This window comes from Gossypium hirsutum, chromosome A13 (assembly GCF_007990345.1).
Source record: "Gossypium hirsutum isolate 1008001.06 chromosome A13, Gossypium_hirsutum_v2.1, whole genome shotgun sequence".
Taxonomy (NCBI): Eukaryota; Viridiplantae; Streptophyta; class Magnoliopsida; order Malvales; family Malvaceae; genus Gossypium; species Gossypium hirsutum.
Genome location: NC_053436.1, coordinates 108,228,916 through 108,301,004, shown reverse-complemented (window position 1 = coordinate 108,301,004; position 72,089 = coordinate 108,228,916). Strand labels below are relative to the sequence as shown.

Sequence of the window (72,089 nt, the reverse complement as noted above, 5' to 3'; positions counted from 1 at the left end):
TTAAGTAAATTGTCTTATCATAATGTGTTGACATATGGCACTATGTGTGCGGAATTAAGTGGCACTAGGTGTGCCGATTTGGATGTTAAAGCATGAGAAAAAATCCAATGCACTATGTGTGCAGTTTACTATGGCACTATGTGTGCGAGTGTAATTACCACTATGTGTGCAAATACGGTTGATAATATAAAAGTTGCATGAAAGAACTAAGTGATAGAACTATCAACTAAAATATCGAATTTGAGACATGTGATGTGTATGTATAAATTTACCTAGTGCATCATTGTTCCATGCTGTGAGGAAATGAATCTAAACCAATTGGGTTGTTTTGGTATTTGATTTGATTGTATGACTTAGCATGAGGTTGACCCGAAAATCTAAGAAATTATAGCATAGTTCGGTATGGATAGAGTAATTGATCTTGCGTTAATTGTTTTCTCTTATGATCTTTTATTAATGGACGGTAGTGTAATGCTTATGACTTACTGAGTTATATACTCATTTGGTGTGTTTACTTGTTACTTATTTAGGTTTCTTTAACCCATTTTGTGTGCTCGGGACCATCGTCGAAGTCATCACACCAGCTTGCAACTTTTTGGTACCTTCTTCTTAGTTGGTCTAAGAGAACCTTTCAGCATGTATAGGCTATTATGTTTTGTTTGAATTTTGATATGTATACTTTTAGCCATGCGAATATGGCTTAAATGTTAAGTTTGGATTTGGTCTTATGGGTGCTTAGTTATAAGGTTTAGTAAGTTTGGTCTTGATAATTTGGTTATGATTGATAGTGGTTTAAATTTGTTTTAGTTAAGGTGATCATTACTACGAATGGATGATGTTTGTGGTAAGCATTTCATGCATTGAAAATGACTTTAATCTTAGGTTCGAATTCGGTTTGGTTGAGTAATAGTCTAAGTCTATTTGATTATTATGCCGTATGTCATGGCTGATCATTTTTGGTGTTACACTTATGATATGGTTATTGAGTAGTATGGAAATGCTTGGTAATGATTAGCCATTGGAATGGCTAATCATGATCATATTTGGTGTGATGTATGTCAAATTACTAGTTAATCCATGGAAACCATGAAATAGGTAAAATTTACCAAAAAAAATAGATTCAGACAGCAATAGTGATGTGAATTTGAAAAATCACTAAAAATAGTAGAAATGGAATTAAATAATGAATAAATTATGTAATCGAATCTTGATGAGTCTATTTTCATATGGAAGAAACGAAACAACTATATGAGCTATATTTTATGAGATGTTTAAATTTTTGTAAAACAGGGCCAGAGCGATTTCTGGATCCCCTGTTCTGACTTTGGAAATTCACCATAAATTTTACAAAGATAATTAGAAGTCATGATTTATATTTACAGACTCATTATTGAGTCTAGTTTTATTAGAGACAAACGGCATAGACATTGAAGCCTGTACAGGGAGATATCTGATTCGTAATGACCAAAAATTTTACAAAACTTTTAGTAGATAGATATATGAGTCTAGTTTCAAGAAAAATTTACAGAATTGGATTTTGAGTTTTGAAACTCGAGATATGATTTTTAAAGCGACTGCGACGCAGTTAGCCAGCTTGTCTAGAAAATATTAAAACAAATTGTATGAGCTGTTTAAGTTATGAATTAAGCCCGTTAACACCTCATGCTCGACTCCGGCAACGGTCTCGGGTATGGGGTGTTACATTTTATTGGTATCAGAGCTATGGTTTAGTTGGTTCTAGGACTACCATAGCGCGTATGAGTCTAGCTACACATGCCTTAATGTTAGTATTTGATAGTGTGATGACTTCTGACGGTCGAAATTATTGTTTTGATTAGTAAATGGAACCCAATCTAGAGAGAACCTTAGCGGATGACGTTGGAAGTGTAGCGGCTACTCCTGCGCAAGGGACACCGCCTGTTGAACCTCAATCATCCGCGAATAATCAAGATGATGGGGCAAAACAAGCCTTCTTTACCATGATGAATGAGTGGGTCGCACAATATGCCCGAACTAACCCGGCTGCTCAACCATTTCCGAATTTAAATAATTCGCCTCAGGTGCCTATAATACCACCAGATACTGATCCTGTAAGGCCGAGTAAACCTCCTGTGGATTTGATTAGGAAGCGCAGGGCCGAGGAATTCCGAGCCATAGCTACTGATGATGCTGAAAGGGCCGAGTTTTGGCTTGATAATACCATCCGGGTTTTTGATGAGCTGCCTTGCACACCTGATGAGTGTTTAAAGTGTGCCATATCTTTGTTACGAGACTCAGCCTACTATTGGTGGAGAACCTTGATTACTATAGTTCCGAAGGAACGAGTTACTTGGGATTTCTTCCAGACGGAATTTCGAAAAAAGTATATTAGTCAACGGTTCGTCGATCAAAAGCGTAAAGAATTTTTGGAACTTAAGCAAGGCCGTATGACAGTATCTGAATACGAACGTGAGTTTGTAAGACTCAGTCGATATGCTCGGAGTGTGTAGCTGATGAAATTGCTATGTGTAAAATATTTGAAGAAGGATTGAATGAAGATTTAAAGCTACTAGTAGGTATTTTAGAGATAAAATAATTTGTAACACTAGTTGAACGAGCTTGCAAGGCAGAAGAACTTGGAAAGGAGAAAAAAAGGCTGAATTTGAAGCTAGAGACTTTCGTAAAAGATTGGCGGGTAAAACTTCATTCTTGGCTGTAAAGAAGTTCAAAGAAGATACTAATAAATTGAAGACGACTGCAGGAATTTCTATTAGAGAGCGACCATCAACGGACTCTCGAGCTACTTCGGTTGCTAGTGTGGGTAACAATCGCCAAGAAAAACCTGAATGTCCACAATGTGGAAGACGACACATAGGTGAATGTTGGGGTAAGTCTACTAACAGGGCCTGTTACAGATGCGGTTCGAAGGATCACTTCATTAGAGATTGCACGGAACTTGATGAGAAAAATAAAATGCAAGGTGCAAGACCTAGTGGAACAACGACTAGAGGTAGACCACCGAGAATTTTAGGAGGTAGGGGTGGTAGTTAGAGAGGGACTTCTGATACGGCTGTTCGATCTGAGACTTGTGCTCCTGCTAGAGCTTATGCCATCCGCGCACGAGAGGAGGCATCCTCCCCTGATGTTATCACTGGTACTTTCACTCTTTTTGATACTGATGTGATTGCATTGATTGACCCTGGCTCTACTCATTCATATGTATGTGAGACTTTAGCATCCAGTAAGACTCTACCTGTTGAGGTAGAGTCTACTTAGTTCGTAATTCGAGTGTCGAATCCCTTGGGTCGATATGTACTTGTTGACAAAGTGTGTAAGAAATGTCCTCTAATAATCCGAGATTCTTGTTTTCCGGCCGATTTGATGCTTTTACCTTTTGATGAATTTGATGTTATTCTCGGTATGGATTGGTTGGCCGTGCATGATGCAGTGATGAATTGCAAAAGAAAGACCATTGATTTGAGGTGCGCAAATAATGAGATAGTCCAAGTTGAGTCTATTGACTTGAACGGAGTGCGAGAAATAATATCCTCGATGATCGCTCAGAGATATATGAGAAAGGGGAGTGAAGCATATCTTGCGTATGTACTTGATCGCAAAGAGTCGGAAAGGAAACTTGAAACGGTACCAGTTGTTCGTGAGTATCCAGATGTTTTTCCTGAGGAGTTACCCGGATTACCACCCGTTCGAGAAGTAGAATTTGGCATCGAACTTGTACCTGGGACTACACCAATTTCGATAGCGCCGTACCGTATGGCACCAACCGAATTAAAGGAATTGAAAGCTCAGTTGCAAGAGTTGACAGATAAAGGTTTCACTCGACTGAGTTTTTCACCATGGGGTGCACCAGTATTGTTTGTGAAAAAGAAGGATGGAACCATGAGGTTGTGCATCGACTATCGTCAGTTGAATAAAGTGACAATAAAGAATAAATATCCGTTACCGCGTATTGATGATTTGTTTGATCAATTGAAGGGAGCCTCAGTGTTTTCAAAGATAGATTTGAGATCGGGTTATTATCAATTGCGAGTTCGAGACTCAGATATACCTAAAACTGCTTTCAGGGCGAGATATGGTCACTACGAGTTTTTAGTGATGCCTTTTGGCTCACTAATGCCCCTGCGGTATTTATGGATTGATGAATCGAATTTTTAGGCAGTATTTGGACCGGTTTGTAGTTGTGTTTATAAATGATATCTTGATTTATTCACATTATGAAACTGAACACGCTGAGCACCTGAGATTAGTGTTACAGATTTTACGGGATAAGCAGTTGTATGCTAAGTTCAGTAAATGTGAGTTCTGGTTGAGAGAAGTTAGCTTTTTAGGATATGTAGTATCTGCATCGGGAATTTGAGTTGATCCGAGCAAAATTTCAGCCATACTTGATTGGAAACCCCCGAGAAATGTTACTGAAGTTTGAAGCTTTTTGGGGCTTGCTGGTTACTACAGACGGTTTGTAAAGGGTTTCTCGATGATAGCCACACCAATAACGAGACTACTTTAGAAAGATGTTAGGTTTGAATGGTCAGAAAAATGTCAGAAAAGTTTCGATCAGTTGAAAACTTATTTGACTGAAGCTCCAGTGCTTGTGCAGCCTGAATCCGGTAAAGAGTTTGTCATTTACAGTGATGCATCTTTGCTTGGGCTGGGTTGCGTGTTGATGCAAGAAGGTCAAGTAGTAGCTTACGCGTCGAGACAATTGAAACCACATGAGAAAAACTATCCAACCCATGATCTTGAATTAGCTGCCATTGTTTTCGCCTTGAAATTTTGGCGACACTACTTGTTTGAAGAGAGGTGTCATATATATTCGGATCATAAAAGCCTCAAATACTTGATGACTCAAAGAGATTTGAATCTGCGGCAAAGACGTTGGCTCGAGTTGTTGAAAGATTATGAGCTTGTCATCGACTATCACCCGGGAAAGGCTAACGTGGTTGCCGATGCCTTAAGTCGCAAATCACTGTTTGTTTTGCGAGCAATGAATGTACACCTGTCCGTTTCACCCGATAATGTGTTGGTAGCAGAATTATAGGCCAAACCATTATGGATTCATCAAATACGTGAATCCCAGAAAGTCGACGATGAATTGGTTGCTAAATGAGTTGAATGTGTTTCAAATGTGGAATCAGAGTTTAAAATTGATGATGACGAAACGAAACAACTATATGAGCTATATTTTATGAGATGTTTAAATTTTTGTGAAACAAGGTCAGAGCGATTTCTAGATCCCCTGTTCTGAATTTGGAAATTCACCATAAATATTACAAAGATAATTAGAAGTCATGCTTTATATGTACAGACTCATTATTGAGTCTAGTTTTATTAGAGACAAACAGAATTGACATTGAAGCCCTGTACAGGGAGATATCTAATTCGTAATGCACAGAGGTCAGAGTAGTCGAACCCTGAAACAGGGGAGACTTTAACTAATAAACTGTACTAATTGGCCCGACCAAAAATTTTACAAAAAATTTATTAGATAGATATATGAGTCTAGTTTCAGGAAAATTTTATGAAATTGGATTTCGAGTTTCGGAACTCGCGATATGATTTTTAAAGCGACTGTGACGTAGTTAGCCAGCTTGTCTAGAAAATTTTAAAACAAATTGTATAAGCTGTTTAAGTAATGAATTAAGCCCGTTAACACCTCGTGCTCGACTCCGGCAATGGTCTCGGGTATGGGGTGTTACACTTATAGTCTGTTTTCAAACTGTCCAAGTTCTCTTCAGCCTTGTTTTTCCCTTTTCTGAGTTTTTCAGCTTCTAGTTTCTGGACATCGACATCTAACCCTAATTGTATCTTTTCTTCTTCCAACTGCTCAATCATTTTTTCTAGCTCCAGACTCTTTCTCTCAAAATCTAGCCTGATGATTTCTAGCTCAGAGGGGATTACTTTTAAGTGTTCTTCTATCGACTGAGGATTCCTTTGATCTGATGTAGGGATGTTGTCGTTAAGTCTCTGATTCCACCATCGGTCGTACTCAGGAGTAGTCATGGGATTGGCAGCAAATTTTTTCATTCTACGAGTCTGGTTCCAGGAATTTGATATCTGGCGAACTTTTTTTGTTGTAATTATTCCCTGTGAACACGAACTCACACTGGGCTAACCCGTATGTTAGTGGTGTAAATTGTCTGGATCTGTACTGTTGCAATGCAAGCAAAGGAGCATACCCGATAGCTCCCCATACTCCTAACAAGGGAACCCAATCAAAGTCTCCGCATCGGTATAATATTTCATCAGAAACCATCCACGGGGCTCTCTATTCAACATCTTCTTCTTGCAAATTTTAGAGAACCGTCATCCAATTTTCTTCTGTAACATCATCTCTCATCGGTGTAGCTACCAACTCTTTCAGTGGAGAGTAATTTTCAGAGAAGATACGATACGAGACTTTTTCCACTTTCTAAAAATGGCTGTGGAACCAAGCTAGCAAGAGCTGTGCACATCCAATAAATCTCCCTTCACCCGTTCTTCTACAAGCATTCAATGATCTGAAAGTTTCAGCCAAGATTGCGGGTATAGGTGTGGTTCCTTTACCAAGCCTGTCAAAAAGGTCGGCAACAGCCTCATCTACATGCCCTAAAGCTTTGCGGAAGATGACCAGTCCATAAATGCTCAAGGCGAATACATCTACCCTTTTCTTCACATCGGGGTGCGCTAAGATTAGTTCCCTCAGGTTCCTCCAAGGAATGCATTTACCATCTCCTTTTTGTTTGATCTGAGTTGTCACCCACTGTTCGCTCATCCCTGTGATGTTCATCAGTTTTTTTGAAAATGCTAGGACGTTAGCAGGTCTGGGATAAATTCTGTCTACCTGAATCTTTGGGCAATGGAGCAAGGTCGTGTATTCTTCTATAGTAGGTACCAAATCTACTTTCCCAAAAGTGAAGCAACTGTAAGCAGAATTCCAATATTGGGCAAGGGCTCGAAACAGGTGTTCATCTACCTTGACATCGAGCAGATAAGGTAAATCACCGTAATGACAATAGAATAGTTGTTTGACCTCGTCATCCCACTGGCCCCATATTTCTTTCATCTCTTGGAGATTATTCTGAGTTACGCTGATCCGAGTAAAATTCCATAACTCTGACACATACCCCTCAGTAAGACTGTCACCTTTCTCTTGTTGTGTTGTCTCAGCCCATATCCGGACAGCCGCGTTGTCTTCTACTTTATCAAAAAACCCCTTTTCCATGATAAGCTATCTATTTAGGAACCGAATACGAATCAACACTTTTTATGATGAAAATGCCATGCAAATACAATAAAAGTAAAACAAAGCAAGTCAGTAATTTATACACAGTTTAAAGCAAACAAAGAATAATAAATATAGCACCTGCTCAGGTAACCACTAGGGTTTCGGAGTGGCTGTACCTAGGGTGGGTTCTTAAGGCTCGCTACATGGGGCTTGTTTCTAGAGTAAGGGTACCTGAACCAGCAGATTCCTCGATCTTCACCCATTATAGGCTCATACAAACCGAGTTCAGTTCAGGGGAATACATTTCCCTATGGCTGCACGGAGATGTAAATCTCACGAAGACATAGGTACGGATGTATCCCGAAAGCGATCCACTATCCTGCACGGAGGTGAAAACCTCACGAAGGAGTAGTTTCTCACTCCCACTTAAAGGGGTGTGACCGCAGCAGTCATTCAATGCAATGTGCGAGGATATATGCATAAAAACTCGAAGCGATTAAAGAAAATAGGAATAAAATGATGAAAACCGCAAGAAAAATAGGTGAAATGCAATGAAAGGATCGTATATCAAAATCAAATTTTCAATTCTCGACAAAAAGACAAAAGTTAATCAACTTGTGGCTTGACTCTCTTATTTTGTCCCCAGTGGAGTCGCCAAGCTGTCGTAACCATTTTTTTGGAAAACAGGAATCGACTTGAATTTTAAAAAATGAAAATGAAAAATGGGGAGTCGCCACCAATCTTTTTAATGAGGTGTGATTGGATCACCTTAAATTAATCATTTTAATAAAAGTCAAGATTTACTAAAACAATAATTTTTGGTCTACGAAAAATCAGGAAAATGAGTTCGGGAGTCGGTTACGCATGAGGAAGGAGTAGCACCCTCGATACGCTCAAAATTGGTACCTAGTTGATTAATTAATGTCTTACTGTTGAAAATTTGAAAACTTGAAAGAATTTAAAATACGATCCCTCTTTGTAAAAAAGGCTCAAATGTTAAAGACATTCTCATCTCGAAGTAATAAATACCATGTCCAGTAAGTTAGGATACAACATATCGAACTTTCAGAATGAGCTTGCCTTTATTTAAAAAAAAATCATATATTTTAACCCCCTTTTAAAAGGATATTCGGTTGGTTAGGGTAAACGAGGAAAATCAAAACCCAGTAAGTTAGGGCGCGTTTCCTCGAATTTCCAAACACCGAATATTGCCTTTACTTGTGAAAATCTTATTTCAAGCTAACAAAATGTCATACCCGGTAAGTTAGGGCACGGCACCTCGTATCCCCGAGGATAAGTATTTTTCAAAACTCGTATTGCGATTTAAAAGAGTATTTCGTATTTAGGTTAAATGAGAGAAGTCGAAACCCAGTAAGTTAGGGCACGATTGTCTCGAATTACCAAATACGGAATATTTACTTTTACAAAAGAATTTTTATTAGGTTGGATAAAACCTAAATTCGTGATGGAACTAGAAAAAAATGCATAACAAATAAAAATCGATAATCATAACAAGATAAACATGAACACAAAGGTGAACGACAACGATAAAAACAAAGATAAAATAAATGTGTCAAACGAATAATAAGTAAATGAAATAGTAAATAAGCTAAAAAAATATTTGAAATTAAGAAAGAACTAGTAGTAAACGAATAAATATTATGCAGAACTATTTAAGGAATGATAGTAATGATAATAATATTAATGGTTATAATGCAAGGAATAAAATCTTTAAATTTGAAATGATGTAAAAATAAATAAATAAATGATATGCAATGAATGAGGAATAAAAATAAAATGAGATAATTTGAAGAGTAATAGGTAAGGATAATACAATAATATTATAGTAATAATAACAATATAAAAATAGCGATGATAGTAATAAAAAATAATATATTAAATAATAGCAAATAAAAATAGTGCTAATAGTAATAATAGTGATAATAATAGTATGAAAAATATAACAATAGTAAAATAATGATATTAATACCTAAATATAAATATAGATATAATATCTAAAATATAATAATAATGAAAATATAAATACATAAGAAATATAAATAGATGAGTAATAGGAAAATAAACATAGATGAAAACATAAGAAAAATAATGAAAATAATATAATAAATGGAAATATAACAACAATAGGAATAGATAAAAAAGATTAGATAAATAATAGTAGTTTTAGAATAAGAAAATAAATATAAATAAGAATGTAGTAATAAACTCGGTATGGTCATTACGAGTTTCTGGTTATGCCATTTGGACTAACGAACGCTCCTGTAGCGTTTATGGATCTGATGAACCGTGTGTTCCAACCATGTTTGGATCAGTTCGTAGTCGTCTTTATTGACGATATCCTGGTATATTCTGAAACTGAAGCGAAACATGATGAGCATCTCCGTATAGTGCTGCGAGTGTTAAGGGAGAAAGAACTCTTCGTGAAGTTCAGCAAGTGTGAATTTTGGTTGAGGGAGGTAACCTTCTTAGGACATGTGGTCTCTGCCGAAGGGATTAAGGTGGACCCTCGAAAGATTGAAGCAATTTTGGAGTGGAAGCCACCTAGGACGGTGTCGAAAATTTGAAGTTTCCTAGGGTTGGCAGGATAATACAGAAGGTTTCTGGAAGGTTTTTCTGTGGTGGCAGCACCTCTGACAAAACTCATAAGGAAAGGGGTACCGTTTGTATGGACTGAGACCTAGCAGGAGGCTTTTGAGAAGTTGAAGAAAGTTCTGACTGAAGCACCTATGTTAATTCAGCCAGAGTCTGGGAAGGATTTTACTGTGTACAGAGACGCATCACACGTGGGTTTGGGCTGCGTGTTAATGCAAGAGGGTAAGGTGGTTGCATATGCATCACGACAGCTTAAGCCTCATGAGGGGAACTATCCGACTCATGATTTAGAGTTGGCAGCAGTGAGATTTGCACTTAAGATTTGGAGACATTACTTGTACGGAGAAAGGTGTATTATATACACTGACCATAAGAGTCTTAAGTATTTGTTGACTCAGAATGAGCTGAACCTTAGACAAAGGAGATGGATTAAGTTACTTAAGAATTATGACTGTTCGATCGAGTATCACCCAGGCAAGGCTAATGTGGTAGCCGATGCTCTAAGTCGTAGAGCTGTATCTTATCTAAGAGCAATGTTTGCTCGTCTGAGTCTGTATGATGATGGAAGTCTGTTGGCTGAGTTGCAAGTGAGGCCAACCTGGGTGGATCAGATTAAGGAAAAGCAGTTGAACGATGAGTCTTTGGTCGCTCGTTTCCAACAAGTTAAGGAAGGGGAAACTTCTGAGTTTGGGTTAAATGGCTAAGGAGTTCTGTGTTTCCGAGGAAGAATTGTGTTCCGAAGGACTCTGATTGAGGCAGACAATATTGAAGGAAGCTCATGGAGGACTTTGTGCCATGCATCCTGGAGGGAACAAGTTGTATCACGACTTGCGAGAATTGTACTGGTGGCCTGGACTTAAACGAGAAGTAACGGAGTTTGTAGGGAAATGTCTGACATGCTAGCAAGTGAAAGCTGAGCATCAATTACCTTCTGGACTGTTGCAGCCAGTGAAGATACCACTTTGGAAGTGGGAGAGGGTAACCATGGACTTTGTAAGTGGGCTGCCCTTGACACCATTGAAAAAAGACTCGGTATGGGTGATTGTGGATAGGTTGACCAATCGGCCCATTTCATACCTGTTCATACTGACTTTTCACTTCAAAAGTTAGCCAAGCTATATGTGGCGGAGATTGTACGACTTCATGGAGTCCCAGTTTCGATTGTCTCTGACCAGGATCCCAGATTCACATCTCGGTTTTGGCAAAAGTTGCATGAGGCGTTGGGGACACGACTGAACTTTAGTACGGCTTTCCATCCCCAAACTGATGGTCAGTCAGAGAGGGTTATTCAGATTCTGAAGGACATGTTGAGGGGATGCGTGATAGACTTTCGAGGTAGTTGGAAGGATCACTTGCCGTTGGTAGAATTTGCGTACAATAACAGTTACCAGGCGAGTATTCGAATGGCACCGTATGAAGCACTGTATGGACGAAGGTGTCGTACACCTAGTTGTTGGACCGAACTAGGAGAGCGACAAGTTCTTGGACCAGAGTTGGTAGCTGATACTGAGGATAAGGTCAGAATAATTAGGGACCAGTTAAAAGAAGCGTCTGATAGGTAAAAGTCATATGCAGATTTAAAGCGTAAGGAGATTGAGTACTCAGTAGGTGATATGGTCTTCTTAAAGGTTTCTCCTTGGAAGAAGATATTAAGGTTTGGTAAGAAAGGCAAGTTGAGTCTGCGGTTCATTGGGCCTTATCGGGTTTTGAAGCGAGTAGGCCCAGTGGCTTATCAGTTGGAATTGCCTCCAGAGTTAGACAGGATTCACGATGTTTTTCACGTCTCCATGTTAAGGCGTTATCGTTCTGACCCTGCTCATGTCCTGCCAGTTGCAGAAATTGAAGTTCAGACTGATTTGACCTTTGAGGAGGAGCCTGTGCAAATATTGGCTCGAGATGTTAAGGTTCTCAGAAGGAAATCTGTCCCGTTAGTGAAAGTACTTTGGCGTAATCATGGAAGGGAAGAAGCTACTTAGGAATCAGAAGAGACTATGCGTCAACAAAACCCTCAACTAGTTGGATCAGGTAAATTTCGAGGACGAAATTTCTTTAAGGAGGGTAAAGTTGTAACGCCCCAATTTTCGGGAATTCTGTGAATGTTGGCATAGGCCTAATTATGTTAGTGGGCCTCTAGAAAGCCCAAGCTTAAGATAAAACCCGGTAATTTTAGTTAATTTTTGTTCCATAAGAAAAAGGGGGTGAAATTATGAAATAGAACCTATGTGAAAAATGTTTGAAAATGCTATAGGCTAAATTGAAGTGGCCAAATAAATAGGAGTGCAAAATAGGAGGATCTGCATTACAAACCTCCCATTTTACATGAAGTGGCCAGCCATCATGTTGTTGTAGACAATATGAGCACTTGATATCCATAATTCATGGTACAAATTGATAATGGGTTAGGTAAATGTTCCATGATAATGGATTAGGTAAATATTCCATGATAATGGGTTAGGTAAATGTTCCATGATAATGGTTTAGGTAAATGTTCCATGATGGGCATTTCATGTCTTTTGTATTAAAGAATTAAATGGATGAAATATGAAATTTTATTAAAAGAAAAAGGGGTGAAAAGAACAAAGTTTTGTCCATCTTTGTTCATCATAGCCTAAAGTTAGAGAAGAGAAAGGAGAGGAGAAAGCTCTTGAATGTTCGGTCACTTGGGGAAGAAAATGGAAGGTAAGTTCATGGTAGTTTGCTTCTATCTTGATGTTCATGAGTTCTTCTTGATCCTACCTTAACTCTTGAAGCATATTTTGGTTTTTAGTTGTGTTGTAAGCATTTAGTCATGAATTAAAATGAAGGAAATGGCTGTTGTTTCATGTTCTTTTGATGAAAAATGGAAGATAGGTAAAGTAGAGCCAAACAAATGAGCATGCATGTGCCTTAGATGCTAAGGGGAAAAATCGGCTAACATGTTGTGCTTTAAAATGATGAAATGGAGATTATACTTAAGTAAAATCATAGATATGTGATGATTGATTGGTGATATACATGTTTAAATAACATGCATGTAAGTTATGTGTGAAAGAGTGATTTGGTAATAAATCTGCTTGGGACAGCAGCAGTAACGTGACTTTGGAAAATCACCATAAATTGTGAGAGATGAGTTAGAAGGTGAATAAATTATGTAATTAAAGCTTAATGAGTCTAGTTTCAAATGAAATAAACGAGAACATATTTCGAATTCTGTACAATGATAAATTTGATTCGTAATGAAGAGTGGTCAGATTAGTCAAACAGTGAAACATGGGAAACTTTAAGAAAAATCTGGTATTGATTGGCCAAACCAAAATTCTGAAAATTTTATGGATATAATATATATGAGTCTATTTTCAGGGAAAATTAACGGCACTTGATTTGGATTTTCGTAGCTCGAGTTATAAATGATTTAGTGACTGTTGCTCAGGAAGACAGCTTGCAGTGAAATTATGATTATGTGGTAAACATTGACAAAAATTTGTTAATGAGTTGCTTATTGATTTCTTATAAGCTTACTATGATCTGTAGGTGTGGTTGGCCGAATATTGTAAGGGGTTAATACGTAGTTTGTATTTTAATAGTTAGATTAACGTGTTAGTAATCCAATTGTAGGCAGTTCATGTGTGGATCTCGTCAGCATATCGTCGCAAACAGGTGTGTAACTAACACCTTCTTTCTTAGTCTGGCTCGGCAAAAGTCGAAAAGCCGAAATGCCAAAAATCTGTATTTTGTAGATCTGCGAGTGTGCGAATGCTCGTGAGGTAAATCGATTAATGTTTTTGGTAAGCTACAAAATTTGGACTGCAAAGTGCATGATTTCTATGCCCTCGATATTTTTGGGCTTAATGGGCCAAAATTGGAATGATGGGCCAACGGGCCCAATTCGATAAGAACCTCGGTACGTGATTCTGTTAGTACGTGAAAAGTAACATGAAAAACTTTAAGAATAGATAAATTACTATAATACCCATATGTATGGAAAATTACTGTTATACCCCTAGGTGCAAAATTACCGAAATACCCCTAGGGTTAAATTGACCTAAATGCATGTTTGACTGTTGTTATTTACTGCATGCCATGTTGTTATTATCTGATGCATGGGACTGGGATATTGACGGAGGAAGTACTGAAAGTGGCTTGTCCACGTACTGGAGGCTTTGCCTCAATTTACTGTTAACTGAGCAACCAGGCTGCAACTGTGGAGTGTTGGGCTGGGTGGGTTGCGCTATTCCCCACATGGAGTGTATGGCTGGTACGGGTAGAGTGTAGTGGTTGGTGGGTTGAGTAGTCTCCCCAAATGGGCCTGCATATGTTTATTGATGTTGCATGTATTTTGAAATGGGCCTCTGCTCCATACTTTATCTGAATAAGGGGCTAAGGCCCAGTTTATTGTAATCTGAAAAGGGCTTTGGTCCAGTACCACTGTTACCTAAATAGGCTTAGGCCCAATAGGCTTGAGCTGACTTGGGCTTTGAATGGGTTTTCCTTACACACTGAGTTTCCCCAAACTCACCCCTTTTATTTTCATCCACGCAGGAAATCCCCAACCATAGTGGGCTTGGAGCTGTGAGGGAATTCGGAGTGGCCACCCGTTCTGAAAGTTTGGTTTTCTTCTGGTGAACTGGACATCCTTTTATTTACATTTGAAGTTTTGGGTTTTTAAATGTAATAAGGCCGCTTAATTATTTTTGATGGTTTTAATATGTATTACTAAGATAGGTATTACTTATTTTAACTGTTGAAATTGGATAGCTTTAGGGCGCGTTTTCAAAAACAACAATTGATTTCAAAATAATACAACAACAAGCAAAGCTTCCGCAATGAAAGTATTTTCCAAAATTAATAACTTTTCCTAAAAATGACTTAATCAAAATCGGTTTCCTAGAAATATCCATGACGTTAAGGTGTGGCAATGGCGGTATGCATGTCTAGGATTGGATCCGAAGGGAGCTTGGTACTTAAGCAGTCCATGGACTCACCTCCTCTTTTCTGGTTTCCTACCTGGTGCACAGCTTCCATTCACTTTAACCTATAATGAAATTATCTTTTTAAAACACTAAGTAAGTTTTTTTCTGGATCAACAACATAAAATGTTTTGAACGCTTCGATGTGGCATGTCGGATCTGGTCATAACGTCTGGGCCGGGTTTGGGGTGTTACATTTAGTGGTATCAGAACCTAGATTGCAACAACTCGGCTGTGGAATGGGTTTACAAAAATAAAGATTTTCGAAAACAAAAATTTTATAAAGAATGCGAAAAACTCGATTTTCAAAATTTAGATCTTTAGAAGGTGGCATTCCGAATCTCCGGCTCAAGCCTGTAAGTATTACTCTGAACTCTTTTGAATATTTTTCTGACTTATCTGTCTGTACTGAAATCTTGCTAGGATACTCTAGATAGGATGATACTGAAACCATAGGAAAATCTGATAAGAGACTGAAACTGTAGCTAGACTTCGATTCTGCGGAAACAAACTCTGAACTACTGTCTGATTCATAAAACATCTGTAATAAACACTAGAATATTATTTGATGAATAACAATTCTTAATTAAGATAATACGATATGAGTACAAGAGGCCGTGGACGGAGCCGAGGAAGTGCTCGAGCGAGATCTTCGTCTTCGAGACATATACCGGCGGTGGATGCACCGGTACCACCGACAACAGAGGTAGAGTCTCATGACCGCGGTGCCGGGGATGATGCCCTGTCACAGGCAATGCTTCATGTTCTGGAAAGGGTTACCGGGGCAAATGCAGGCAATGGAGTTCGGGGATCTATTTCTGAACGACTTCGAGCTAACGGAATGGAGATCTTTAGGGGCGTGTCTGGTATAGCCCCGAATGTGACGAAATATTGGTTGGAGGCCACAGAACGGATTATGGACGACTTGGACTGCTCTGAGGAGATTGTGAGTGGGGTATCTGTACTAAGTCTTTTGGGTCACTCGGTTAGGGTAGACAAACTGTATAGGGATGTACCCTTAAAAACTCAAGGTAGGATTTTCCCTGGAGATCTGATAGAGTTATCGTTCGGAGAATTTGATCTCATTTTGGGAATGGACTGGCTTATTAAGCATAAGGCGACCCTGGATTGTACTGCTAAACGAATGGTGTTAAGGACCACAAAGTATGAGGAGGTTATGGTGATAGATGAGCAAAGGGATTATTTGTCCAATGTGGTGTCGGCTTTAAGAGCCGAAAAGTGGATTCAGAAAGGTTGTGAGGCCTATTTGGCATTTGTAAGTCAGTCAAAAGAGGAGGGATTGTCAGTGGATAAGGTTAGGACCGTAAAGGAGTTCCAAGATGTTTTTTCGGAGGAGCTTCCAGGATTGCCTCCGAACCGAGAAGTGGAGTTTGGAATCGACTTATTACCTGGAATGGCACCAGTGTCTATCGCACCGTATAGAATGGCACCGAAGGAGTTGGTGGAGCTAAAGGCACAAATTCAAGAGTTGTTGGATAGGGGATTCATTAGGCCAAGCGTGTCTCCATGAGGAGCACCGGTACTATTCATAAAGAAGAAGGATGGTACAATGTGGATGTGCATTGATTATCGCCAGTTGAACAAACTGACAATTAAGAATAAGTATCCACTGCCAAGGATTGACGATCTGTTTGACCAGCTTAGAGGGGCTTCTGTATTTTCTAAGATTGACCTCCGATCTGGATATCATTAGTTAAGGGTCAAGGAGGTAGATATCCATAAGACGACATTCAGGACTCGGTATGGTCATTACGAGTTTCTGGTTATGCCATTTGGACTAACGAACGCTCCTGTAGCGTTTATGGATCTGATGAATCGTGTGTTCCAACCATGTTTGGATCAGTTCGTAGTCGTCTTTATTAACAATATCCTGGTATATTCTGAAACTGAAGCGAAACATGATGAGCATCTCCGTATAGTGCTGCGAGTGTTAAGGGAGAAAGAACTCTTCGTGAAGTTCAGCAAGTGTGAATTTTGGTTGAGGGAGGTAACCTTCTTAGGACATGTGGTCTCTGCCAAAGGGATTAAGGTGGACCCTCGAAAGATTGAAGCAATTTTGGAGTGGAAGCCACCTAGGACGGTGTCGAAAATTTGAAGTTTCCTAGGGTTGGTAGGATACTACAGAAGGTTTCTGGAAGGTTTTTCTGTGATGTCAGCACCTCTGACAAAACTCATAAGGAAAGGGGTACCGTTTGTATGGACTGAGACCTAGCAGGAGGCTTTTGAGAAGTTGAAGAAAGTTCTGACTGAAGCACCTATGTTAATTCAGCCAGAGTCTGGGAAGGATTTTACTGTGTACAGAGACGCATCACACGTGGGTTTGGGCTGCGTGTTAATGCAAAAGGGTAAGGTGGTTGCATATGCATCACGACAGCTTAAGCCTCATGAGGGGAACTATCCGACTCATGATTTAGAGTTGGAAGCAGTGATATTTGCACTTAAGATTTGGAGACATTACTTGTATGGAGAAAGGTGTATTATATACACTGACCATAAGAGTCTTAAGTATTTGTTGACTTAGAAGGACCTGAACCTTAGACAAAGGAGATGGATTAAGTTACTTAAGGATTATGACTGTTCGATCGAGTATCACCTAGGCAAGGCTAATGTGGTAGCCGATGCTCTAAGTTGTAGAGCTGTATTTAATCTAAGAGCAATGTTTGCTCGTCTGAGTCTGTATGATGATGGAAGTCTGTTGGCTGAGTTGCAAGTGAGGCCAACCTGGGTGGATCAGATTAAGGAAAAGCAGTTGAACGATGAGTCTTTGGTCGCTCGTTTCCAACAAGTTAAGGAAGGGGAAACTTCTGAGTTTGGGTTAAATGGCTAAGGAGTTCTGTGCTTCCGAGGAAGAATTTGTGTTCCGAAGGACTCTGATTTGAGGCAGACAATATTGAAGGAAGCTCATGGAGGACTTTGTGCCATGCATCCTGGAGGGAACAAGTTGTATCACGACTTGCGAGAATTGTACTGGTGGCCTGGACTTAAACGAGAAGTAACGGAGTTTGTAGGGAAATGTCTGACATGTTAGCAAGTGAAAGTTAAGCATCAATTACCTTCTGGACTGTTGCAGCCAGTGAAGATACCACTTTGGAAGTGGGAGAGGGTAACCATGGACTTTGTGAGTGGGCTGCCCTTGACACCATCGAAAAAAGACTCGGTATGGGTGATTGTGGATAGGTTGACCAATCGGCCCATTTCATACCTGTTCATACTGACTTTTCACTTCAAAAGTTAGCCAAGCTGTATGTGGCGGAGATTGGACGACTTCATGGAGTCCTAGTTACGATTGTCTCTGACCGGGATCCCAGATTCACATCTCGATTTTGGCAAAAGTTGCATGAGGCGTTGGGGACACGATTGAAATTTAGTACGGCTTTCCATCCCCAAACTGATGGTCAGTCAGAGAGGGTTATTCAGATTCTGGAGGACATGTTGAGGGGATGCGTGATTGACTTTCGAGGTAGTTGGAAGGATTACTTGCCATTGGTAGAATTTGCGTACAATAACAGTTACCAGGCGAGTATTCGAATGGCACCGTATGAAGCACTGTATGGACGAAGGTGTCGTACACCTAGTTGTTGGACCGAACTAGGAGAGCGACAAGTTCTTGGACCAGAGTTGGTAGCTGATACTGAGGATAAGGTCAGAATAATTAGGGACCAGTTAAAAGAAGCGTCTGATAGGTAAAAGTCATATGCAGATTTAAAGCGTAAGGAGATTGAGTACTCAGTAGGTGATATGGTCTTCTTAAAGGTTTCTCCTTGGAAGAAGATATTAAGGTTTGGTAAGAAAGGCAAGTTGAGTCTGCTGTTCATTGGGCCTTATCGGGTTTTGAAGCGAGTAGGCCCAGTGGCTTATCAGTTGGAATTGCCTCCAGAGTTAGACAGGATTCACGATGTTTTTCACGTCTCTATGTTAAGGCGTTATCGTTCTGACCCTGCTCATGTCCTGCCAGTTGCAGAAATTGAAGTTCAGACTGATTTGACCTTTGAGGAGGAGCCTGTGCAAATATTGGCTCGAGATGTTAAGGTTCTCAGAAGGAAATCTGTCCCGTTAGTGAAAGTACTTTGGCGTAATCATGGAAGGGAAGAAGCTACTTGGGAATCAGAAGAGACTATACGTCAACAAAACCCTCAACTAGTTGGATCAGGTAAATTTCGAGGACGAAATTTCTTTAAGGAGGGTAGAGTTGTAACGCCCCAATTTTCGGGAATTCTGTGAATATTGGCATAGTCTTAATTATGTTAGTGGGCCTCTAGAAGGCCCAAGCTTAAGATAGAACCCGACAATTTTAGTTAATTTTTGTTCCATAGGAAAAAGGGGGTAAAATTATGAAATAGAACCTATGTGAAAATGTTTGAAAATGCTATAGGCTAAATTGAAGTGGTCAAATAAATAGGAGTGCAAAATAGGAGGATCTGCATTACAAACCTCCCATTTTACATGAAGTGGCCAGCCATCATGTTGTTGTAGACAATATAAGCACTTGATATCCATAATTCATGGTACAAATTGATAATGGGTTAGGTAAATGTTCCATGATAATGGATTAGGTAAATATTCCATGATAATGGGTTAGGTAAATGTTCCATGATAATGGTTTAGGTAAATGTTCCATGATGGGCATTTCATGTCTTTTGTATTAAAGAATTAAATGGATGAAATATGAAATTTTATTAAAAGAAAAAGGGGTGAAAAGAACAAAGTTTTGTCCATCTTTGTTCATCATAGCCTAAAGTTAGAGAAGAGAAAGGAGAGGAGAAAGCTCTTGAATGTTCGGTCACTTGGGGAAGAAAATTGAAGGTAAGTTCATGGTAGTTTGCTTCTATCTTGATGTTCATGAGTTCTTCTTGATTCTACCTTAACTCTTGAAGCATATTTTGGTTTTTAGTTGTGTTGTGAGCATTTAGTCATGAATTAAAATGAAGGAAATGGCTGTTGTTTCATGTTCTTTTGATGAAAAATGGATGATAGGTAAAGTAGAGCCAAACAAATGAGCATGCATGTGCCTTAGATGCTAAGGGGAAAAATCGGCTAACATGTTGTGCTTTAAAATGATGAAATGGAGATTATACTTAAGTAAAATCATAGATATGTGATGATTGATTGGTGATATACATGTTTAAATAACATGCATGTAAGTTATTTGTGAAAGAGTGATTTGGTAATAAATCTGCTTGGGACAGCAGCAGTAATGTGACTTTGGAAAATCACCATAAATTGTGAGAGATGAGTTAGAAGATTAATAAATTATGTAATTAAAGCTTAATGAGTCTAGTTTCAAATGAAATAAACGAGAACATATTTCGAATTCTGTACAATGAGAAATTTGATTCGTAATGAAGAGTGGTCAGATTAGTCAAACAGTGAAACATGGGAAACTTTAAGAAAAATCTGGTATTGATTGGCCAAACCAAAAATTCTGAAAATTTTATGGATATAATATATATGAGTCTATTTTCAGGGAAAATTATCGGCACTTGATTTGGATTTTCGTAGCTCGAGTTATAAATGATTTAGTGAATGTTGCTCAGGAAGACAGCTTGCAGTGAAAGTATGATTATGTGGTAAACATTGACAAAAATTTGTTAATGAGTTGCTTATTGGTTTCTTATAAGCTTACTATGATCTGTAGGTGCGGTTGGCCGAATATTGTAAGGGGTTAATACGTAGTTTGTATTTTAATAGTTAGATTAACGTGTTAGTAATCCAATTGTAGGCGGTTCGTGTGTGGATCTCGTCAGCATATCGTCGCAAACAGGTGTGTAACTAACACCTTCTTTCTTAGTCTGGATCGGCAAAAGTCGAAAAGCCGAAATGCCAAAAACCGGTATTTTGTAGATTTGCGAGTGTGCGAATGCTCGTGAGGTAAATCGATTAATGTTTTTGGTAAGCTGCAAAATTTGGACTGCAAAGTGCATGATTTCTATGCCCTCGATATTTTTGGGCTTAATGGGCCAAAATTGGAATGATGGGCCAACGGGCCCAATTCGGTAAGAACCCTCGGTACGTGATTCTGTTAGTACGTGAAAAGTAGGAATATGCATGAAAAACCTTAAGAATAGATAAATTACTATAATACCCCTATGTATGGAAAATTACTGTTATACCCCTAGGTACAAAATTACTGAAATACCCCTAGGGTTAAATTGACCTAAATGCATGTTTGACTGTTGTTATTTACTGCATGACATGTTGTTATTATCTGATGCATGGGACTGGGATATTGACGGAGGAAGTACTGAAAGTGGCTTGTCCACGTACTGGAGGCTTTGCCTCAATTTACTGTTAACTGAGCAGCAAGGCTGCAAATGTGGAGTGTTGGGCTGGGTGGGTTGAGCTATTCCCCACATGGAGTGTATGGCTGGTACGGGTGGAGTGTAGTGGTTGGTGGGTTGAGTAGTCTCCCCAAATGGGCCTGCATATGTTTATTGATGTTGCATGTATTTTGAAATGGGCCTATGGGCCATACTGTTATCTGAATAAGGGGCTAAGACCCAGTTTATTGTAATCTGAAAAGGGCTTTGGTCCAGTACCACTGTTACCTAAATAGGCTTAGGCCCAATAGGCTTGAGCTGACTTGGGCTTTGAATGGGTTTTCCTTACACACTGAGTTTCCCCAAACTCACCCCTTTTATTTTCATCCACGCAGGAAATCCCCAACCATAGTGGGCTTGGAGCTGTGAGGGAATTCGGAGTGGCCACCCGTTCTGAAAGTTTGGTTTTCTTCTGGTGAACTGGACATCCTTTTATTTACATTTGAAGTTTTGGGTTTTTTAAATGTAATAAGGCCGCTTAATTATTTTTGATGGTTTTAATATGTATTACTAAGATAGGTATTACTTATTTTAACTGTTGAAATTGGATAGCTTTAGGGCGCGTTTTCAAAAACAACAATTGATTTCAAAATAATACAACAACAAGCAAAGCTTCCGCAATGAAAGTATTTTCCAAAATTAATAACTTTTCCTAAAAATGACTTAATCAAAATCGGTTTCCTTGAAATATCCATGACGTTAAGGTGTGGCAATGGCGGTATGCATTCTAGGATTGGATCCGAAGGGAGCTTGGTACTTAAGCAGTCCGATGGACTCACCACCTCTTTTCCGGTTTCCTACCTGGTGCACAGCTTCCACACTTTAACCTATAATGAAATTATCTTTTTAAAACACTAAGTAAGTTTTTTTCTGGATCAACAATATAAAATGTTTTGAACGCTTCGATGTGGCATGTCGGATCTGGTCATAACGTCTGGGCCGGGTTTGGGGTGCTACAGTACATGTATACCTTCTATGTCTTGTTCAGTTGGCCGTAATTTTTTCTGGATTTTGGACACTGATGCAACTAATCATATATGTTTTGATTCTAAGAGTTTAACTTTACCTACTGCTTACCCTCTTAACTCCCGTTTTGTTCAGCTTCCAAATGGTAAACATTCTCCTATTACTCATTCTGGTTCTTTTATTTTATCTCCTCATATTACCTTTACTGATGTTCTTTGTGTTCCCACCTTTCATTACAATCTTATTTCTGTTTCCAAATCGGCTCACGATTTACATTGTGCAGTCGTTTTTAACCCTGATTTCTGCCTTTTGCAGGATCTCTCCAATGGCAGGATGAAGGAGATTGGTAGACACTCGAATGGCCTTTACTTATTTGAGTCTTCTTCTTCTCTGGTTAGGTCATTTGGCTCTCATTTGTCTTTGTCCACCTCATTTTTACCTACTTCTACTTCTTGTATGGCATCTACTGCACCTAAAATTCCATTATGGCATGCAAGATTAGGGCATGTGCCCATGCACAAGTTACATCATTTGTCTTTCTTTAATACTTTGACACTTAATAAACACTTTACTTGTTCTATATGTCCCATGGCGAGATTATCTAAACTGTCTTTTCCTATTAGTACTTCTAGGGCAGTGACTCCGTTTAGTCTGATCCATCTTGATGTTTGGGGCCCTTATAGGGTGTCTACTCATAGTGGTGATCGCTTTTTCTTAACCATTGTTGATGATCACACTAGAATGACCTAGGTGTACTTACTGAAGCTTAAATCTGATGTTATTTTAGCTCTTAAACAGTTTTTTTTAATGATCAAAATGTAATTTTCTGCTGTTATTAAAATCGTCAGGAGTGATAATGGTTCTGAATTTTTTAACTCCGCTTGTTCATCTTATTTTCAGTCCTTAGGGATAATTCATCAAAGTTCATGTGTTGATACCGCTCAGCAAAATGGCATTGCTGAGCGTAAGCATAAGCATCTCTTAGAAATTGCTCGCATTTTGCGTTTTCAGTCGAATGTTCCAACCAAATTTTTGGGTGATTGTATTTTGGCTGCTTGTTACATCATCAATCGCCTTCCTTCCTCTGTTTTAGCTTGGCAAACGCCATTTGAACTGCTTTATAAAAAACCTCTAGATTTTTCTCACTTTCGTGTTTTTGGCTGCCTTTGTTTTGCAGTAAAACCTTAGTTTGATAAATTTTCTTCTAAATCACTTCCTTCGGTTTTTATGGGTTATTCTTCTTCTCAAAAGGGTTATATTTTGTTTTGTTTAGAGTCTAAAAAGTTTTTGTCAGCCGCAACGTTAAATTTGTTGAAGATGTTTTTCCTTTTTGGTCCCCTCCTGATGAATTTCCTGTTTTGTTTCCCCCTACTTCTGAAATATCAGATTCTGATTTTCTCATTATTCCTTGTCCCACTTCTATTCATTCCTCTCCCATCAATCATTCTCTAAGTACCCCTTCCACTATTCCAACTTCAGTTCCCGCTTCGGTAAGTACATCTCCCCCTTCAAACTCTCCTACTCTGCCCGTTGTTGAACCTAGGCGATCTAGCCGAACCATTAGGCCTCCTCTTGGTTACAAGGTTACATTCATCCCTACCAATCTACTTCATCCGCAGGTTTTTTTTCCACTTATACTTCTTCTTCGCGTTTCCTTTTACATACTCATGCTTTTGTTTCTTCTCTTGCCAACATCACTGAGCCTATTTCCTATTCTGAGGCTCAAAAGTCTCCCCACTGGATTCAAGCCATGCGAGAGGAAATTCAGGCCTTAGAATCTAATCATACATGGACTGTTGTCCCTGTACCTCTGGGAAAAGTTCCTATCGGCTTTAAATGGGTGTTCAAGGTTAAACTTCGAGCTTCTAGTGAAATTGAGAGATATAAAGCTCGTTTGGTTGCAAAAGGGTACAATCAAAAAGCGGGGATTGATTACTTGGAAACTTTTTCTCCTGTTGCTAAAATGGTCACTGTTCGAACCATTTTAGCTCTTGCTGCTTCTTTCAGTTGGCCGCTTTATCAAATGGATGTCTCTAATGCCTTTCTTCAAGGCGATCTTTCTGAGGAGATCTATATGTCTTTACCTGAAGGTTTTCGCAGCCAGGGGGAGCATATGGTGTGTCGGCTACAAAAATCATTATATGGATTGAAACAGGAATCTAGGCAATGGAATGCCAAGCTTACTGATGCTCTTATTTTGGCTGGTTTTGAGCAAAGTAAGCATGAATATTCTTTTTTCATTAAAAAGAAAGAGGGCAAGATGGTTATTTTACTGGTGTATGTTGATGATCTTCTTATTACTGGAAATAACATGGACATGATTGCTGACTTGAAAGGGATTCTGAACCAGAATTTTAAGATGAAGGATTTAAGAGAATTAAGATACTTTCTTGGAATTGAAATTTTAAGGTCTCCAGAAGGCATTTTGCTAAATTAGCTGAAGTATGCACAAGAACTCATCCAAGATACTGGTCTAAGTGACGCAAAGGTTGCTCTTACACCACTTGAGCAGAATCAAAAACTAACAACAGCAGAATTTGATGAAGTCACTCAGCAGCATCAAGAAGATAAGTTGTTAGAAGATAAAACAGTTTATCAAAGACTCATTGGAAGATTGATCTATTTAACCTATACAAGACCAGACATCACCTTTACTGTTACTCATCTTAGTCAGTTTATGGAAAATCCAAAACAATCGCATATGGAAGCAGCATTGAGAGTAGTGAGATATATAAAGAGGGATCCACGGCTTGGAATTTTTTTGAAGGCTAACAATAAACACCAATTGGTGGCATATTGTGATTCAGATTGGGCTTCTTGTCTAATGTCAAGACGATCAGTTTCAGGTTTTTGTGTGCAGTTAGGAGACTCACTTATCTCCTGGAAATCGAAGAAACAGTGTACTGTATCTAAGTCTTCTGCTGAAGCAGAATACCGAAGTGTGGCAGCTGTAACATCAGAACTGGTTTGGATTTCAGGTTTGTTTAGAGAACTGGATATAGGCGTAACTGAACCAGTGAGATTGTTTTGTGACAACAAAGCAACCCTTCAAATAGCAGCAAACCCTGTGTATCATGAGAGGACTAAGCACATAAAGATTGATTGTCATTTTGTAAGAGAAAAAATACAAGGAGGGCTTATAGCTACTGAATATGTATCAACAGCAGAACAATTGGCCGATGTTATGACGAAAGCCTTGGGGTCACAACAGCATAGTCATCTAATTTCCAAGTTAGGGTTAAAAAGTATTTTATACCTCTAACTTGGGGGGTGTAAAAAGAGTTGTAGGCTGTTGAAGTAGTTAGAGTAGTTAGTTTCTTTTGTTATGAATCAGTTATACATGAGTTGTATAAATACATTAGTAATTGTAATTTTATATGATATATACAGATGAATTTTTACAGTTATTACATAAAATTAATACTTAATCTTTTACGATGTTGGATTAGTAATTATTTTTTAAGGTAAACATGTCATTAAAATGAAGAAAGACAAAAGTCAAAAGGGGCCAAACAAAGCAGACAGGAGTAGTCAATCCAACACAACAGTACAAACCACCAAAGAAAACATAAAATTCCGACATGAAAGACAAGAACAGTTGAAGAATCGAGAGAATATTTTGGCCTGAATTAAGCCCAGCCTGATTTTGATGGAGATCTAACTACTTACTAGTAGCAGCCATTACAAACGCAGAAGCAAAATCCCTGACAAATCCTGCAACAAAACAGCCGCCATGACAGCCCACGAGATCCAAAACATGAATTACGTACGGTGGCCGAAGCAGAACACGAATGATATTCGTTATATGCATGCATTTACGTTCAAATTTGAGGGCTAACAAGTAGCTATAAATTACACTGATATTTAAATCGGAAGAGAATCTTATTTATAGGTCAATAGGTTTTATCTAGACTACAATTGAATTGTTGACTCAAAATTAATTATACCAAATTTTAAGAAACGAATAAATTTACTATTATTAAATATTAAATAAATACAATTATTTATGTATATAATAGTAACGATATTAAAATTGTTATAATAAATAAATATAAAATTAAAATTTTACAATTGCATCAAATAAAAACTTTGATAATGTATCGAATAAAATTTTCCGTACGATCTTAATGAAAATAAAGAGTCTTTTGTGTTTAATGGTTGGAGATCCTTTGTGTTCATATCATGCTCGCTTTCCTGACCATCTACGAATTTTTTTTATTCATATTGAGCAAATTGAAATTTAATATGTTGAAAACAAAATTCCAAATATTTTATATTATTACTATTATTATTTAGTCACATGGTTGATGTTTATTTTTTTTTATCAAATTGTTAATGTTATTATATTCATGCTAATAATTATTATTATTTGGTCACATGGTTAATGTTATTATATTCATGCTAACAATTATTAAATGCATGCATTGATGTTCAAATTTGAGAGCTAATAGTTAGCCATAAATTACACTGATATTTGAATCATCAAATGGAACATATATGGTCAATAAGTTGTTTGATTAGATACGTAATATGAAACTCAGTATTATTTCCTTTTTTGTTCAATTTTTTAATTCATGAAATTTGACTTCAACCTTAATTTTAAATTAAGTACCGTTTAAAATTTCCTTTGACTAGTGCGCCTCCTTCGTCTTGCATGGATAATCAAATTATAAAAAAAAAAAAAAAACTGGGAAGTTAACATAGATGTTTCTGCTCACCACGCCACCCTTGAGGAAATGATATAAATAGACCCGAATTCCTAGGTAAAGAGGAACCAAGTTAATTTACAAGCTCATTTAGTTTAAGAAAACATTTCCTTAAAGCATTAAAAAAGAGTTTAGGACATGGGTGTCAATGCTGAAATTGAGTTCCCTGTCATTGAGTTCCGTTCATCAGATTTGCAACGAGGAACTGATGGGTGGCATCGTTTGTGCAAGAGAGTTCGAGAGGCTTGTGAGACTTTCGGCTGTTTCGAGGTGGTGTATGAAAAGATATCGCCGAAAGTCCGAGAAGAGACGTTCGGGTTGATGAAAGAACTAGTTGAGGTCCCAGTGGAGAGGAAACAGAAAAACGCTAGTCCCATGCCTTACCATGGTTGGGTTGGACCATGCAGTCAGGTTTCTTTGCTGTATGAAGGCTTTGGACTTGGAGATGCCTCCAACTATGACTCTGTTAAAAGTTTTGCTCAACTTATGTGGCCTGATGGTCACCCACGCTTTTGGTAACCCTTATTTTTTTTGGTTAAATTTTTAGGTTATTTTTAAGTTATTTGTTCTAGTCATTTTGAGTTCCAATCATTTTTTTCTTAGAGTTAAGCAAATTCGAGTTATTGACATTTTCTTTTGACCTTTTGTCCCAGCAACACTATACATACAATGGCAACTCAAATAGAGGAGCTGAACAAGTTAATCTGGTTAATGTTAATAGATAGTTATGGATTAGGGGACAAATGGGAGTCAGTGATGATAAACTATAAAACACTAGTGCGGTTTATGAAATACATGGCCCCTCCACCAAGAGAGTACGAAAGAGGACTCTTTGCTCACACTGATAAACCTGTGAGCACAATCATTTGTGATGATCAAGTTTCGGGGTTGGAAATTGAGGTCAATGACGGTCAATGGATCAAGTTGTCATTATCTCCTTCTTCCTTTTGCTTTGTGGTTGGGGATCCTCTCAAGGTATGCATACATATAAATATATGTGGTTAATGTTTGATTTTTTTATTTACTCAAAATTAATCATGTATGCATAACTTATGTGAGTAGAACTTGAAATATAATAGTCAAAATAAAATACGGAGCAATGTTGACACTATATCTCTAGATCAAAATTTTAAATAACCCCTCTACCTTTCTTATAATAAAAATATACAAAGAGATAATAGATTAGTGATGTTGAATGTGAATAATAATAAGATACTTATTGATGCTGATTTTGGAAATTGAAGGCCTGGAGTAATGGAAGGTTAAAAGCTGTGAATCATAGAGTCATGATGAGTGGAGACAAAGATCGACTTTCTCTAGCAGCATTCGCCATTCCAGTTGAAGGTACCATAATCAAGGCACCCAAAGAGCTTATAGACGAGCAACATCCACAACTTTACAAGGACTTTGATTTCATGGACTTCTTCCTTTTTGCCTTTTCTGACCCGGCAAAGCACATTGACTCTGGCGAGCAGCTCCAAGCCTTTGCTTCTCTCTCACCACCAATTTCCCATTGAAACTATGTCTGTATCGACAAATAAAAGCCTAATTTTGGCTTAAAATCAATTTTAGAATAATAAATTTAAGTCCTATACCCGAAATCCATTACTATGTTTTAGCTTGTTAATAATTGTATAATTGTATTGTACCAAAGGCTTCTAAATCTATCATGTCGAGTTATTTTTGTGTTCTTTTTGTCATGAATAAGTAATGGAACTTCCTTCGCCTTTTGTATTGTAAAAATAATTATGGTGCATTATTGTTTGAAGACTAGTTTGGATTCAATTAGACATACAAAATTTTCTTGCATTTATGGGACAAATGTTGAATATCAACACCAACTTATAATCACCTAAGTGTAGTAGAAAATATATTTTGTTAATGCTTTATGTTGTATGTAAGAGGCCTATTTTGCCCGGCCCGAGCCCAAACCAATAAACAATAAAAATATAAAATAAAATCCAAAATTACTAAAGTCTATTTACAACATTAAAAACCCATTACACTACTCAACTACAACCAAGCAGGCCTAATTTACAGACGGCCCAAACTTAACCAAAATTCCTAACCCAGCTTCTGTAGACCCAATAGGCCCAAGACCTTAAGCCAACTTAGAAACCCTAGGGTTTCTGAGCCTCCTTCACGCCGTAGCCACCACCCACGTGCCTCAGCGCGCACTCCACCCGAGGGTCGACTCTCCTTGGACGGAAGTGGAAACTCCCTCATCGTTGACTCTCCATGGACCTGCAAACATGCAAAAGAGGAGAAAGCAACCAGAACCAAAGCAACACGCAAGGAAAATCAAATAAAATAAATAATATGCATTACTTTTCAGCTATAAAACCCCGAAAGAACAGATTGTATTTTTTACACACACATCAGTAAAAAAATCAAGAAAACAGAAGCAAAAAAGGTTGATTTTAGTCTCCATTTGTTCGGTTTCTTTTTCTTCAATTTTTATTTTTTTATCTCTTTATTTTCATTACAAATCTATTTTAAATAGAAAAATAAATGAAAAGAAAACAAAAGGAGGAGAACCTTACCTGAACGCCCCGTGGTCGGCCATCAGAGTTCTCCTCTCCGTCACTGTAGTCGATTTCAAGAGGGGAAAAGAGGCCCTTTTTTATCCTTTTTTTAGGGTTTGAGGAAGCTTGGTTTTCAAACGGTTTAAACGGAGGCAAAAAACCCTCCTTTTGGCATGCCTTCAACCACCGTCCATGGTGGCCTCAACGGCGGCAACGATGATGGGTATGAAACCCTAGCAGCAAGGGAGAAAGGGAGAGGGAGAGAGAGCAAAGACTGCTCTTTGTTTTATTTTAAAAAAAATGGGGCTAGAAATGAATAAAAAAAGGGCGCCGTTTTGGTGATTGGGTTCAAAGGCCAAAACGACGTCGTTTTAGACCTCTGAACCGCGCGACCCGACCCGCGCCCACGGAGGATCCGCGCATTTTGACCGAATGGTCTATTTCGCATAGGATCCCTCTACTTTCTTATATGTTTCAATGTGGTCTCGTGCTACCTTTTCATTTCAATTTTTTCCCAAAATTTTGTCCTTGTTTCAATTTGGTCCTCGGGCCATCTGAAGAGGCAGATCTTTAAAACGCTACGCATAAAGGATTGGGAATATTTCCCAATCAATCCCTCAAGGTTGCAGAGTGTTTCAAATCGGCCCGTTGCTTCATTTTTTTTGCCCGAATTCTCCTTTTAATTTTATTTAAATTTTGATTTCGCCTTTCTTAAATGCTTGCATTTATTTTATTCGAATTTGGACCCTAGATATTCATGTTATTTGTAATCTAACCCTTTTTCACATAATTTTGGACTCTTTTTATTATTATTTATTTTAGACTATTTTACTTATCTTAAATTCCATATTTTAAATTGTTTTCAATTGTTTTAGATACATTATTTTAAATTATTTCATATACCATACACTTTAAATTGTTTTGTACATTGTTCATTTTAAATTTGTTATGTATTATTCATTTTAAACTGTTTTATTATTTACTTTAAAATTTTTCACGTATTATTAATTTCAAATTTTTTATATGTATTATCTATTTTTTTTTATATACCACTTGTTTCATTTTATTTTATTTTTTAAATGTTTTGTATATTACTTATTTTATATTTCTTTCTACATAATATTTACTTTAAACTCATTTATATATTATTTATCTTATATTAGTTTACATACCATCTGTTTTTTTTTTAAATTTTTCTCATATATTACTTATTTCAAACTTTCACCTATATTACTTATTTTAAAATTTCTTATTTTAAAATTTCTTATTTTTTTTAAATTTTTCTCATAATATTTACTTTAAACTCATTTATATATTATTTATCTTATATTAGTTTACATACCATCTGTTTTTTTTTTTAAATTTTTCTCATATATTACTTATTTCAAACTTTCACCTATATTACTTATTTTAAAATTTCTTATATATATATATATATATTCTATTTTTAAATTGTTTTGTACATTGTTATTAAATTTCTTTTTCTACATTATTTATTTTAAATTCACTTCTTATCATTTTAAAATTTGTTTTACGTTTTATTCATTTTAATTTGCTTTATAAATTTTTTAAAATTGTTATGAAATTCTTTTGTCTTTGATTATTAATGATTAGTATTCAAATGATGTATGTTGTATGATTATTATCGTTGTGTATTTTAATTCGTTTATTTCATATTTTTGCATTATTGTTATTCATTCGTATAATATTGTGTTCATGTATTATTGCTCTAGGCTCATTACTATATTTCTATTCCATATCATCGCCTCATGAATCTAGCCTCGTTGCATTTTGCCAATAAATATTTTTTTAATCCAAACAAATAATACCACGTCGTTTAAATATCGGATTCGCCATTCTTCAAAAGAAAAAATTTTCTAAATAAGGCAATGTTTTGCATTTTGGAACATCGAAGAATTGTGCCCTAACTTACGGGGTTTCGATTTTCTCGTTGATTCTAAATAGCCAAATACCCTTTTGAGTTTTAAAATACATGGATTTCCAATTAAAATTAAAGACAAACTCGCGCTCGGGAGTTCATGATATCGTGTCCTAACTTACGGGATGTGATACTCCGATATCTCGAGACGAGGAAATCTTTAGCAATCTTTTGATCTAATTCAAGCATTTTTTTAAAATCAACGTTAATAGAAAAAAAAAGGATCGTATTTTAAATCCATTCTCAATTTTTAACTTTCGACTTTAGGATAATAACTAATAAATTTGGTACCAATTTTGGGCGTGACGAGGGTGCTAATCCTTCCTCGCACGCAACTGACTCCCGAACCCATTCTCTCGAGTTTTGTAGACCAAAAAAACCGTTTTAATAAACCAAAACGTTTTATTAAAGCAAAGGTGATTCGATCACACCTAATAAAGATCGGTGGCGACTCCCGTTTCATTTTTGTTTTTCAAAACCAAAGTCGACGCCTTTTTCAAAAAAATGGTTTCGACATTGTATAAAGTTTAACTTATGTAGTATCAAAGTATATAGTGTCTTGTAAGTAGGGAATGAATCTCACGTTACCTAGGAACAAAATACAAAGATTATGAATCTATATAAAACTCATATCCCATATTACTTAGAAAAACAAAGGTAGTGAGACCTTAAATCTATATAAAAGCCTATGCTATGAGTACTATTTGCACTAAATTAAATATTGAATCTTCTATTTGGTTTATCTAAATTCTTCCTTTATTTTCTTATTTTGGAGCGCTAAAATTTAGTTTAGCGGTGCCATGGGTGTGGGTGTTTTATAATTGGTAGTAAAGCTTGGTTGGAGGAGTGAAAATTTTCTTAGTATGCTTTATGGTTGCAACATTGTCTTATCTTCCACATCAGAAAAGTAATTTTCATAGTTACTTGAAGATTATCCTTGGTTGTATAATTGTTGGAAGAAAGTGTGGTAGTGTGAAATTGCATATTTACACCAGATATTGAATCTTTTATTTGTTTTTTTTTTTTTTTGAGTGGTAGGAGGTATAGCTAAATTTTAATTTAGGGGTGCAGTAGGCATAAATGTTCTACACCAACTCCTAGTTTTATGTTAATGATAGCAAACATGTTCTCTTCTACCAGACCTTGTCTACTTGCCTACATCATTATCTACTTATCTATAACACGAATGAATTGAATTATTTTAATTACATTTTCACATTCCATAAATATAAAAATTAAGATGTGAAAAAGATTAGGTAATGTATAAGAAACTAAACTAAATTATTAAAAAAATTGTTCTACAATTAAATTATTCAATTGATTGAAAATAAATAAATTGTGCCTTCATCAAGCGTATTAGCATCAGAGGTAGTGTTGACCTCCCTGTTGACTCCATTTGAAATTGTGCCTTGCTCAACCATTTGCTTTGATTAAGGGAGCACCAACATTCTATGCTCTTGACCACCCGCTCACAGCACCTTTTGGCAAGACCATCTACTCCTCTAAGAAAAGGCCAAACACCCACTTTTTAGGTGTAAACATTATTTAAGTGTGAACACACCCTTAAGATCATGAGGGACTCATTTGAGCATAACAATCTCATACTAATGGAATGAATAATAGAATGTGACCCCTCAGTGCACATATTTTATGTATTGGATGAGGATAACTTTCTTCGTAACAATCTACCACATTACACTAATGGACAAAGGGACCTCTCCTATGAATTTCCTGATCAATGATAAAGAAAGGATGAGTTTTCTAGCACCCTAAAGTTACCTTGAACAATATCTTCCTAGTCAACTGATCCTCTTGTCCTTGTTTCGGCTTTCATCCTCTTTAGGTGAATAAACCTCCACAGCACCACCATGATCTCCTCCTTTCTCCTCATTGTCCTCCATCCTTGTTATATATTGTATCAACACTATTAGGTTTTTTAAATTTTTTAATTGATGAAATTTTAATTTTCAATGCCATTCTTTTATCCTTGCACTTCCCTCGTTCTGCTTGTTTTTTTTTCAAATTGTTAATGTTATTATATTCATGGAAAGAGGTTTGATGAGAAAAACAACAACTCTAATGTTTATTTATTAAATAAAATTTGATTACGTGTAAGACCTACGACCATCTCAAGTAGAATTTTCTCTGTTGTGTTCAAGAGATAATGGGATTTAGCCCCAAATGTAGACAATTGATTCGACTATGTGTTAGTATCGCTTCATAACAGGTCTTCCGGAATGGTAGTCAAATGGTACCCTTTCACTCACAACAAGGACTTTGACAGGGCAGTCCTCTATCCCCTACATGTTTATCTTATGTCAAAATGTGCTTCCTATCATGCTAAACAAGGCAGAGTAGGATCACATAATCCAATGGGTGACAATTGGCAAGCATTTGTATGCCAATTTCCCACTTTTGTTGACAATTGCAACCTATTTTTCAATGTAACGTTACATTCCTAATAAGTTTGTGAAATTAACTAAAAATTTAGCTAAGGTAAGTGCATCTATCAATTAATAGTATAATTACAGTGGGTAAAGATATCGTTCCTACGAGGACTACAAATACTAGTAATTATCATCTTTCTATTATTTAATCGAATAATTCAAGTGATTGATTAAAAACTAAAATTAACTAAATTAATTAACTAACGAACACGGAAAAGAACAAAACAGGAAATAATTGATTAATAACCAAGAAGCAAAACAATACCCATAAAAGAATATGCCTAGATTTCATCTGTCACTACCAATCTAAATTACACAATTTCTTTACTTAGTATCTTGATCCATGAAAATCCCTAAATTATGCTAATATCTCTTTCGAGAGCAACTGATTCTAAGTTTATTAATTAAAATTTCTTTCTAATTAAAACACCTATTATCGCATTAACTCGTGCTATGGATTCCCCTATTAGATTTGACTCTAATCCAGCAGATTTATCTCATCTTATTTCTAGGATTGTATGCAACTATACTCAATTACGCAAGATCTACTCTTAAACAGGGTCTATTTAACCTTTGATTTAAGCACATCAAACATGGATTAATACTCTAAAAATATTAAACAGGGTCTATTCAACCTTTGATTTAAGTAGATCAAACATGGATCAATATTCTAGAAATATTAAACCAAGAATTAAACACACAAAATTGAGAACAGGAAACTAAGTATTTGTTACGTAAAATTAAAATCAAATGAAAAAATCCATCATAGGGTTCATCTCCTCTAGGTATTTAGAAAATTAGTTCATGCTTGAAAATAAAAACATCCAAGATATAGTATAATCGGAAGAAACAAAGAAACTCATGATAATGTCTTAAGAAATCAAATGGAAATCTTCAATCTTGACGGAAATCAGCTTCAGAATCGACTTCAATGGTGTTTTTCGAGTTATTTTCTTGAATATTCTATGACAGTTCACTCTTATCTTCTTATTTTTATCATATATACGTCTTAGAATGCTCGAAAAACCTAAAAATTGTGATTTATCGTTGTTCGGTGCGCAATTCTGCAAAATCAACACAATCCACCACACGCCCGTGTGGCTCCTGCAGCTTGCTCTGACACTCCAATTATTTCTCATTTTTGGCTTATTTTGCTCCCAATTTGTAACACCCCTAACCCGTATCTGACACCTGAATAGGGTTATGAGGCATTACCAGACAATACATCTCACTCATATACATTTATACAATCATAAACAAAATTCATTCACAATGTCCTTTACGAGGTCCTACAAGACCTTTAAACATGCTTAAGAGTGGTCCGGGACTAAACCGCTCACATATAAAATTTTCCAAACACTTAGAAATATTTCATGAAATCATAGGTTACACGTCCGTGTGAACAAGCCGTGTGCCTTACATGGCCACCTGACATGTCCGTGGCGCAGGCCGTATGAAAACAGGGCATACATACTGACTTATACCACACGGCCAGAGACATGCCCTTGTGCCTTGGCCGTGGTCGAAACTGACTTGGGTCACACAGCTAACCACACGCCTGTGTACCCTTTGAAATGGTCACACACGCCCATGTACCAAGGCTGTGTGCCTCACATGGCCACTAGACACGACCGTGTCTCTGCTGGTGTAGACAAAAATAGTCCATTTGAAAAGCCAATTTTGCCACATTTTTTCTCATGCATATCAATCAACCTAAATAGTATCATTTCAAGACATTTATAAACAACCAAAAACCAACCAATATGTGAACATATCATATCATCTATACATAACAATCTCAATTACTCAATTCCATAACCAAAACATGTCATTTCAATATACTAAAATCATCTAGATTGCATAACTTCTAAATGCATTTCATCATTATCTTAACACCTATTATATTCCATAAAACTTACCATTTCCAAATCCCATAACTAATCCATCACATAAGCATTATAAACATTATATAACTTACCAAACACTTAATTCAAGCCAAATTTAATGCTATACATACCAAATTTACAAGCCAAATCTCACGACTAACATCATGACTCAAAATATACCAAAATATCACAAGCCTATACATGCCATATACCATATATAAAAGGTTACCGAAAATACCAACGAGATAATTGATAGTGTGATGACGTATTCCTAACGATCCCTAAGTCCGCATTAGCTTCAAAAATCTATAAAACACAGACAAATAACACGCAGTAGGCTTCATAACTTAGTAAGTTCGCACCAAAAATACTCAACAGTTCATATTATCTAAATCATCAACTAATAGACACTTAGTAGTTCTCATATCATCATTCAATTCTAGCTCATAACCATTTATCATGTATATACCATTTCATCAAGCTTCATACACATAGTATCAACTACCACATAGGTATCGTACGTACATGTACTTCCCGTATTTATTTATTTATTTTATTATCACATCTTTGTTTAACACATTGATTCATTTGGAAATCTTTCAATACTCTAAGAACTTGCACACCTAGTGCATTAGTGATTAGTCAAAGCTATAACAATTTTGCACATTTAGTACCACTACATTTAAACCGAAGCTATCTCAGTATCGCATACTTAGTGCCTCATATAGCCGAAGCTATTCCAATTCGCACACTAAGTGCTATTTATAGCCGAAGCTATTTTGAAACGCACACTAAGTGCCAAATATACTCGATTTGTCGTCATACATGTTCATAGTCACATGTATATATATACATCTTATGCATTATCAAAGCATTAAAGACATAATTGTAACAAATTTTATCACGTACGAACTTAACTCGTACTCAGAATAGACGAATCGGATCAATTACTCTATAATCTTCGATTTTTCTCGATCTAAATTCGAGTTCTTTCTTTCTTGATCTATATGTATTCAAAAGTAACCCATTTAATCACCAACTCATTCAATTGAATCCATAAACATATATTTGGGAATTTTTGCACTTTAGCCCCTAAACTTTCACATTTTAACATTTTAGTCCCTATTTCATAAAACACAAAATTCACACAATTCAATTTAAACACATGCTAGCCAAATTTCATAGGGACCTTTAGCAGCCCTAATCTTTCATTTATTCACACCTTTAACCTCACATTTTCATATTTTCACAAATTAATCCTTAATATGCATTTTTACTCAAAATCACTTTATAAAACACGTATATCAAGCACTAAGCTTTTATAATTCATCATCAAACATCATAAAATACATGAATTCATCAATGGTAACTTCCAAAATTATCAACACTTTTAAAAATTGAGACTTTGGCTAGCTAAAACACAAAACAACAATCACAAAAACATAAAAATCATCAAAAACCGATCAAAGATCATACCTTAATCAAGACTCCAAAGTGCCAAAATTAATAAAGCTTCAAAACCTATTCTTCTTTCTAATATTCGGTTGAAGAAATGGGAAAAGATGGACACCAATTTGTTTTGTTTTATTTTATTAGCCTTAAATTATAAATTACTTATTTAACCTTTGTTTATAAACATTTAAAACATCAAATACATGCCCATTTATGTCCATTCCCACTATCCATCGTCTAATTACAACATATGGACTTTTCATTTAATAAGCCATGACAAATAAACACCTTTACCATATAGAATGCAACTTTTGCATTTTATGCTATTTAGTCATTTTTCTCAAATTGAGCTATTAAACGATAAAATTAATTCACGAAATTTTCACACGTGCATATTCACATACTATAAACACAAAAAATAATATTAAAATAATTTTTTGATTCAGATTTTTGGTCCCGAAACCACTGTTCTGACTAGGGTTTAAACTGGACTGTTACACAAGTGCTCTATTAAGCATTAAAATATGAATTTAAAGGATGAGGAGTATAAAAGTCACAATTAACATTGGATAATCACCCAAAACCGCATTTAGAATAAGGATAAAACATGTTAGTTTTAACATTTATCAATTCCTCACAAACTATTAGGAATTTACTTACCACCTATTGTTCAATGTTGGGTGTGGCTACTAACTAGAAAAAAAAATGAATTGTACCTCAGCAAGTCATGTAAGGCTATGCGAAAGCACTGGATTTTGGGTATCTTGGGTATCCTGATCTTGGGTGTCACTTGGGCTATATGATAGAGATCTCAATTTTTCAATATATTATTGCAAGAATGCACTCAAAGCTAGTGGGATGGAAATCTAGCTAAATTACTTTCTCAAGGAGTTCATCTCACCCTCATTCATTCCACTTTTTTAGCTATTCATCTTTACTCTTTCTAATGTGTTAAAGCCTCAAAGAAGATCACATGCAATATTGATAAGATTCTTTGAGACTTTTAGTGGGCTATTACAAAAATGAGAGGCTTTTAGTAAATTCATTACTAAGTTGGTGATTCAGTTGAGAGTAGCATCAATTCAGTAAAACACTTAAATATAGGAATAGATAGATATTTCTATGAAAAAAACTGTTTATTTCAGTTTTTGTATAATATTTAGTACATGTAGGTTCATGGGGCTAGCCCTTTCGTCTCGCAATCCATGTAACCTTTGGCAATTCCTTTGCTTCAAATACGCTTAAGTCAATCTAACTCTCGCCAAGTGAGGATTCTTGCAAAATTCCTCTAATGCACCAAAATATAGTCAAAGCAATCTCAAAGACAAAAGAAGCTCAAAAGAGCAGAATAGCCACAGAAACGCAATGCACACAATGTGTTTGAGTAAATGCTCTAAATATATTCTTTGACTCAAAGGATAAAATATAATGGATGGGGAGGCTCTCTATTTATAGTTAAGCTCCCCCAAAACCGATGACATAGATCGAATTACATCGATGGACAAGATTAAGTCTATATACAATAAAGGGATTTACAGAATCTCCAAGATTACAAAATCAAATCTTACCAGATTACAAATCTTCTAAGATTACTTTCCCTATTTTTCCAAGGTAGCCCTAATTTACTATAAGTTCCTAGGTTATAAAGACTTTAATAGATGGGCTTCATCACTTGTTCTTCGAATTGACCCAGTTTAAGTGGGTCAAATAAGCCCCATTTAATATATAAACTTCCATGAGATACTTTTTGTGCTTTTGTCATGAGCTCTGAACCGCGGCCCGTGACACAAGGACGTAGCTAGAGGAGGCCAGTGGTGGCCTTGGTCCCCTTAGCTAATTGGTATAATACTATTTTTAGTCTTTTTTAGTTATAAAATATTAAATTTAAGTATTTTTAAGGCAATTTTTTTTTACCTTTAACCTCTCAAATTTTTAAAACTTTATTTTAGCTCTCAGTAAGAGATTCCTAGCTTCATTCCTGAGTACATGAATACAATACTTAATCTTTTTAAATATTCTTTTGAAAGATAAATAGGCGAATAAAACGAATAAAAACAAAAGTCAATAGGGGACAAACAAAGCAGGCATCCTCAACACCAACAAGAGTCAATCCAACATCACGGTACACGCCACTAAATAAGACATAAAATCCGACATGAACGACAAAAAACAATTACAGATATTTATTTATTCAGTAGCAAAGAGGTAGCAGCCATTGCAAACGCAAAGCAAAATCCCTGACCGCCTGCAACAATACAGCCACCATAACAGTTCACAATGATCCCAAAAAGGAAAGTAAAATGTACAGTCGCCAAAGCAGAACACGAATGATATTTGTTATATGCATGCATTCAAATTTGAGGGCTAATTACTAATTAAGTAGCCATAACTTACAGTTATATTTGAATCATTCAAATGAGAGGAAAAGGAAGACAATCTTATTTATAGGTCAATATGTTTTACTAGAAATGAATAATTTTAACTATTCTTTATATGTAATAAGTAAACGTAAATTGATGGAATATAAGAATATATGTTTAAAATTTTTCTTTTAATAAATGTCGATAAAGTGTATTATACACAGAAATTCAAATTTGAGTACCGTATTAATTGTCTTTTCACTAGTGCACCTCTCTCGTTTTGCTTGGATAATGTTTTTTTCTTTTCCTTTTTTTGGGCCAAAATATAACATTTATTAGTAACCTAAATGGGTATTCTGGTCGATGTCATTATTATTAGTTTTTGGTCAATGATGTATTCACGTGAAAAGAAGTCTAATATTTTTTACATAAAATTAATATATTACTATATATGTGTTGAATTAGTAGACTTGAATCGTCATGTTTTCTTTTTTAAAAGGAAAAAATACTTCGTTTCACTAACAAATCAAAGAGCTAAACAGTCCACGTTTACATTTCGTCTGCCCAAAATAATTAACTTGTTTGATTTGATACATTATATAAAACTGAGTTTTTTCAGTTTGATGAAATTTGAATTCAATCCTTAATTTTATATTAAATAGCGTAAAAGTTTTCCTTTGACCAGTGTACACCAATGGATGATCAAATTAAAACACGGGGAAATTAATAGAGATGTTTCCTAGGTTGTTTCTCCTCGCCTCGCTGCCTTTGAGAAAATGCTATAAAAAGACCTAAATCCTAACGTAAAGAGAAACCAAGTTAATTTACAAGCTCATTTAATTTAAGAAAACATTTCCTTAGAGCATTTAAAAAAAAGTTTAGAACATGGGTGTCAATGCTGAGATTGAGTTTCCAGTCATTCAATTCCGTTCATCAGATTTGGAGAGAGGGACTGATGGATGGCACCGTTTGTGCAACAGGGTTCGAGAGGCTTGCGAGACTTTTGGCTGTTTCGAGGTGGTGTATGAAAAGATAACAACAAAAGTTCGAGAAGAGACATTTGGGTTAATGAAAGAACTGGTTGAGGTCCCATTGGAAAGGAAACAGAAGAACGCTAGTCCCATGCCTTACCATGGATGGGTTGGACCATGCAATCAGGTTTCTTTGTTGTATGAAGGCTTCGGACTTGGAGATGCCTCCAACTATGACTCTGTTAAAAGTTTTGCTCAACTTATGTGGCCTGATGGTCACCCACGCTTCTGGTAACAATATTTTTTTTTACCTTTTTAATTTTTAGGTTATTTTAAGTTACTTGTTCTAGTGATTTTGAGTTCTGAACATTTTCTATTCGAGTTGAGTGAATTTGAGTTATTGACATTTTCATTTGATCTTTTGTCACAGCAACACTGTACATACCGTGGCGACTCAAATAGAGGAGTTGAACAAGTTAATCTGGTTAATGTTAATTGATAGCTATGGATTAGGAGAGAAATGGGAGTCAGTGATGATAAACTACAAAACGCTAGTGCGGTTTATGAAATACATGGCCCCTCCACCTGGGGAATACGAGAGAGGACTCTTTGCTCATACTGATAAACCTGTTAGCACAATCATTTGTGATGATAATGTTTCAGGGCTTGAAATTGAGGTTAATAATGGTCAATGGATCAAGTTGTCTTTATCTCCTTCTTCCTTTTGTTTTGTTGTTGGAGATCCTCTCAAGGTATGTAAATATTTTTTTTCTCCGCAAACAAATAAAATTTTATTAGAAATTTAGGCAAGTAAACAACCAAGCCACACTACAACTAGTCCACAATTACAAAAAATAACCAAAGCTGGGAGAAATTTCAAAAATAAAATATAAAATTTAATTGTCAAAATTTTGCACAATTACCATAAAATACTTACTAATGTTGACACAAGAATTTGGTTCTAAATTTTGAATTTACCTTTCTGGTAATAAAATATGTTCGAGAAATATTAGATCAATGATACTGAATGTAAATAATTATCATAAAATACTTATTAATGTTGATTTTAAAAATTATAGGCATGGAGTAATGGCAGATTAAAAGCGGTGAATCACAGAGTAATGATGAGTGGAGATAAAGATCGATTTTCTCTAGCAGCCTTCGCCATTCCAGTTGAGGGTACCATAATTAAGGCACCCAAAGAGCTTATAGATGAGCAGCATCCTCAGCTTTACAAGGATTTTGATTTCATGGGCTACTTCCTTTTTGCCTTCTCTGACCCAGCAAAGCACATTGACTCCGGCGAGCAGCTCCAAGCCTATGCTTCTCTCTCACCACCGATTTCTTATTGAAATCATGCCCATATTGACAAGTAAAAGCCCGATTTTGGCTTAAAATTAATTTTAGAAATAATAAATTTGTGTCTCATATTCAAAATCCATTACTATGTTCTAGTTAGTTATAATTGCATTATGCCAAAGACTTAAATTTATCATGTCGAGTGATTTTTTATGTATGTCATGAATAAGTAATGGAACTTCCTTTGTTTTTTGTCTTGTAAAAATAATTATGATGGATTAATGCTGGAAGACTTGTTTGGATCCAACTTGACTTGGCTTACAAACAATTAATTTCATGGTACATTCACTATTAGCTCCATGACTGAATAACTCTATAATTAATAAATGAAAAACTAAGAATTACCTGATCAATCCTTCCGTTGGCTCATTATAACTTTGAACGAATTGCTTAATAACAACTGAGAATGAATCAGTGTTTGATAACAAAACATGGTCTTGTGATGAGGTTTTCTTTCTTACTAAAGTGCGGTCGATGTTTTGGATCAAATCCAACTTATGCTTACTGAATCTTCTCGGTGAGGCAGTCCTAAGGATAGTGTAGTTTTGACGAGGAGGATTGATAACCGTTTGACGATGGAGTGGGAACCTCCTTCTCCTGATTCCTTAAATTCAATACAGATGGCGCGACTATAGAGTGCCCAGGAATGACAGGTTCTGGTGGAGTATTAAGAGATGATAAAGGAGCGATGCTCGCTATGTTCTATGGTCCTCTCGGATTTTCGCTTCCATTTGTTGAGGAAATTGCATTAATAAATCTTGCCCTTACTCTTTTCATCCAATCGAAAATATTTATGCTAACGGACTGATTGTAGAACTAGATTCAAACATAGCAGTTTGTTGGTGTAAAAACAAATCGGATAAACCATGGAAGCTTGGAGGCATCTTTTCAGACATTGTTAGGATGGTGACAGAGATTGGTTCAGTGTTTTTCAAAATGCGATTCGTGGAATGGCATGACAGATTCATTAGCTAAAGTCGGAACGGAGAGGAGGTCAATGTTTAACTCATGGTAGTAGTGGATTTTGCGAAAGGCTGCAGATATAAATGGGCAATGAAGCTTACTGTTTGATGGTTTTTGAGAGTTATGGACTTTGCATATAGGGACATCCTGTTATACTATTTGCTATTTGAAATTTGCTCAATTGGGTGGTTTCAGGCAGCATTTCATTCAACATTCTTTTGAATTCGTGCTTGAAATGGTTTTACTTTGCAGTTGCCTTTTGGTGTTTTATGGACTTTTTGCCTGTTGTTTTTTGGTGCTTGTAAGGATGCTTGTCTTATTTTTGTGCATCTTTATCGCACATTTAGGTGTTTCATCTTTCGCTTAGGCAGCAGTGTTGTTGAGGCTTAAGGGTGTTGCGTTTGTATAACTTTTGGTTGACTCTCCTGTTTTGGGCTTTTAATCAAACCTTTAATTTGGCCGACAAAAGAACAACTTCAAGGTGCACTCCCTTTGCTACTATCATATATGACTAGAATTTAAAATCAAAGATGGACGGTAGAAAAAATTGTGGTCTGTTTTCCTATCTACGAGACCAAAAATGAATGAGCTGACTTATTTTATTTATTTTTCAATATGAAAATTAAGATGTGAACATAATCAAATCATAGATTAAAAAAATCAGATAAATTGGTTAGTTGGTCCAGAATTAATAGTTTGTTTGATTGGATACATGATTGAGAATAAATTTGAATTCACCAACCTCTTAATTTTATATTTGACCGGTGTACCTTTTAATACGTAATCTTCATGCGAAACTAATATTCTAATATTTTGCTACATAAAATTATTACTTAAATCTTTTACTAAAAGTGTATTGAATTAATAAAAAGGAATCGTGGATAATGCTTTGCATGGATTTTTGGGAAGTTCAATTGCAAATTTAGAATTAAAATCAAATTTTTTTGTTGCAATTGCATTCATATTGCATTATAAGTTAAATTAGTTAACGTTCAATTTAAAAAATAAAAATAAAAATTCTAATTACATTATTCAATCTTTATTTTACAATATAATAGCTAGAACTAATTACTTTTTCTTTTTTAATTTATAAAGTTTTAAATTAATAATAGTAAAATTACACTTTAATCCCTAAAAATAATAAAAATTTGATTTAACCCTTTAAAAATTATTAAAATGATAAAATTATATTTTTACTATGAATATACAATTTAATTTAGGACTAAAAATATTTCAGGCTAAGCGACTACTCTCTGTTGTTCCAATAGGGTCGGAAGCGTGTAAATTATTGTACTAAAAAATCACACAAAGTTCAATTCCCAGGGAAGAGAGGTGGATCACATGGATCTCTTAAATACCAAGTCTTTCCTTAGACAGAATATCCCTTCTATAGTAATTTAATAGCACAATTAAATACTACTATTATACCCTCAAATATTGAAAGAAAAATAGGACAAGAAAGAACACAAGAGATTTAACGAGGTTCGGTAAATTATACCTACGTCCTCGGGCACTAACACCAGATGATAACTTTACTATCTCCAAAGTATTACAAACAAATAGAATTCCTTAAGAATTCTCAAATGGGAGAAGAGAGAAAACTAAGAGAGAAAGATTGGTTGGGATGAATTGAAATGAGAAATGAGAAATGAGAAGGCCTATTTATAGTTGAGGTTCAAGGACCAAACAATAAATAGCCCATTATCTCAAGGACCAAAAAAAATTATCCCATGCCACTTTTTCAAAGTCAACTTTAGGGTGCTAAACTTGCACCACTTTGTATTGTTTGCCATTAATGTTGTCTCCCATTAATGTTAACAATCTCCACCTTGAAGATTTGATTAGGATAATCACATCTTCACACACTTCCTTCAACTCCCCAAATTCGATAAAGCTATCTTTTGTAGTGCCTACAAATGCACTCTCGAGCGCCATACACCTGAAGGTGCTCAAATTCTCAGGATGTTAATCAAGTTCAAACAATGATTAAACTTGATTGTTGTTACCACCTTGGTCATCATATCTGCGGGATTATCTGCTGTCGGAATCTTCTGAAGTAGAATTTTTCCTTTTTCAAAGACTTCCCGCACAAAGTGATATCTTACGTCGATATGCTTGGTTCTTGAATGATAGACTTGATTTTTCGCTAAATGAATAGCGCTCTGACTGTCACAATATAAACTTATGTGACTTTGAACAACTCCTAAGTCTTTCAACAATCCATTAAGCCAAATAGCCTCCTTAACAGCTTCTGTAACTGCCATATATTCTGCCTCTGTAGTAGACACAGCTACTGTAGACTGTAAGGTAGACTTCCAACTCACTGGGGCTTTCGCAAGAGTAAACAGATACCCCGTAGTTGAACGACGTTTATCTAAATCACCAGCAAAGTCGGAATCAACATATCCAACTACAAACTGACCAAGTGCTTTATCCTGTTCAAAAATTAAACCAACATCTACGGTTTTTCGAAGATACCGTAGAATCCATTTCACAGCTTGCCAATGTCCTTTTCTAGAATCATGCATATACCTGCTCACAACTCCAACAGCTTGTGAAATGTCAGGCCTCGTACACACCATCGCATACATCAAACTCCCAACTGCATTAGCATATGGGACTTTCGCCATATATTCTCTTTCATCTTCAGTCTTCGGAGATAATTGAGCACTAAGTTTCAAATGAGAAGCAAGTGGGGTACTTACATGTTTTGTGTTTTCATTTCCACCAAAACATTGTAATACCTTTTTCAGATATTGCTTCTGATTTAAACAGAGCTTGCCTCTCGGTCTATCTCTACTTATCTCCATGCCGAGAATCTTCTTGGCCTCACCTAGATCTTTCATCTCGAACTCTTGATTCAACTGAGCCTTCAGCTTATCTATCTCATTTTGGCTCTTCGAAGCGATTAACATATCATCAACATACAAGAGTAGATAAATGAAAGATCCGTCATGCAGCTTCTGCAAATATACACAATTGTCATATTTGCTTCTTGTGTACTTCTGCCTTCTCATAAAGCTATCAAATCGCTTGTACCACTGCCTCGGGGATTGCTTCAATCCATATAGCGATTTGTTAAGCTTACAAACCCAATTTCTACCACCAGCATCTGTGTATCCTTCTGGCTGAGTCATATAGATCTCCTCTTCTAACTCACCATGCAAGAAAGCCGTCTTAACATCAAGTTGAGCTAGCTCCAAATTCAACTGTGCTACCAAGGCCAACAAAATTCTAATGGAGGAATGCTTCACAACAGGGGAAAATACATCATTGTAGTCAATTCCCTCCTTCTGAGCGTAGCCTTTAGCTACCAATCTTGCCTTGTAGCGAATATCCTTCTTGCTAGGAGATCCATCTTTCTTTGCGAATACCCACTTGCATCCGATTGCCCTTTTACCTTTTGGTAATTGCGCCAACTCCCAAGTATTGTTCTTCCTGAGAGACTGCATTTCTTCATCCATGGCGCTTTTCCATTTATCACTTTCTAAGCTTTGCATTGCTTCTTGATAAGTGATAGGAATATCATCAACAACGAGAAGGGCGTAGGCCACCATATCAGTAAATCGAGCAGGTTTACGAATTTCTCTCCGTGGCCTTGCAACTGCAACTGGTTCTGGTGTACTTAGTGGTTCTTGGGTCAGAACCTCTTCAACCTCTAATTCCTCCATTGTGGCTGGAGAATTAGACTTATTAACTGGGCAAATCCCCATCTGCTCAAACTCCACCTGTTTTGGAGTACACTCCACCTGCTGTGGAGTATTGCTCGTCTGAATACCTTTATCTGCTACATTTTTCAATGTGGCAGATTCATCAAAGGTAACATCTCTGCTACAGATCATTTTCTTTGTGCTTAAGCACCAAAGACGAAACCCCTTCACTCCAGAAGTGATTCCCATAAAGAGAGCTTTCTTTGCCCTCGGATCTAACTTTGACTCCTTCACATGGTAATATGCAGTGGTTCCAAACACATGTAAGGAATCATAATCTGTAGCCGGTTTTCCAGACCATACCTCCATAGGAGTTTTTCTTTCTAATGCAGATGATGGCAAACGATTAACAAGATGGCCAGCGTATGTCACAGCCTCAGCCCAAAATTGCTTGCCCAACCCAGCATTGGACAACATACATCGAACTTTCTCCAGCAATGTTCGATTCATACGCTCTGCCACTCCATTCTGTTGTGGTGTATCCCTAACTGTGAAGTGTCGAACAATACCATACTCTTGGCACACATCGAAGAACGGATCACTTTTATATTCCCCTCCATTGTCTGTCCTAAGCCGCTTGATTTTCTTGCCAGTCTGGTTTTCGATCATAGTTTTCCATTTAAGAAAAACTCCAACCACTTCATCTTTAGTTTTCATGGTATACACCCAAACTCTTCTGGAAAAGTCATCAACAAAAGTAACAAAGTAGTGTTTTCCTCCCAACGAAGGTGTTTTGGAAGGCCCCCACACATCTGAGTGAATATATTCCAAAATACCTTTTGTATTATGGATAGCAGTGTCGAATTTCACTCTCTTTTGCTTTCCCAGAACACAGTGCTCACAAAATTTTAATTTGCAAGCCTTTGCACCTTTCAACAATCCTTGCTTTGCCAGAATTTGCAAGGATTTTTCGCTGGCATGTCCCAACTTCATATGCCACAACTGCATTGAGTCCAAGTCTTTGTTACCGGAAGCTGCAGCGACTGCTCCAATAACTGTACTACCTTGGTAGTAATACAAGTTATTTTTCCTGATGCCCTTCAACATCACAAGTGCGCCAGATGTCACTTTCAAAACCCCATCTCTCATAGTAACAACTGAACCATTGGATTCCAAGGCTCCCAATGAGATGAGATTTTTCTTCAAACTGGGCACGTACCGAACATCAGTCAGAACTCTGGTTGATCCATCTTTATTCTTTAATTGGATTGAACCTATCCCAACAGTTTTACAGGCATTGTCATTGCCCATATAAACAACTCCTCCATTTAGTTCTACTAAATCAGAGAACCACTCCCGGTTAGGGGACATATGATAGGTACAACCCGAATCCAATATCCACTCTTCTGAATGGAACGACGATGATGATGCAACCAGTGATAGTTCAGAGTCACTAGTATCATGCTTAGCAACACAAGCATCTACAGCAGCTTTTCCCTTATTCTTCAGCTTTGGACAATTTTTCTTCCAGTGGCCTTTCTCATGACAAAAAGCACATTCATCTTTCCCGAGTCTGGACTTTGACTTTGATCTCCCCTTTTGAGTTTTCTTCCGAGTGTATGAACGACCTCGGACTACTAAAGCTTCTGTATCTCTGATTGAGTTTTTCTGTTTGTCCTTCTTTCTCTGTTCATAACTGTATAAGGCCGCACAGACTTCGCTCAGAGATATATCACTCCTGCCATGAAGTAGAGTAGTTTCTAGGAACTCAAACTCCTCAGGAAGTGACCCCAATAGCATCAAAGCCAAATCTTCATCTTTGAATGTCTCATCCATATTCAGCAAATCAGTGACTAACTGATTAAATTTGGTGATGTGATCATTCATTGTGGTACTTGGGACGTATGTGAAGCGAAACAGTCTTTTCTTCAAGTGGAGCTTATTTTGACTATTTTTCTTCAAAAATTTTTCTTCAAGTGCCACCCACAACTTATTTGCAGAAGTCTCCTTTGAAAAAGCATACCTCTGCTCTCGAGAAAGGCATGATCGAATTGTGCCACATGCCAACCGATTGATCGCCTTCCAATCTTTCTCCTGTACATCATCTGGTTTCTCTTCATCAATGGCAATGTCTAGACCCTGCTGAAAAAGGGCATCTAGAACCTCACTTTGCCACATACCAAAATGGCCCGTGCCATCAAAGATCTCCACGGCCAATCTTGCATTTGCAATTGTCGGTCTTGTCCACATGGACGATGTTGAAGCTCCTACACCGACCGTTTTCTCCATAATCTTTCAATATACCTAAGGAAATCTTTTCTGATGTGGAAGATCAGTTCAAACTGCAACCACAGAGCATACTACGATTAACCTTCGGCTCTTGATACCACTTGTTGTTCCAATAGGGTCGGAAGCGTGTAAATTATTGTACTAAAAAATCACACAAAGTTCAATTTCCAGGGAAGAGAGGTGGATCACATGGATCTCTTAAATACCAAGTCTTTCCTTAGACAGAATATCCCTTCTATAGTAATTTAATAGCACAATTAAATACTACTATTATACCCTCAAATATTGAAAGAAAAATAGGACAAGAAAGAACACAAGAGATTTAACGAGGTTCGGTAAATTATACCTACGTCCTCGGGCACTAACACCAGATGATAACTTTACTATCTCCAAAGTATTACAAACAAATAGAATTCCTTAAGAATTCTCAAATGGGAGAAGAGAGAAAACTAAGAGAGAAAGATTGGTTGGGATGAATTGAAATGAGAAATGAGAAGGCCTATTTATAGTTGAGGTTCAAGGACCAAACAATAAATAGCCCATTATCTCAATGACCAAAAAAAATTATCCCATGCCACTTTTTCAAAGTCAACTTTAGGGTGCTAAACTTGCACCACTTTGTATTGTTTGCCATTAATGTTGTCTCCCATTAATGTTAACACTCTCCAAGTCTTAATATAAAACTATAAGTACCGTATTCTTGGACCAGTTCATGCCCCTGGTTTTGCTCTGTTAATGTTTGATTATCTGCATGTGAAAACATATTCAACTATTTATTACCTAAAATAAATTAATACTTAAATCTTTTACAATTTCTGTGTTGAATTAGTAAGTATTCATGAAAAAAAATAGTAGCGTATAAAATTTCCTTTGACCAGTGTGCCACCTTGCATAACGAAACTAAAAAGCTGTGGAAATTAAAAGAGAAGTTTCTTACGTTGTTTCCCTTCGCCTCCCCACCTTTGGCAAAATATTGCTATAAATAGACGTAAGTTTCTTCATAAAGAGAAACCAAGTTAATCTACAAGCTATTTTAGTGTAAGAAAATATTTCCTTAGAGCATAAGAAACAATTAACAACATGGGTGCCAATGCAGAGATTGAGTTCCCAGTCATTGAGTTCCGTTCATCGGATTTGAAGCGAGGAACCGATGGGTGGCACCGTTTGTGCAAGAAAGTTCGAGAGGCTTGTGAGACTTTCGGTTGTTTTGAGGTCGTGTACGAAAAGATATCGACGGAAGTTCGAGAAGAGACGTTCGGCTTGATGAAAGAACTAATTGAGGTCCCAGTGGAGAGGAAACAAAAGAATGCTAGTCCCTTGCCTTACCATGGTTGGGTTGGACCATGTAATCAGGTTTCTTTGTTGTATGAAGGCTTCGGACTTGGAGATGCCTCCAACTATGACTCTATTAAAAGTTTTGCTCAACTTATGTGGCCTGATGGTCACCCACGCTTTTGGTAACAATAATTCTTTTACCTTTGTAACTTCTAGGTTTTTTTAAGTTACTTGTTCTAGTTATTTCGGATTAGGATCATTTCTCATTTGAGTTTAACAAATTCGAGTTCTTGGCATTTTCTTTTGGTCTTTTGTCCCAGCAACTCTGTGCATACCATGGCGACACAAATAGAGGAGTTCAACAAGTTAATATGGTTAATGATAATTGATAGTTATGGATTAGGGGGAAATGGGAATCAGTGATGATAAACAAAACGTTGTTGCGGTTTATGAAATACATGGCCCCTCCACCAGGGGAGTATGAGAGAGGACTATTTGCTCATACTGATAAACCTGTAAGCACAATCATTTGTGATGATCAAGTTTCGGAGCTAGAAATTGAGGTTAAGGATGGCCAATGGATCAAGTTGTCTTTATCTCCTTCTTCCTTTTGCTTTGTGGTTGGAGATCCTCTCAAGGTATGCATGTATATGAATGTGGTTAATGTTTAATTTTTAATTTACTCAAAACTTAACATGTATATATGATTTATGGGATAAAATATTAAATATATCGGTCAAAAAATTTGAACAATTACCATAAATACTTATTGATGTTGACACCAAATCTATGGTTGAAAATTTTGAATAAACCCGTTACTTTTCTCATAATAAAATATATAGAGAGATTTTAGATTAGTGATGCTGAATGTGTATAATCAACATAAAATACTTATGAAGTTGATTTTGGAAATTGAAGGCATGGAGTAATGGGAGATTAAAAGTGTAAATCATAGAGTTATGATGAGTGGAGACAATGATCGATATTCTATAGCAGCCTTTGCCATTCCAGTTGAGGGTACTATAATCAAGGCACCTAAAGAGCTGATAGATGAGCAACATCCTCAGCTTTACAAGGATTTTGATTTCATGGACTTCTTCCTTTTTGCCTTTTCCGACCCAGCAAAACACATCGACTCCGGGGAGCAACTCCACGCCTTTGCTTCTCTCTCGCCACCAATTTCCAATTGAAGGCACGTCCATGTAGAAAAAAATCTCGGTTTTCGATTAAAATTAATGCTATAAATAATAAAATGGGTTCTATATATGTGTAATTGTATTGTGCCAAAGGCCACTAAATTTATCATGTAATTGAGTCAACTAATATGTCATTTTATTATTTTTATTTTTATTTTTATTTATATAAAAAATCACAATGACAGGTATTTGTCTCCTAAGAATTATTTTATTCCACATGCAGTAGATAAAATAATTATCCTTTAAAAATAAATAAATAACAAATACATAAAATGTCCAAATAACAATTTTAGAGTGCAATCCCTTTACTAATAGTTTCTTTTTTCTCTAAGCCATTAATATATTAATAAAAGATAAACACTACAAGAAGAATTCCTTGAGAAAACAGTGACAAAAGCACTCCTTTTCAAAACACTATAAGGAGTGGATTTGGTTTGATTATAGTTGAAATTGAGTCACTGGTGGCGGCGTATAACTGGTTATTAAACAAAAACAAAAGACTTTAGTCACAACAAAATATATTTGCAAATATGAAAAGGAGACTAACCTGTATGGGTGAGATAGCATTTTTAAAAGCAGAGCAGCATGGCAATGAAATGACAAAAATATTAATGACAATAGGTATTAATTATAGGGTTATGTTTAAGGCATGGTGGTGAATGTTAGATTGATGATTAGAATATATGATTTTCATGTTATAATAGATTTTGTGATAATTGTATTGTTTAACTGAAATTACTGTTCTATTACTTTTTAAACAGAATAATTTAAATGAAGAAAAAAGAAAATACTCCTTTTACTAATATCATGTTGTATCTTTCAAAAAAAAATCATAACGTAGAGAGAGAAATTGAAGCCAGAGATGGACGGTGGATAAAGTTGTATCAATCACCCGATTTTGAGTCATTTCTTTCCTTCTCTTTTGTTCTCATTGGGCTGTCTGTGGATGGTTATTTTGGTGCTCAGCTTGATGCTCGGTCCTTTGTTTTGTCTGGTCCTATGTTACTATGTCTAGTTGGTGTTCATTACTTCAACGTGATGCGGTTTTCTTACTCAATTTCAACTTTCATTAAAATAATAATAATTTTATCATAAAAGAATATATGAGAAAATATATTTAATTTTTATATTTAATGAATTTATTATGATTAATTATTTTAATTCTATTTTCGAACTTCAATTATTTAATTATAATTAATTAAATAATAATTCAAAAATCTTAAATTAATTCTTAAGTTATTTCTATACTCAGTGAGAAAATGCATTCATTTGTGAATGCGACCCATTTCTCTAACTTTATTATTTCTATTCATTTTGTTTATTTGGTTCTAAATGCAATTCATTTTTTGTTTCAACGAACTAGGAGAGGGGCCGATGAGACATATGTAATTAGGGCTTAAATAATTTATGCTTAAGTTTCACCTTTTCATCTATTAATTATAAACTTATTTAGTCACGAAGTCATTTCAGTATAGTATTGTGACTAAGATCTCCCTAATTACATACCATTATGAAAATTACTTACTCAGTGCTCGTCCAATGACCTTGACATTTGTGTGTTACTCTCATAGGATATCCTTAATCTCTCTGAGATAAATTCATTCTCCCGATATGATCCTATTCTATCTATGGTAGTCATTACATTTTCCTTCAAAAAAGTAAATTACTATCAAATAGTAATTGTCGAAACCATTTTTTTCTTTGAAACAAAAACGTGGACCAACTTTGAAAATGAAATATGGAGTCGCCACCAATCTTTTTTGTTTAGGTGTGATTGGATCACCAAGAAGTTTGGTCATTTTAATAAAACATTTTGGTTTACTAAAACAACGATTTTGGTCTACGAACTTTGAGAAAGCGGGTTCAGGAGTCGGTTATGTATGAGGAAGGATTAGCACCCCCATTACGTCCAAAATTGGTACCAAATTGATTAAATACTGTCCTTATGTCTGAGATTTGAAAGAGTTTTTTGAAATGTGATTCCTTTTATAAACATTTGAATAGCCCAAGTTGGTCGTCAAAATTTTCTTGTTTCAGAGGAATACAGCATCACATCCAGTACGGTAGGAAACTATCCTTTATACCCTCAAAAACACGATAAATTTCGATTTCCAAAAGTTTATATGTTGAAAATCACAAAAGGATGCCCAATTATTTAGTCCAACGAAAAAACCGAAACCCAGCACAGTAGGGCACGATTCCTCGAATTTCTAAACATCGAACATTGCCTCATTTTAGAATTTAGAGAACACGAGTGAAATTCTAAAGGGATATTCGATTATTTTGACTAAACGGGAAATTGCAACCTAGCACGATAGGGCACGATTCCCTGAATTGCCAAACATCAAACATTACCTTCGTTTTGAAGAATTTTTAAAGACATGAGTAAAATTCCAAAGGGATATTCGATTGTTTTGAACAAACTGGAAATTGCAACCCAACACGATAGGGCACGATTCCCCGAGTTGCCAAACATCGAACATTGCCTTTGTTTTAAGAATTTTTAAATGAATAATTATAAAACTAGCTTAAAACACATTAATTTTGACTTGAAATAAAATGGCGTAATTAATCTTAAAGAGTTGGACTTTATAAAACAACATTTTGTAAATCAAAAGGAAAATAATGATCATGGGATAATACACACATAAGATACAATACTTGATGAATGAAGATAGCATAGCCTTATTTAATCAATTAACAACATAAGCAAATAAATATGACTAACTAAAAAAATAACCCAATTATAATAATGCACGGAGAATAATTGAGATGATAATACAAAAACGAAAATAATATGCCACAATAACATATGGAATAATATAAAACAAATATATCATAAAAGCTAGCATATGCTAGAATTTGAAATATTCTACATAAAAACTAGGGATATGTATATACGCACAAAAATTTGAGTTAGATCATCAAACAATAAAAATATAGAATAACATATAAACTTTAACATATAAATGAAATTCAAAATAAGTATTATAAGAAGAACTTTGAAAAGAATACTATACAAAATGATTTAAACCCAAAATTTATCGATAATATATAATATACATAAATATAATAATGGATTTCAATATAAATTTTTAAACCAATGGCGTACATGTTAGAAAGTTTTAAGATAAATAGATTATATGAATATAACCGTATAAAAATATTTAAAAGAATGTATATGAACTACTAACTATGTAATATGAAATTAATGATTGTACAAAAATAATTTGAAACGAGATTTATTCATCCACAATAATTAATATACATGAAGTAAAAATCCTAGTATAAACAATGCATATAAAAGAGGATAATAATATAAGAAAATATTAGAAACATACAAAGTATATAATACCAAAATTGGATTTAAAAGAAACAAATAATATATATAAGTAAAATTTTAAAGAAAAGTTATATTAACATATTCAAGAGAGGATTCAAATAAGTAATTTGATATAAAATATGTATATGTATATATAAATATCAATGTATGAGAATAAATATTATATAAATCTTGTAAACATAAAATTACATAGAGAAAATCTTAAATAATAATTTATATAATAAAACAATTCAACAATATATAAAAGAAAATTAAAAAAAAACTAAAACAAAATGAAATTAAAAAAATAGTTCCAAAATAATATGTTAAAATAATAGGTTTAAAAAAGCATAAATAAATAAATCCTAAAGAATATAAAACATAAACTAAACTTAATTGAAATAAAAACAAAATTGAAAGGATAATTTATAAATAAAACAAATCATTAAAACTGAGCTGAGGATCGAAATAGATTGCGCACAAATGATTGAGGATCAAAACTGAAAATATACCAAATCTCACAACACTGCGTTTAAACAAGGATTAAATTGTAACAATGCGCAAATCTCAGGGAAAATGTAAAAACAAATAAACAAAATGAAGGCCGAATTAAAGATCAATGCAGGAGGGGGACTGATCATGCAAATAACCCAAAAATCGAAAACGCGCGGATCTCCTGGCGGGTCGGGTCAGGCACATGGGTCATGGCTTAAAACGGCGCCGTTTTAAGTCCATTGTAACTGACCCAAAACGACGTCGTCTGATCGTCCTACAAAAGCAAAAATTTTCTAAAAAATATCATTCTTCTACCTCCTTTTAAAAAAAAAGGTTTGAAACGCCACTAAATGCTCTCAAACCCCTTCATCTGAACGCTGATTCCGGCGAGAAAAAAGGCCATCACGGTGGCAACAAACGAAACCCAGGTGAGATTTTCGTTCTCTTTTTCTCCCCCTCTTATATTTCTTTCTTCTAATCAATAGAAAATAAGGGAAATCGATATAAAAATGAATAAATTGAAGATAAAGGCACCACCTTTAAAAACTTTTGTTTTTCTCATTACTTTGTGAATCTGTTTTTTTTTCTTTTTTGTATTGATTTTTTTGTTCTTGATCTCTGTCCCAAATTACATCCCCCCTTCTTTGGCTTTTGTAGCCGAAAGCAAAATAAAGAAAAAGAATACAAAAAATCTCCCTTTTTTTGTGTCTGTTTCGCTGTTGTTTTTTCATTTGCTTGCAGGTACAGAGTTTGCTGGCATCGTATGGAGGTACTAGGTGTGTAAACGTGGAGGCGCGAGCGATGGTAATGCTAGGGGCTATTGTGGGGCCTAGCAGAAACCCTAGGGTTTCTGTTTGACTGAGTGTTTAGATTTTTCTGCCCTTGAGTATTAGGCTAAGGTTAATTCGGCTTTGGGTTTTAAATTTGGGTTTGGGTTTGTAATTTTTTGGGTTTAAAATTGGGTTATGTAATTTGGACTTGTGGACTTTGTATTATTTTTTGTTTTTGTTTTGGGATTGATTTTTGGTTGTTGGGCCCGGGCAGATTTGGCCCATTACAGTAATTAAGTCATTTATCATAAACACACACGACCCGTGGCCACGTTTACTTTTTATCTCTAATATAATGCCAAAGAAAGGATATCATTTACCCATTAGTTAGGCTATGAATTCTACTATACATATTGCAGAAGTCATATACCCAACACACCAGCTTTCGGTTCCTTATCTGTTTGAACTTAAACTTTTACTTACATCTAAGTATTCGATTCACGCATACATATTCTACCATCCACTCAAAATTAAGGTATGTCGCACTATAAACGTCAGAAGTGACTAAATTCATAAGCGGATCTAGGATCTATTCTACCGGGATCTTGTCCAATGTACTGTCAACAACATCTATATCTCTAATTTTTTTAGAGTCATTTGCTCCGATGCTCAAAATAAATCATCTCCTCAATTGGACTTGATAGATGACATATTAGTATTTTAATCGGTTACTCGTTTCCTATTGGACTAATGATAGATTTAACTTATCCACTAATACAAATGGTCTTTCCATATTACGATCCGACCATGTAATACCGCTTACTATTAGTTAAACATTAGATAACTAGTGAGTCAACATTTACGTCCATTTTGCTTTGCATGCAAAAACATTGAGGACAAGATACAAATGATATTAATGTAACTAATGGATGTTATCGTTAAACAAATTTATTAGAAAAGTACTAGTATACAAATCAAAATATACTTCACTTACGACACCAGATCCAACATTGTATATATATAAAATTATTAAAAGGGTAAAAGTGTAATAATGTGTTATAATAAGATTATATGTTTTATGTTTAAATATTTAAATATTTTTTTTGAAGAATTATGTTTAAATATTTACTTGCATTTAAAAATATTCAAAATATTAAAGATAAGTAGCAAAAATTAAATTGAAGCAGAGCGAGGGGTGGCGCGAGGCAGTGATGGATGCATCTAACATCCATGGAGGTGTTAATAGTTTTTAAGATTATACATCTATAATGGAGTGAAGTGGGTTGTGGAGCAGTAGTGAATTTAGCAACATCCACCCTATCCCACTCCATTATCATCCCTAATATTAAAGTTCTCGAGGCCTTCCCCTTGCTATTAAGCTAGGGTATTATTGATTGTAAGTTGTTTTTAAAAATGTATTATCAATAATAATTATATTTTATTTTTGTCTTCTCTTTTAAAGATTTTTTTATCCAAATACATGTTAATTATTTGAATTTTAATATAAATTATATATTAATGTTGAGATGATATTTTACTTTTGTAATATAATCAATTTCATTTTTGTTAGAACCTTATAAATAAATATAGTTAATTAATTTTACTTAAAATTAATTTAATAAATTTATCTCGATGTTAATATAAAACAGAATTAAAATAAATTTAATATAATTAATGTTAATTGAAGTTAAATGTTATTTTTTATGAAAAAAGTGAAATATATTTAAATTTATCATTTTAATATGTAACTATATTTTTATTGTTTTGTAATTAAAAATAAAAAAGTGATTAAATGAAATAGAAAATACATAAATAAATAAATAATAAAACGGGTATAATTAATTTTCATTTAAAATTTATTTTGTAAATAGATGTTAAGGTGCTTTCTTCAAACCTGAGAGGGTTAAGTAAATTTTACCCTTTAGAAATAATAGAAGAATAAATATATACGAATGTATAGAAATATATATTTAAAAATGTTATAATAAACGTCGATAATGACAATAGAACGACCGCAAAGTAATAAGAAAAGAAAAAAAAAGAACTCACACAGATTTTACGTTGAAACCCTTTCGGGAAAAATCCACGGGCAGAAGAGGAAAAATTCACTAATATTGAAAAACGAATAATACAATAGAAGTTTCGACTATATCTATTTAAGGGTTGAAAACCCCTATTCTAATCAAAGTTAAATAGAAGAAGAATATTTCTATACGGATTCAACTTATGCTATATAGCCCATACCACAGGGGTGATCCCCGATCGCAACCCTAGTCCAATTTTGTGCTTAATGGGAATTATGGTGGCCATTGGCCTTTCACCCCCACAGATCCCATTATTCTGTCACTGTATTTATTTCTTCAACAAATGACGAGATTCGAATCACACAATCTCTAAAAACAAAAAATAAGTTTGGCTGGCTTGGTAGGATCAGCCTTACGTGAGTCAGGCTGGGCAAGAAATTTTTTTCCTTGGATAGACTAGTATTTAAATTAAATAACTTTAAATTTTAATTATAAAAATATATAAATATTAATATAAGGTTATGTTTTTAATAAGTTATTATTTTTAAATAGTAGGGTAAAAGTATCATGGAGACTCATGTATTAAGAGTTAGATTCTATTTTGCCCCATATACTCAATAAATAAATAAATTAGTCTTGTACCTTAGAATATAGAGCAAATTGGTCATTCGGTTAGAAATTCCATCAATTTTAATTTATTGCTAAAAACTGCCCCTGTACGTCAACATGAAGTACATGTGGTTATTTCATCAACCACGTCAATTTTTAACAATACAAATAGATAAAATTATGCTTTAATGTAACGTCCAAGAATTAATTAACTTTTTTTTATAAAGAAAATAAAATGCAATGTGACGGCTTTTATGAAAATTTTAAATTATTATTTTTTAAATCAGTTAGTCACCTCTAATTCCATAGAATGATGTCAGCACATTGTCTTCTACCTAACTTTGTCTACTTGTTTATGCCATGTTGGTTTTCCAAACCATCTACAAAACCAGAGGCGAATACAGGGTTCGCAGGACATACAGTCGCCAAAGCAGAACACGAATGATATTGTTATATGCATGCATTGACGTTCAAATTTAAGAGCTAACAATTAGCCATAAATTACACTGATATTTTAATCATTCAAATGGAAGAGAATCTTAATAAATTGTTACAGAATAAATTATATTTGGAGTATTTTAAAATATATAATTTTTAGGTATTAATGATATAATATTCTTTTATTAGTACGTAAAAATTATATATTTTATGATTTGAAGAATAAAAAGTATAAATATGAAATATATTTATCTTGTAAAGATTATACAAATATACTTTTTCCAATATTATACAATTACTTAATTATAATTTCAAAGTCTTCTATTTTTAAATATTTTATATATTAATTATTTTAATAATAATTACAATTTAAAGAATAAGACGTGGTATCGAAAACTTATATATCTAAAAGGATATAAAGTAAATAAGATAATATCCATTCCCCCACAACTCTATTGCTACCCTTGTTAAAGAGGGGACTAGCTAGCTATCAATACAGCTCCATGGCCGACTCCATGGACATGGACTTGCATTGTTTTATGTGAATGGGTTCCACCACCATACTCACATACAAGAAAGGAAGGTGGTGGAAGCCTAAAAACTGGGTATAGCCCCATCCTTTCAAGCGACCTTTTCCTTCCCCAACATTGACTTTTTCTAGGGACTTATGAACCTACTGTTTCGTCTAATAAAACAACATGCCTTTCACCAAAAAAAATAAAATAAAGCAATATGCCAACTTGTGATGACGTTCATCCTTCTTAATTTGGAAGAAAGTTTTTTTATATAATAATAAATTTAACCTTTAATAATTATATTTTTATTAATTTTTTCTTTTTTTTCTTAAGATAAATTTAGTCATTTATCTTTCAAAAAAAGTTAAATTATTTTTCTTTAATAAAAATATTGACTAAAACCTTAATTTTTTTAACGATGTTAGAGTGGCCACCGGTGAGACAATCTATTTATATTTCATATTGCTATTACACTATTTGTTTTACATGCCAAGTCAACAAATAATTTAAATTTTAACAAAATAAAATATTCGAATTTCAAAAAAATATATAAAAAATTCAAAGAAATAGGATGAAATACATATGGATTATCTTACGAGTTGTAATGTTCAAAAATTAGCTTAATGGTGCAAAAAGTCCTCAAACTTTTTCAAAAATAGCAATTAAACTTTTAAAATGCATCTAAAAAAAGACCTTTATTTTTGTATACCTAATAACCTTTACAATAAATCAATCATTCACTTCAAAGACAAATGCTTACTGGGTATCAAAAAGTACAAAAAGAAATATTTAAATAATTTTTAATTATTGATTTAAACATTTTTCAAATTTTATTTATTTTTGTTTATGTTTTTTCTCACATATAGTTTCAACGTTTTCTCCCAAAAATAATAATTAAATTAGAGATGATATCCTATCTCATTGAATGTAAATTAATATTTGTATCTTTTCAAAAATTGATGATGATATGATATTATTTTATTAGTACCTAAAAATTATATATATTAAAATACCCTAATATAAATTATTCCTTAACTTATTTGATTAGATACGTAATATGGAACTAACTCTTATTTCCTTTTTTGTTCAATTCTTTCAATTGAATTCAACTCTTAATTTTATATTAAGTACTGTTTAGAATTTCCTGCGACCAGTGCGCCTCTGTTAATCAAATTAAAAAAAGAACCGGAAAGTTAATAGAGATGTTTCTATTCACCTGGCCACCCTTGAGAAAAGGCTATAAATAGAACTGACTCCCAACGTAAAGAGAAACCAAGTTAATCTACAAGCTCATTTATTCCAAAAGAACATTTCCTTAGAGCAAAATAAAGTTAAGAACATGGGTGTCAATGCTGAGATTGAGTTCCCAGTCATTGAGTTCCGTCCATCGGATTTGAAGCGAGGAACTGATGGGTGGCACCGTTTGTGCAAAAGGGTTCGAGAGGCTTGCGAGACTTTCGGCTGTTTTGAGGTGGTGTACGAAAAGATTTCAGCAAAAGTCCGAGAAGAGACTTTCGAGTTGATGAAAGAACTGATTGCGGTCCCAGTGGAAAGGAAACAGAAGAACGTTAGTCCCTTGCCTTACCATGGCTGGGTTGGACCATGCAATCAGGTTTCTTTGTTGTATGAAGGCTTCGGACTTGAAGATGCCTCCAACTATGACTCTGTTAAAAGTTTTACTCAACTTATGTGGCCAGATGGTCACCCACGCTTTTGGTAATAATAAATTCTTATATCTTTTTCATGTTTTGGTTCTTTTATGTAATCATTTCGAATTCATTTTTGTTTCGAGTAGAGCAAATTCCTGTTTTTCACATTTTCTTTTGATCTTTCGTATCAGTAACACTCTACATACCATGACGACACAAATAGAGGAGTTGAACAAGTTAATTTGGTTAATGATAATTGATAGTTATGGATTAGGGGAGAAATGGGAGTCTGTGATGATAAACTACAAATCACTGGTGAGATTTATGAAATACATGGCCCCTCCACCGGGAGAGTATGAGAAAGGACTCTTTGCTCATACTGATAAACCTGTCAGCACAATCATTTGTGATGATCAAGTTTCAGGACTAGAAATTGAGGTCAACGGCCAATGGATCAAGTTGTCTTTATCTCCTTCTTCCTTTTGCTTTGTTGTTGGAGATCCTCTCAAGGTATATATGTGATTAATGTTCAATTTTAAATTACGCAAAACTTAAAATGCATATATGATCTATGTAAATATATAGAACATGAAATTTAAGGGTCAAAAATTTGCTGTCACTAGAATTTGATTCAAAATTTTGAATTTATCTTACTCATAATAAAATATTTAGAGAGATATTAGATTAGTGGCGTTGAATCTGAATAATTATCATAAAATGATTATTAATTTTGATTTCAAAAATTGAAGGCATGGAGTAATGGGAGATTAAAAGCGGTGAATCATAGAGTGATAATGAGCGGAGAAAAAGATCGATTTTCTATAGCAACTTTTGCCATTCCAGTTGAGGGTACCATAATTAAAGCACCCAAAGAGCTTATAGATGAGCAACATCCTCAACTTTTCAAGGATTTTGATTTCATGGATTTCTTCCTTTTTGCCTTTTCCAAACCAGCAAAACACATCGACTCTGGCGAGCAGCTCCAAGCCTTTGCTTCTCTCTCACCACCAATTTCCGATTGAAAACATGCCCATATTGGCAAGTAAAATCCCGGTTTTGGCTTAAATTTAATTTTAAAAATAATCAATTTGAGTCCTATGCTCAAATTCCATTGCTATGTTTTAGTTTCTTATAATTGAATAATTGTATCATGCCAAACGCTACTAAATCTATTGTGTCGAGCTATTGTGTCGAGTGATTTTTTATGTACTTTATGTCATGAATAAGTAATGGAACTTCCTTTTTCTTTTGTATTCGGACACTAATTATGATGGATTATTGTTTGAAAACTATACACACCAATCTCTTGTACATATCAAACTATACACACCAAGCCATTAATCAATCAATCCCTGACCGATACACTGTTGCAAGTTAACGTTCAGCATCAATTCTATCAATTATCTTCCCCCTAAGTCTAGCAAGAACAGTCTCTTAGACAATGTTCAGTAACTCCTTTGTTAATTTCTGAATTGTCTTCTATTCCTCTCTTCCTATACAAAGTAAATTACAACATTAATTCCAAACAAGTTTTTGGATTATTGTAATAAGAGCTTTCCCTTTTTAAGTCTAGTATATGCCCACTGAAGCTCATGTTGGTGCCACCAAGCCAAAGCCCTTTTATCAATTTTACAAAGTCTAACAGCAGCTTCCCAAATCTGTTGAGAAAATTCGAAATCAAAGAAAGAATGATCCCTCGTCTCCAAACCACTATCACAAAGCTTGCGTTGCCCATCCACATTAAGACCTTTTAGAATAAGTTCCCCTTATGTAGCAAGTCTGGCAAGAATAGTCATCCAAGCAATAATAGAATGCTTTGGAATAAGTTATGGTTGCCAAACCATACTTTTCAATTCCCCAAGCATCTCTTTTCTCGCTCCCTTAGTTGTATAGAGAAGAATACGTCCCAGTCATTGTCGAAACCATTTTTAAAATTTAAAGAAAAACAGGGAATCGATTTTTTGAAAATAAAACGTGGAGCTGCCACCAATCTTTTTTGTTTAGGTGTGATTGGATCACCAAGAATTTTGGTCATTTTAATAAAACATTTGGGTTTACTAAAACAACGATTTTGGTCTACGAAATTTTGGGAAAACAGGTTCGGGAGTCGATTACGTATGAGGAAGGATTAGCATCCTCATTACGCCCAAAATTGGTACCAAATTAATTAAATACTATCCTTATGTCTGAGATTTAAAAGAGTTATTGAAATGTGATTCCTTTTGAAGCATTTGAATGGCTCGAGTTGGTTGTCAAAATTCTCTTGTTTCGGAGGAATGCAGCATCACATCTAGCATGATAGGACACGATCCTTCATACCCCCGAAAACAACAATAAATTTTGACTTCCGAAAGTTTATATGTTGAAAATTACAAAAGGATGCCCAATTATTCAGTCCAACGAAAAATCGAAACCCAGCACGGTAGGGCACGATTCCCCAAATTTTCAAACTTTGAACATTGCCTTATTTTAGAGTTTAGAAAACATTAGTGAAATTCTAAAGGGATATTTGATTGTTTTGAACAAACGGGAAATTGCAACCCAGCACGATAGGGCATGGTTTCCCGAATTGTCAAACATCAAATGTTGCCTTCGTTATAAAGAATTTTTAAAGACATGAGTGAAATTCCAAAGGAATACTCGATTATTTTGAACAAACGGGAAATTGCAACCCAGCAGGATAGGGTACGATTCCCCGAATTGCCAAACACCGAACATTGCCTTCGTTTTAAAGAATTTTTAAATGAATAATTATAAAACTAGCTTAAAACGCATTAATTTAACTTGAAATAGAATAGAATAATTAGTTAAAAAAAATTTTAAAGAAGAAGTTGAAAATCATAATGCGACATTTGTAGACTAAAGGAAAAATAGAACTTGGGGTAATATGCACACATAAAATACAATGCCAATTGACAAACTAATAACTAAGCATAACTGATCTAAAAAATATAGTCAAACTCGCAAGCATGGATGACAAACAATTAATATAACAAATAAAACAATAAATAAATTATATACAACAATGTATGGCACCATATAAATCAATCCACAAAACATGTACAAAACAAAATAGAATTTAGAAGTTGATGTGGTATAAGACATTTTCCAACATAATGATGAATTAATGAACACATAACTTATAATATATGAATTGATGAATTTAAAATAATTTGTAAAAACAAACTAGAGATATTCATACATAATTGTTAAAATACGTGTTATAAAATAAATATTTTAAAATCAAATAATGTACAAGGTGTCAAAATATTTTAAAAAGTACATATAATAAAGGAGAACTTAATAATATATAAACATGAACGAGTGGCCAAGACGCATGATAAAATAGAATTTTAGAAAATACACACAATAGATTTACAAAACATATGCTTAAATAGATTAAGAAATAATTATTTGTAACAAAAACTTGTACTTAATAATGTATTTAAGATTAAATTAATTTTATTATAAATTATATATGATAGATTTAAGAAAATACTTATATATAAAGAAAACTATATGTACAAAATGCATGGGTTTAGTAATGTATATAGATTAAACATAGGCATCAATAAATATATATACATATATAATAATAATTTAAAAGATATATTATGTAGGATTATGTAATACAATATAAGAAAATTTAAAAGAAATTATATGTATAAAATAATATAAGATTAACAATATGCATAAAATAATATTAACTTTATTATAAAGTGTATAAATATATATAATAGTGTATAAAAAGAAGCATTACAACAGTGATTTTACAATCATTAAAATAACTTAAAATGTAAATAATAAGTAAACAAGGATCAAAAAGATGTTGAATGTATCCAAAAAAAAAGTGATAATGAACCACAAAATAAATAAATAAAAAAGGGAAACTCAATTAAAATAGAATTAAAATAGAATGGACAAATTATAAATGTAATAAACTGTTAAAAAATAAAAAAAAGGACCAGCGTACAACATGTGCGAATGCGCAGGGACCAAATCTGGCAATAATCCAGATCCCAAAACGCAATGCTGAAGCACAGACCAAAGTGCAAATACGCGCAAGTTACAGGGATAATTTAAAAAAAAAACAAAGAAATACAAATGTAAGTTGATTGAAATGCAACGCAAAAGGGGGAGGGCCAATCTTGCAAATAACCCTTCATCGCAAAAACACGCGGGTCCTGAAGGTATTCGGGAACGGATCGGGTCGGGGCTCTTACCAAACGACGTCGTTTTTTAACCATTTAGATTGGTTGAAACGGAGTCATTTTTGTTTCCTTAAAAAGGCCAAACCATGCCTTCATTCAGTCGAATCTCTTTTGCAACCCTAGCCTTTTCTTTTTCCCCTTTAGCCGAACCTTAAGTCCCCTTCTCAAGCATCAAACCACCATCAAGAACGGTGCCTCGTGCTTCTGGCTTTAACTTGTCGCTCTTTGGCCTCAAAATCCCTCCTTTAGCTTCGATTTCGACGAAGCAAGAGAGGATCAATGGCGGATTCGCAAGGTAAGGTCTTGTTTTCCCTTTTCTTTTGTTTTTAAATGCAAAAATGAGAAAGAAAAAATGAAGGAAGCAGATAGAGAAAAAACGCAATAGATCCAGAGACTCAAAACGGAAATCACCTTTCTTTACTTTTTTCTATTTTTCGTTTCGTATGCGTAGTGTGTCTATATTTTGTAACCCCTTACAAAGATTAAAAATCTTGGCTTTATAGCCGAAAAGAAAGAAAGAAAAAAAGTAGATAAAAAATACAATGTTTGTTCTTTGTTTTGCTGTGCGTTCGTCCTTTTTGCAGATACAAGTGTGCGTGGAGCGAGTACGGGGGCTGTGCTGGCGTACGGAGGCGCGGGCATGGCTGCTGAAACGCTGGAGCGTACAGAGGCGTTGTCTGGTTGCGGCGCAAGCATTAGGCTAGGGTTTGCCTTGGCTGAGATTTGGTTTAGGCATTGGGCCTATTAGGCCATCAGGGTTTTGGGTTAGGGATTTGTAATTGGGCTAGTTATTTTTTTGGGTTTTGTCATGTAATTGGACATTTAATAGACTGTTTTGGTTTTTTTGTTTCTTTATTTGGTCTTGATGTGAACCTGGGCAAATTAGCCTGCTTACAGCTGCCCCTCTTTGCTCATTGTCGTGTAACAAGAATAGAGCAAAGACTTCAAAGAGGGCCAATTTTGCCCAGTCTCGCAGAATCATGACTTCTTTGATGTTTTTCTTCTTCGAGGTAGCCTTGTTCTGATCCTCTGCAACTTTAGGGATATAGGAATTGTTGCTTCAATTTGCTCCGTTGTAACTCTAGAGAGACTAGCCTTGTAGCTTTTAATTTGTTCTACCGCAACTGCTCCACTGCAACCCCAGGAAGATAAGACTTGTAATTTTCAACCTGTTACCCTACTACTTAGGGAGTTAAGGCTCACTGTCTTTGATTTGCTCCACTGCAACTTCAGGGAGACAAAATCTGCAATCTTTGGCCTGTCACCCTACTACTTAGGGGGTTAAGGTTTGTTTTCTTTGATCTGCTCCACTGGAGACGAGATCTGTAATCTTCAGCCTATTACCCTACTACTTAGGGGGTTAAGGCTTGCTTCTTCGATCTGCTCCGCTGGAGACGAGATTTGCAATCTTCAGCCTGTTACCCTACTACTTAGGGGGTTAAGGCTTGCTTCTTCGATCTACTCCACTGGAGAGAGATCTGCAATCTTCAGCCTGTTACCCTAATACTTAAGGGGTTAAGGCTTGCTTCTTCGATCTGCTCTACTACTATTTAGGGAGACAAGATCTGTGAATTCACCAATGTTGCTACACCGTTTCTAAGGACATGATTTGTAAAATTGGTTTCCTGTATCTATGCTTTTGCCAAATAATTAGGATGCCATGATCAAAATGAATCCAACGCTCCTAACTAGATGAATGATTATGAATGTAAATGTCATGAGAGTGATTCCTTTTTAAATGCTTAAGGCGTCATAGCTCATAGTTCATCAGGGTTCTATCATTGATATGCTATCGTGTCTTCTTGTTTACCCCGTATCTTTGACAGAAAATTTGAAGAAATAGTCACAATTTGGACTATTTTTTCCAATGTTTCCAACTTTTGAATCTGGTTAGTCCTGACTAGTGGCCCTGTTTCAGGTCCTTGTATCATTTAGAGACCTTCCAGAGTAATATGCATAACTTCTGTTGTGTGAATGTTATAAGTCCAAAAATCGTGATTTCAACAAAAATGCTCGAAAGAGATTATCATAATGGACAAGATGGAATTTTATGGAGCAAAACTCAAAGTGAATAAATTAAACAGGATAGCAAATCTGCTAAAGTACAATATAAGATGAGAAAAAGATGCCCCAGATATCGCAGCACGAGCTTCACTATTCCAACTTCTCAAAGGCCATTTCACGCTAAAAATGTGTTCAGGAGATCCCGTGTATTTTGTTGATGCCCTAAGATGTACTGTTCTTCCCTCTTGTTAATTTGAGGAGGACAAGGCTACCACATGCCCCGTATTCAAGATTTGAGCTGCCCATTTTTGGGTCTTCAACTTAAAAACCCCTTTGGTCTTAAAGTGTCATTTGCGGGTTTTCACCTTGGCCTCTCCTTTTTGGGGGGGTCTCAAAGCGCCCTTTGCTGGTTTTCACTTTGGTCTCCCTCTCTTTAGGTAAAATACTTCTTGACGGAATCCAAATTCACAGGATTGGGCAAGTTTTTACCATCCATCTCGGCTAGGATCAATGCTCCTCCAGAAAAAGCTTTCTTTACCACAAAAGGTCCTTTCCAATTTGGCATCCATTATCCTCTAAAATCCTTCTGTATAGGAATGATCTTTTTCAGAACCAGATCTCCCTCATGAAACTCTCTTGGGCGAACCTTTTTGTCATAAGCCCGCATCATTCGTTTTTGGTACATCTGACTATTATGGATAGCTCTTAGCCTCTTTTCTTCAATCAAGTTCAATTGATCGTATCAAGACTGGATCCACTCTACTTCATCTAACTTTAACTGCGACAACACTCAAAGGGACGGGATCTTGACTTCGATTGGCAAAATCGCTTTCATTCCATAGACCAAAGAGAAAGGCGTTGCCCTAGTAGAGGTTCTGACTGATGTTCGATAAGCAAAGAGAGAAAATGGTAACTTCACATGCCAATCTTTATAGGTCTCAGTCATCTTTCCCACAATCTTCTTAATGTTTTTATTGGCCGCTTCCACTGGCCCATTCATTTTTGGGTGATATGGTGACGAGTTGTGGTGTCTGATCTTGAATTGACTGCAGACTTCTGCTATCACACTATTGTTCAAGTTTAATACATTTTCAGATATGACTCTCTCCGGCATTCCATATTGACATATGATCTCCTTTTTTAGGAATTTGCTCACTGCCGACTTTATAACATTGGCATATGAAGCGGCTTCTACCCACTTGGTGAAGTAGTCAATAACCACAAAGATGAACCGATGCCCATTAGAAGCTTTCGGGGATATTAGTCCAATCACATCCATACCCCACATAGAGAACAGCCATGGGGAAGTCATGACATGCAGCAGCGAATGAGGCACATGAATTTTGTCTCCACAGATTTGACATTTATCACATTTCTTGGCGTAATTGACACAGTCTCCTTCCATAGTGGACCAATAATACCCAAATCTCATAATTTACCTAGCCATTGTAAAGCCATTAGCGTGTGTCCCATAGACGCCCTCATAGACTTCTTCCAAGATTTTCTTAGCCTCTATAGCATCTACGCATCTCAATACTACTTGATCCTTTCTTCTTTTGTATAGGATCTCCCCATCTAAGACATAGTCAATAGCCAATCTTCTAGTGTCCTTTTGTCATTCTCGCTTGCCTGGTCTGAGTATTCACGATTTTTCACGTATTGCAATATATCGTGATACCAAGAGTGATCATCTTTTTCTTCGTCTTCTTTAATATTGTAACAGTGAGCCGGAGTTTGATAAATGCTTATTCGGATAGGTTTGACATCTTATTATTTGTTCACCTTGATCATGGAAGCTAAGGTGGCCAAAGCATCAACCATCTGATTTTCGTCCCGTGGAAAGTGGAGAAAGGCAATATCATCGAACTTTTTAGCTAATTCAAGGACCAGTTTCTGATAATCGATCAACTTGGGATCTCTAGTTTCCCATTCTCCCTTGAGTTGATAAATCACTAGCGCAGAATCTCCATACACCTCTAGCACTTTAATTTTACGTTCTATGGCTGCACGGATACCCATGACGCACGCTTCGTATTCTGTCATGTTCTTCGTACAATTAAAATCCAATTTACTAGTAAATGAATAATGATCTCCATTTGGGGATACCAAGACTGCCTCGATTCCATTACCCACGGCATTTGATGCTCCATCGAAGTTTAGTTTCCAGGGAAGTTCTTCCGAAGTACCTTTTTCAGTGGTTGCAACACACATCAGGTCTTCATTCGGGAAATTGAAGTTCAAGGGCTCGTAATATTCCAAAGCTCTACTGGCTAGAAAATCTTCTATTGCACTCCCTTTTACTACTTTCTGGTTCACAGAGACTATGTCGAATTCAGAAAGTAAAATTTATCATCGGGCCATTCTTCCGTTCAAAGCTGTGGACTCCATCATGTACTTTAAAGAATCCAGATTTGAAATAAGCCAAGTCATGTGATATAACATATACTGCCTCAACCTTCGGGTTGTCCAAACTAGGGCACAACACAACTTTTCTATTGGCGAATATCTTGTCTCACATTTAGTGAACTTTTTACTAAGGTAGTAAATAGATTTTTCTTTCCTTCCTGACTTATCATGTTGACCCAGTACGTATCCCATGGAATTCTCAAATACAACCAAATATAATATCAATGGCTTATCGGGGTTAGGTGGCATCAACACCAGAGCGTTGGATAAGTACTGTTTGACCTTGTCGAAAGCTCTTTGGCATTCTTCATCCCTTTCACCTGGGTTGTGTTTCTTGATGAGGCGAAAAATAGGGTCACATTTCTCTGTTAGTTGTGAAATGAACCGAGCTATGTAATTTAATCTTCCTAGAAAGCCTCGAACCTCTTTCTGGGTACGCGGCGGAGATAGCTCTTGTATGGCTTTGACTTTGTCTGGATCGATCTCAATCCCTTTCTCGCTAACCACGAATCCGAGAAGCTTTCTAGACTTGGCTCCGAAGGTACATTTAGCCAGATTAAGTTTTAGTTGAAACTTTTTCAACATTAAGAACAACTTCCTCGGGACTTGTACGTGCTTCTTCTCTGTTCGGGACTTTGCGATCATATCGTCGACGTAAACTTTGATTTCTTTGTGCATCATGTCGTGAAACAGGGATACCATGGCCCTTTTGATATGTTGCCCCCCGTATTTTTTAGTCCAAATGGCATCACCTTTTAGTAGAACGTCCCCCACATGGTTGCAAATGTGGTCTTCTCCATGTCTTCAGGATGCATCTTGATCTGGTTGTATCCAGAGAAACCGTCCATAAAGGAAAACAGTGAGTGTCCTGCCGTATTGTCCACTAGGGTGTCAATATGAGGTAATAGGAAATTATCTTTCAGGCTGGCTTTATTCAGATCTTTGTAGTCTACACACATTCGTACTTTCCCATCCTTCTTAGGGACGAGGACGATGTTGGCTACCCATTCTGAATATTTTACCACTTTTAAAAATCTAGTGTCAAACTGCTTTCTAACTTCTTCTTCTTTTTTAGCAAGACGTCGGGCCTCATTCTTCGGAGTTTTTGCTGAACTGGCTTACATTCTTCCTTTATGGGGAGTCGGTGCACCACGATATCAGTGTTCAACCCGGGCATATCTTGGTATGACCATGCGAAGACATCTTTGAATTCTTGAAGTAATTTGATAAGGTCTCGCTTCATCTCCATGGTGATACAAGTTCCTATCTTCACCTCTTGTCCCTCTCCTAAGCTCACAATTTCTACTAATTCTTTGTGAGGTAGGATTTGTTTCTCATTTTGTTCTACCATCCTCAACAAATCAGGAGATAGGTTACAGCCTTGGTTATCTTCTAAATCCTGAAAATCCTCTATACACATATCTCGCTCAAAAGGAGACTCTGATCCGCTAGCAGTGTCACTCATATCATTGATATCTGGGGACCTGTTATGAGGAAGAAGGGAGATACAAAGAACCAAAATAATTTAAGAATATGTATCTGTATGGTATGATGAAGAACGAAATGATGTTTAGAAGAATGTTCGAAGGACAAAAGAATCCAAAATAATTATTTATATAATATGATTATGAATGAAATAGAAAGAATGCAAGAATATCTGCTCAAAATGATAATAACTATGCATTTTATTGAAATAACGTTTTTGAACATAAGCCTATTTCACAAAAGATTCTTATTACTCCTAGGCCTAAAGTAATAAGTGTGTTTTGGACATTACTCTGAGTCAGCTCTAAAAACTACAGGAATCTCTTCCGCAGTCCAGTTATCCAGAACACTTCCAGGTATGTAGGGACAAAAGCCCGACAAACTTTCTCCTCTAGCCCCTTCTTCGTATGTGGCGTTGATGTCTAAGCTATCTAACTTTTCTTCTATGGTTTCCTTTCTTGGCGTGCCCCTCTCGAGATGAATGATTCCTCCAGACACAAAAGTTTTCGATATATGGAGGAATATCATTAGCTCCCATTTGATTTTCTCCCCCTTCAACCGTACTCTTTTTCTTTCTTGTTTCTTTTCCAGCTCTTTTTTCCTTTGTCTTGCATCCGGCTTAAATCCTAAGCCGAAGCGGTCTCTCTTGTCCTTCAGTACTGGTGTTTCAACCCTTCCTTGAAGATGTCTCCCAAGTCCTTTTTCCGATAGAGCTCATTTTCCAACCATTAACTATAGACTCATCCTCGTAATTTTAGATAATTTCGGCGTCAGAATCTTACTTCCCTCGGTAATGAATGTCGCATTAACAAATTCCAAGAACCGAAATGAGCATTCGATTGCTTCGTCATCTGTCTCCAAGTAGGGTGCATCACTACTTACAGCTGCAATGATATCCTCTTCAGCATTTATCGTTATCAACTGTCCCTTTGATACTAACTTCAACTTTTGATGCAACGATGAAGGCACTGCCCCGGCTGAATGTATCCAGGGCCTCCCCAATAAGCAGTTGTATGAAGGCTTGATATCCATCACTAGGAAATCTACCTTATATGTGTTTGGCCCGATCAGAAGAGGTA

General features: G+C 35.6%; 4 protein-coding genes and 1 long non-coding RNA gene across 5 annotated transcripts; 4 read left to right on the top strand and 1 right to left on the bottom strand.

The window, feature by feature from the left end:
- Positions 1-26,829: 26,829 nt before the first annotated feature.
- On the top strand, positions 26,830-28,504 carry LOC107938035 (probable 2-oxoglutarate-dependent dioxygenase AOP1). The gene is made up of 3 exons (XM_016871069.2): positions 26,830-27,285; positions 27,424-27,745; positions 28,015-28,504. Exons 1-3 carry the CDS (start codon positions 26,909-26,911, stop codon positions 28,285-28,287), a joined length of 972 nt encoding a protein of 323 aa, XP_016726558.1. The 5' UTR covers positions 26,830-26,908; the 3' UTR covers positions 28,288-28,504.
- Positions 28,505-40,182: 11,678 nt separating this feature from the next.
- Positions 40,183-41,914, top strand: LOC107938034 (probable 2-oxoglutarate-dependent dioxygenase AOP1). Its single transcript, XM_016871068.2, has 3 exons — positions 40,183-40,641; positions 40,781-41,102; positions 41,430-41,914. Exons 1-3 carry the CDS (start codon positions 40,265-40,267, stop codon positions 41,700-41,702), a joined length of 972 nt encoding a protein of 323 aa, XP_016726557.2. The 5' UTR covers positions 40,183-40,264; the 3' UTR covers positions 41,703-41,914.
- Positions 41,915-49,691: 7,777 nt separating this feature from the next.
- LOC107938006 (probable inactive 2-oxoglutarate-dependent dioxygenase AOP2) lies at positions 49,692-51,076 on the top strand. Its single transcript, XM_041084833.1, has 3 exons — positions 49,692-50,068; positions 50,290-50,524; positions 50,822-51,076. Exons 1-3 carry the CDS (start codon positions 49,692-49,694, stop codon positions 51,074-51,076), a joined length of 867 nt encoding a protein of 288 aa, XP_040940767.1.
- A 3,801-nt stretch (positions 51,077-54,877) lies between these two features.
- Positions 54,878-56,066, bottom strand: LOC121212608 (uncharacterized). Its single transcript, XR_005907892.1, has 2 exons — positions 55,437-56,066; positions 54,878-55,173 (listed from the first exon to the last, which is right to left on the bottom strand). It is a non-coding gene; the product is annotated as an uncharacterized lncRNA (long non-coding RNA).
- A 4,455-nt stretch (positions 56,067-60,521) lies between these two features.
- LOC107938007 (probable 2-oxoglutarate-dependent dioxygenase AOP1) lies at positions 60,522-62,130 on the top strand. Its single transcript, XM_041085715.1, has 3 exons — positions 60,522-60,971; positions 61,096-61,414; positions 61,654-62,130. The coding sequence occupies exons 1-3, from the start codon at positions 60,595-60,597 to the stop codon at positions 61,924-61,926; spliced, it is 969 nt and encodes a 322-aa protein (XP_040941649.1). The 5' UTR covers positions 60,522-60,594; the 3' UTR covers positions 61,927-62,130.
- Positions 62,131-72,089: the final 9,959 nt, after the last annotated feature.

Excerpts from the sequence above, each read along its gene's own strand:
- LOC107938034 (XM_016871068.2), top strand. The coding sequence starts at position 40,265 with ATGGGTGTCAATGCTGAGATTGAGTTTCCAGTCATTCAATTCCGTTCA. Across the intron at positions 40,642-40,780 it reads GATGGTCACCCACGCTTCTG|CAACACTGTACATACCGTGG; the intron begins GTAACAATATTT and ends CTTTTGTCACAG. Across the intron at positions 41,103-41,429 it reads TTGTTGGAGATCCTCTCAAG|GCATGGAGTAATGGCAGATT; the intron begins GTATGTAAATAT and ends TAAAAATTATAG.
- LOC107938035 (XM_016871069.2), top strand. The coding sequence starts at position 26,909 with ATGGGTGTCAATGCTGAAATTGAGTTCCCTGTCATTGAGTTCCGTTCA. Across the intron at positions 27,286-27,423 it reads GATGGTCACCCACGCTTTTG|CAACACTATACATACAATGG; the intron begins GTAACCCTTATT and ends CTTTTGTCCCAG. Across the intron at positions 27,746-28,014 it reads TGGTTGGGGATCCTCTCAAG|GCCTGGAGTAATGGAAGGTT; the intron begins GTATGCATACAT and ends TGGAAATTGAAG.
- LOC107938006 (XM_041084833.1), top strand. The coding sequence starts at position 49,692 with ATGGGTGCCAATGCAGAGATTGAGTTCCCAGTCATTGAGTTCCGTTCA. Across the intron at positions 50,069-50,289 it reads GATGGTCACCCACGCTTTTG|GGGGAAATGGGAATCAGTGA; the intron begins GTAACAATAATT and ends GTTATGGATTAG. Across the intron at positions 50,525-50,821 it reads TGGTTGGAGATCCTCTCAAG|ATTAAAAGTGTAAATCATAG; the intron begins GTATGCATGTAT and ends GAGTAATGGGAG.
- LOC107938007 (XM_041085715.1), top strand. The coding sequence starts at position 60,595 with ATGGGTGTCAATGCTGAGATTGAGTTCCCAGTCATTGAGTTCCGTCCA. Across the intron at positions 60,972-61,095 it reads GATGGTCACCCACGCTTTTG|TAACACTCTACATACCATGA; the intron begins GTAATAATAAAT and ends CTTTCGTATCAG. Across the intron at positions 61,415-61,653 it reads TTGTTGGAGATCCTCTCAAG|GCATGGAGTAATGGGAGATT; the intron begins GTATATATGTGA and ends CAAAAATTGAAG.